Source organism: Leucoraja erinacea, chromosome 22 (assembly GCF_028641065.1).
Source record: "Leucoraja erinacea ecotype New England chromosome 22, Leri_hhj_1, whole genome shotgun sequence".
NCBI lineage: Eukaryota > Metazoa > Chordata > Chondrichthyes > Rajiformes > Rajidae > Leucoraja > Leucoraja erinaceus.
Window position 1 is genome coordinate 20,774,026 of NC_073398.1, and position 67,238 is coordinate 20,841,263.

At 41.6% G+C, this 67,238-nt stretch overlaps 1 protein-coding gene across 2 annotated transcripts; it reads left to right on the plus strand.

Annotated features, from left to right (window-relative positions):
- Positions 1-348: 348 nt before the first annotated feature.
- On the plus strand, positions 349-35,944 carry panx2 (pannexin 2). Of its 2 annotated transcripts, none has more exons than XR_008725235.1 (4): positions 349-1,216; positions 1,601-1,941; positions 7,002-7,150; positions 7,324-8,290. XR_008725235.1 is itself a non-coding variant. In XM_055653063.1 (4 exons), exons 2-4 carry the CDS (start codon positions 1,716-1,718, stop codon positions 35,287-35,289), a joined length of 2,022 nt encoding a protein of 673 aa, XP_055509038.1. In that variant the 5' UTR covers positions 349-1,216; positions 1,601-1,715; the 3' UTR covers positions 35,290-35,944. The 2 variants fall into 2 exon arrangements, 1 of the variants encoding a protein (XP_055509038.1); XM_055653063.1 differs by lacking the exons at positions 7,002-7,150; positions 7,324-8,290 and adding exons at positions 29,482-30,915; positions 34,928-35,944.
- Positions 35,945-67,238: the final 31,294 nt, after the last annotated feature.

Below are 67,238 nucleotides of genomic sequence, written 5' to 3' on the forward strand. Positions count from 1 at the left end.
CATCCATGGAGCGAAGGAAATAGGCAACATTTTGGGCCGAAACATTTCTTCAGACTTTATGATCAGTAACAAGCTTATTAAACAATCCACACACCCTGTAAAACAAAAATGCTTCATAGGACAAACATATCCTATTGCCATTGAAGGTATTCCATGTCCCAAGTTCTCTGATATCTCATGGAATCAATATCATTAAAGGATTTAAAAACCTAAGTAGCAACAGTGGGGTTGTTGAGACTAAAGCAGCACTACCCACAGCACCCTGAACTGCTGGGGTGATGTTAAAAAGGACTTTTAAAAACAAAAAGTTGTAGGTGGGTGGTTGATGAGAAGGGACACCGTTTTTTTTTTGTCGAACCTAGAAAGCAAAGATCCTAGAGGATATCTTTGCTAGAAAGCACGATGACAAAAAAACACAAAGTGCTGGGTAACTCAGTAGATCAGGCAACATCTCTGGAGAACATGGAGAGGGTGATGTTTCAGGTCGAGACCCTTCCGATATCGTTTGGTTGATGACGTGTGTTTTTGTTTTTAAAAGTCCTTTTTAACATCAGCAGTTTATTTCTGAACATAATGACATGAAAGAGAAAAGGGCACGTCATGACTCAGGGATGTTGTTTCCTGGAGACCAATCTGAATGCTTCTCCCGCAAACGTGCTGCATCTGTTCAGCCACCAGTCATGGAGATTGCCGGCGAAATCTCAGCCCGCATTTAAATGCGAGCACATCCAGGCAGCAATTTGTCGGAGTGCATGCAGCTCACGGCGAGGCTGGGGATGCGGGCTGATTTACTATCTGGTGTGAACACGGAGTAAGTAGTGCGCAGCCCGGGCGCTCTGCACAGCTGCGGGTCCAGCTGCGCTGAATGGCACTTTCACTGCAATTTCACGTGTTTACCTCGCCACCCGCGATCAATGGACAGCACCCCCTCCCATAGCGCTGGCTATGGTGCTGAACCCTGCTTTACTCTGCGGCAGCCTTGCCTCCGCCACCGCTGCCGCATCTCTCACCATTGCTCCGTCGACGTTTGCTCGAAACAAAACCATCCACTTATTCGAACCGGCTTTCTGAAAGTTGTCAGATAGACGGCGGGGATTACACCACCGAGGGAAAATAATGAAAGGTGCAGTGATGGATAATGAGGGCTATTTATTCCCATCTTCCACGCTGAGAAATTGAAATCGACGGTTTCCACCCAATTGATCTTTCCAACTCGGTGAGTGAAGGATATGTTCTATTGCTCTCTTTATTTAAACTTCAATTAATAACACGTAGTAGTCTCGGGGTTTTTTTTTGGATAATGCAGTGGCTATAATAAGGAGCAGGGGGGTGGGGGCTGGATTTCCCTTCCTCATACTTTTGCGTGTTCTTGCAATCGATAAGATAATGTCTCGGTGTAATTTGGTCAAGGGGGAGGAGATGATGTTGGAGTTTAACTCGGCGATCTGGGATGTGGCTTGGTGCAGGAATGATGTCGTGCTTGCCGCGAGTTGGCGGGGCGAGCTAGTGCTTCGCTTTTATGTTCCTGCTGCTGTATTGTGAGCGTGTGTGACAGTCGACATGTATGACCATGATGCCTTTTGTTTTAATATGCCAACAGAAAGCGGTCTTTTGGGGGATGTCAGTCGCTTTCCAGCACACAAAAAAATAAAAAAAAATACGGGAAGATCGAGCGCAGGCCGGTTTTAGGGATCATATTCTGCACTCAGTGACGAATGCACAACATCATAGAGCACCACCCGGACATGGCTACTGCGCTGTTAGCTGGAGAAAAGCTCAAAGAGCTCATCCTGCCGGGACAACAAGATGAAAAAGGCTCGCCCTTTGCAGCCTTCATGGTGCAAATCAAGCTAGAACTCCCCTTCGACAGAGTAGTGTCCATCGGGACTGTCATTATCCCCATCCTCTTGGTCACATTGGTATTTACTAAAAATTTTGCAGGTAAGGAGACCTAGAAGTACATAACCCCAACATCAAGACAATTATTTTAATCCGGTACCGCGGCGGCATTCCCATTGCATATGCAGCCAGTCTGTGCATGATAGAAGTTCGACTGAAGCGATTACAGTTGTACACCCTGGTGGGACACGCTCTTCTCTACCGTGCGCCTGGTACTTTGAACTTTTATTGGGACTTAAAAAAAAAAAATTGTTGACATCTGACCTTCAAAATGAATGGGCAATGGCAGTGGCTCCACTTAGCGTGTAGCTGTGTACGTAGACAACTGCATGATACATCCCAGGCACTCTATAAACCCGCCCTTCCTCCCTCCCTCCCCAAAATATTAAATTATATATATATATAAATTAGTCGACCGAGATGGTCATTAGTAGGAGTCAACTGCAGATGCTGCTTTACACCAAAGATAGACACAAACATGCTGGAGTAACTCAGCGGGGCAGGCAGCATCAAGATCAAGATCAAGATTGTAATTAAGTGAGTTTACACCATAATGCGGAAACGCACAATCTACCAAAATACTACTCGAACCGGGCTTTAGTTCTCTTCTATATGATTTCCACCTTTATCTGAAAAGAGGAACGTTTTCCTAATAACATTCTATTGGCCAAGCCTGACTTCGGAAAGAAGCGGCGGAAGGATTTTCTGCATTTTATTTCTGTGATTAAATCTTGCATGAACGCTGTACTTCCGTACGATCGACATCATTTTTTTATCGTCTTGTAATTGGCAACTGGTGTAAGACGTTGAAAATAAGAACCAGACACAACAAAAACAGTACACTTTCCCCATTTAAGAAATTATGCACACGGCCCTTTATTCTTCAAATTTCATCAGATGTTTAACTGCAATTATTAAAAATTAACCCAGCTTCCATTAAAGCTTCAAACGCTCTCTAATCTTTTTTATCAATGTTGTGCTGCAAAATAAGCGTGCATGATTCAGCAGTTACTACTAGTAACGTTTTTACCTGCCTAAAGCACTCATTCAACTGTAATGGGTCTAGGAAAGGAAACGAGATGCAACCAACAGATTACATTAAACATTGAACATCTATGCCATAGAATAAACATTGGCATTTACACGCTCAGTTTAATCTTTTAAAAAGACAAGAAAGAATACTGCACAGTAATTTTAAAATAATGCTTTCATTGTTTATTTTATTTATTTTTCAAATAATGTTTTAAAGGCAATTGTTAAATCACTTAACAAGAAAACAACCAAATATATAATAACTATCAAGTTATAAACACGTAAAGAAGGAAGAACTATTACCCATTGAATCACACAGTAAGCAAAAGAGCTCCATTTCCTCCATAAATGGTGCCTGAGCCATTGAGTTCCTTCAGCACTTTGGTTCACACAATAATATTGTCATGGAACAACTTCCAAGCATTCTATTTACAGGAGAGTATTTTGATAGTAACGTTTTATCTGTTTTGACTTCGTATTTTTACAATTGATGCTGGGTTAATCCCTTCACATTTTAATGAAATGCACTTTTTGCCCCAGAGGCAGCACTGGTCACTGTCTGCTGCAAAACTGGTATTGAGAGGACATTGGTGAAGCAGCTAGATTTTTGAAACAACTCCAGCAGCCTTCATGGCAGACTGCCTTTTACCAAATTAACTATATTTAGATCATAACTTGTCATTCAAGGGTTTTAACTCACTAAACCTCAGAGTAGAGACAGCATGCACCAGAATCACATACATAAGCATTATTCTCCCTCCCCAGGAGTTTCATTAGATTTGTTCATAATTAGGAGGCAGCTCTGTAGGTGCCCGTATACCCCTGTTTTTCACCTGGTTACATTTATTGGTCTTGAGATGAATGTCCAGTTTGTACTTTTGCAGTTCTTGTTGGCGTATGTGTACGGGGCATCAATTGGCAAGCATTCTTTCATGTCTACCCACCAAAGTCAATTTTCCCAATAATAAACACATTTCAGCACAGATAGCTTCACTCTGGAAAAATCATGCACGATGCAAGAGCTATCACTGAGTGGTGGGGATGGCAAAAGCACCACAACGTCAAGAGAGTCAATTGTCGTATGTCCCAGATAGAACAATGAAATTAAGAATTTAAGAACGAAGGAGAAAGAAAAAGTTAAATGTGTGTATATAAATTGGAGGAACAGGCACCTCATATTTTGCTTGGGTAGTTTACATCCCAGCGGTATGAACATTGACCTCTCTAACTTCAGGTAGTCCTTGCTTTCTCTCTCCATCCCCTTCCCCTTCCCAGTTCTCGCACTGCCTGCGACTACATTCTATCTTTGTCCTGCCCCCTCCCCTGACATCAGTCTGAAGAAAGGTCTTGACCCAGAAACATCACCCATTCCTTCTCTCCAGAGATGCTGCCTGACCCGCTGAGTTACTCCAGCATTTTGTGTCTACACGCAAATACACGTATGTATATAGATCATATATATATAACGTCTGTTTTCATCTGCAGTCACTGGTCCTAAACATGCTTTAATGTACAATGGGGAAACCCTACTAAATCTGGAGCATGGCAGAGTATCCCATAGGCTCAAGACTTGATGAGTTGGGTAGTTGGGTGTTTAGGGATTTACCTGGTATCCCCTTTACCCGGGACCTCCATAGAAATCTGTCCAGTGATCTTGATAGAAACATGGAAAATAGGTGCAGAAGTAGGCCATTCGGCCCTTCGAGCCAGCACTGCCAATCAATATGATCATGGCTGATCATCCAAAATCAGTACCCCGTTCCTTCTTTTTCCCCATATCCTTTGATTCCTTTAGCCCCAAGAACTAAATCTAACTCTCTTGAAAACTTCCAGTGAATCGTCCTCCACTGCCTTGTGTGCAGGGAATTCTACAGATTCAAAGTTTTTCCTCATCTCAGCCCTAAATGGCCTACCCCTTATTCTTAAACTGTGACCCCTGGTTCTGGACTCCCCCAATATGGGGAACATTTTTCCTGCATCTAGCCTGTCTAATCCCTTAAGAATTTTATGTCTCTATAAGATTCCCCCTCATCCTTCTAAAATCCTGTGAATACAAGCTCAGTCGACCCATTCTTTCATCATATGTCAGTCCCGCCATCCCGGGAATTAACCTGGTGAACCTACGCTGCACTCCCTCAAGCTGCAGCTGCGGACTCACCAGGGCACTGTACAACTGTAGTAATGTGACACCATTCAGATAATAATCTTCCTTCCTGTTCTTGCCACCTCACATTTATCTACATTATATTGCATCTGCCCACTCACCCAACCTATCCGTCACCCTGTAGCCTCATGGCATCCTCCTCGCAGCTCATACTGCCATCCAGCTTTGTGTCATCCTCAAACTTGTAGATGGTACATTTAATTCCTCCATCTAAATCGTTAATATATATTGTAAATAACTGGGGTCCCAGCACTGAGCCTTGCGGCACCCCACTAGTCACTGCCTGCCATTCTGAAAAGGACTTGTTAATTCCTACTCTTTCTTTCCTGTCTGCAAACCTGTCCTCTATCCATGTCAATACCCTATCCCCAATACCATGTGCTCTAATTTTTCACACTGTGTGTGCTAAATTATCATAGTATCATATCACACTATGATACTTATGTTAGCCCCAGTGCCAATGGATGTCTGGGTCTGACAGCGCTATGCCAGAGAGAAACAATCTCTTGATGTTAGTTGGATCTCTATGGTGATGTAGCACCTGTTGTCCAGCATTGTGTCCATGTTGGTTACATGGGCATCATGTGGAGGTTCTGATTGTGACTGCCTTTAAATTTGTGGAAGTTTTGCTTCATTTATTAACTCCACCTCCTCCCGTGATCTCTATTTCTATTGACACCCCGTATTTAAGTGGAATTGTGCAATGAATCATATGGATATCATTCCAATTGATATTTAGCCCTTGGTTCTCAAATTGGATGGGTACATAGCAGAGGTTGATCCTTGTCATGGTAAATTGGATCCACAATGATTGGTAGTGCAGTAGCTAGTCAGCCTGGTGAGTGCATGTTCTGGGAAATATCCCCAACTTACACCAAGACCCCACCTCATTGGCATAGATAAAGCAACCTGCATTTGGATAGATTGATTGATCATTGATATAGATGTTGACGAGCAGAGGAGCAAGTACACTTCCTAGGAGGAGCCTATCCCATGGAACGCATCCGCAGCAACATTTTGCTCCAAGTTTGATGGAGAAGGCACAGTTTTTGATCAGCTTGTTTAAATCATGAAGGTACACCTTCCAATACTGTAATGAAGTTACTGATGGTCTGTATTCTGCTGGTGGCATGAAGTTAATTTCTGTTTGTGCTTGGGCTTGAGTCTTGCAGTGCTTTGTTTCCCCTTCTTCAGGTGCGTGATGGCACTGATTACTGAAAACAGATCAGAGATTAATCTTTAGTTTAGTTAACAGATGCATCTGTTAAATATGACAATTGATGAGACTTGAATTAAGTGATATATATGTTCCAAAACATAAATGAGATGTATTTATTGGCTAAATTTATATATTGGTGGGAAAGGTTAGATTTTAGTTGTACTATTACATAATTCATTGAATCAATTATCATACAAAATATAAGAATGGTGTTCTATAATTATGCAAATAAATTGTCAGCATTTTGTTAAACAACATTTTGAATGCAATTGATTACATTACTCAACTTTGAACCGACATGCTGACTTTCTTAAAAATCCCGTGCATCTTTTTAGCAACAATACAGTCACTCATTGTGTATGAACAATGATTATTCCTCAATGTACAATGGTTATTAATGCATTGGTATTGAGCTGATGAGTCCAATAAACATATTTTCCATTGATCTAGATGCATAAATGTTTTCAGAATAGTATCCGTATCTTAGGCTAACATTATTGAAGTAAATGGAAAAATCAAGCTCATAACGGCCAAGACCCAAATGAAATTTACTGAAGAACAATACTGAATTCAATAATTCGTTTGGAAACCTGAGAAAAGGTTTTTGAGTAGCTGGAACATTTTCTACTAATAAAAGGGAGGTATTATGTTGGCCCGAAAGGTTTAATAACATTAACAAACTTACAGAAAATTTATGTTCGCTCATCAACCCAACCAGAAGAGATCCTGACTGGAGAAAAAAAATTGACTGCATTTGAGGAGAGGGTGAATTACTGAGTCTCAACAACTTGGAATCGATTGGAGAGGATGAGGAGGAAACGGCTTAACTTAGGCTGGTAAGTGGCCATCAAAAGCATATGCCTCTTTTTAGATGAGTATATTAATTTTACCATTCAGAATTTTTATCAAATGCACACATCAATTTATGTTTGATGTAGTTGAGTCATACTACTAGCTGTAGAATGTTTCTAATGATGAGAGATTTGTGCTACCTTTGTTGCTCCCACAGGTTAGATGAGTCATTTGGATGGTGCAACACTCCAAAAAATTAACACCTTCAGAAGCACCTGTACTACAAGCACTGGTACAGATACTGTTGTACATACTTGGATATGAATGAATGCAGAACATTCACGTGAGCGCTTAACTGGCACAAGAATATAACAATTTATTTGGAAGAAGACTGCATTCATTTCACATGGCGGTCAATGTGTACAAAATGGCGTTGGAGCCTAAGGCAGCATTACTAAGTGCAGATAGTGCTGGACTCCAGAACGCTACAATCTAGTATACTTCCATTAATTAATGTTATGGCTAGAATATAAACTTCTGCAGTCCCTAGGTTGTAAATGCTAAATGTAATTAACCTATTTGGACTCTGGATATAATTATCGGTTTTATCTGCAGTCACTTTGTGAAACTTGGAGAGGAATTGCAGCCCAATAATGCAGCAAAATATGGAACATCACGGAAAAACGTAATTACATCCTAGTAATTTAATCCTAAAATTCCTTCAACAACTAGTTTAAATTTTTGATGAAGTAGATGAAACCTTTCGTTCCCTGACATGGAGACAGCTACAGTGTTGCTTACCTTCTTCACCATCTCTGCTCACAATAATCCGCAGTGCATCATTTGGCGTCAGAAACAAATGGCAACACAATTCCTCAAGGGCATGTCTCCAGTATAAAAGACAGTTGTATTTTCATTGTAATTTTAATAAATAAACATGTTTGCATCATTCTGTCATTGTCCTAATTATTGAATGGAAATTGATTTATAGATAGATCGCAAGACATATCTCCCACTTTCCACCTTGCTCCTTTCCTTATTGCACTAATTTATGATATGATGATGAACATGTGTATACGGGATCTGTGTCAGGATATATTACTTTTATTGCTTGTTTTCATGATCTCTGTCTGAATTCATTTTATATGCTCAAGCAACAAGAAAGTTATTTGATTGGATAGGTGTATTAGATTATGTCACTCCCATTGCAGCCATGTTGGGGATCAGTTAGAAATGGGGCAAACATTGATTAGAGGGGTGGGTGACAAATTTCTGATTGCCAACTACAGGGCAGCATGGTGGTGCAGCGGTAGAATTGTTGCCTTACAGCGCTTACAGCACCAGAGATCCGGGTTCGATCCTGACTACAGGTGCTGTCTGTAGAGAGTTTGTACGTTATCCGCGTGACCACGTGGGTTTTCTCCAAGATCTTTGTTTTTTTCCCACACCCCAAAGACGTACAAGTTTGTAGGTTAATTGGCTTGGTATAAATGTAAATTGTCAGTGTAGGGCAGTGTTAATGTGCGTGGATCACTGGTCGGCGCGGACTCGGTGGGCCAAAGGGCCTGTTTTCACGCTGTATCTCTAAACTCAACTAAACTAAACCCCAACATGCTGCTGAAGTTCACTGGGCAAGTGCTCATCCTATTTTGCCGTCTGTACAGAAGGTTGACCGTGTTAAAATATTCAACAAAGGCCATACAAGCAATGTAGGATCACTTTCCACATTGTTTACATGAACATGGTTTTGTCAATCCTGCCTAGGATTAATTTGTTGACAATGCTGGCAAACAGATTACAGTAGCAGTGTTGAAAATGAATGTTGAATGAAGATAATTCTCCACTTGTCTGTTTTCAGCTGTTGATGGGGTTAGGGGTTTGCTGACGGAGATAGCTGCAAAAAGTAATACTGAAGGAGTTTTAGTACTTTGTCTTTCAAGGGGCCTCAACTTCAAATTGTTGGGGTTAGTGCCATTGATTCCTTAGATTGAGGGACATTGTGGTAATGGCTTTATTGCTGACTCTGCTAATAGAGTTGGAGGAAAGATAGATGTGACAGCAGTTAGGAACGAGGGAGAATACGCAGCTACTGGTTGTGAGAGCACGGAAGAACATTAATCACAAGGACCCTTCACCACAGGGAAATGTATCTCAAATTAAAAGGAGGACCAAATGTCATCAATTCCATCAGGCTGAAGCTATTGTAGGAAGAAATAGGATCTGAGGTTGCACAACGCAGCTGACATTTGAAAAGATGATGTGACCATGAATTTTCTAAAGCTCATCTATGAACTACTAGATATTACATGTCTGCTGACATGAGACCATGTCATTTTGTAGTGCACTGCTGCTTCGAGTATGGCTCACAAGCCATGGACATCATGTGGAGGATCTTCTTCTTGCGTATGGCGTGCACAGCCTAATGTTGTAGGTCAACTTGTTCTATTTGATCTTGTTTGTGCACGTCGGGTTGATTGCATTAGTTGAAACAGGATGGACCACGTGAGGATTGCAATCTCCCACCCCATGTGGAGGATGCCAAGCTAGGAAGAACACTTTGTGGAAAGATACAGAATGGAAACAAGGCTTTCAGCTCATCGAGTCCATGCTGATGATCGATCACCCATTCACATATGTTCAGGTTCAGATTCAGATTCAATTTTAATTGTCATTGTCAGTGTACAGTACAGAGACAACGAAATGCATTTAGCATCTCCCTTGAAGAGCGACATAGCAAACGATTTGAATTTAAAAAAAAGAGAAAAATAATAAAAATAAATAAATAAATAAATAAGTGTCAGGGGGGGGGGGGGGGGGGGGGGGGGGGGGGGGGGGGCTGTGGTGTTTGGCAGTCATCGAGGTACGTTGTTGAGTAGAGTGACAGCCGCCGGACGAAGAAGCATCTTCCTCGACCTGCTGGTTCGGCATTGTTCTATGTTATTCCACTTTCGCATTCAGTCCCCCAATGAGCCGCACGTGCCCACACTGCACACCCGGCAAAGCTCACATCCAGGAAGATATAGAAGAACAGGAAAAGAAAAGACCAGAACTTGCTGCCGCCTGCAGTGGTTCTATAGTTGTGAATCAAGTATTTGTAAAGGAATCAAGGGATATGGGGGGAAAAGCCGGAGTGGGGTCTGAAGAAGGGTCTCGACCCGAAACGTCACCCATTCCTTCTCTCCAGAGATGCTTCCTGTCCCGCTGAGTTACTCCAGCATCCAGGCAGGAGCAAGGGGCACAGGAGATGGAGCAGCTACTAAGAGAAGACAGGCTAAAGGAGCCTACATCTGGTGTCTTCCCATCACCCCTCAATTCATATCACTGAGTTTCTTGAGGCACTGCATCTAGGTCTGACGTACAATATTCCCAGCAACCCACTGGAGACAGAAGCATGATGAAACATGGAAGTGCAGATGTTGGCTTAGGAAACAAAGAACGCAAAGTGTTGGAGTAACTCAGCGGGTCAGGCAGCATCCCTGGAGAACATGGATAGGTGATGTTTCGGGTCAGGATACTTCCTCAGACCCATGAAGATATCAGGCGTGTGCCTCGTTGTCCCTCTGCTGGGAGCTGGCATGGGATTGATGGGATTAATGGCTGCCTTCTGTGCTATTGTGATTCGATAATTGTATATCCAAATGGAAACAATTAAACACTTAAGAAACAGCAGGAAATGTAACCCCTTTGGCCCCTTAAGCCGCATCTAGCATTCAATAAGGTCTTGGCTTATCCCATCTTGGCCTCGGCTCCACTTTCCTGCTTCAATATTTACAGCACTGTAACAGGTTATCTGATTATTATCAGACTTTAGCTTAAGTGAGATTGCTTTGCATGTCTGCTCATTCCTGTCTGTTCCCATGACGTCTGGCTCATCCATGACCCAAGCACCATCCTTGAGCATGCAATGGCTTATCGTCCGCAGCTCCTCGGGAAACATTTCCACTCAATTATCACTATCACTATCAACTATCGACGTGGGCAAGTTGGGCCGAAGGGCCTGTTTCCATGCTGCTTCAATTTGACTCTAATATCTCAATTAACATTGGCAGTTTGCCAGCCTGTGTTTTGGGGGCCAATTGAAGTTCTTTCCCATGCTGTTTGCAATAAGAATTGTTATGAGCATTGGATATTTACCTTGTGCTGAATAGAGACCAGGGACCCCCCTTTTAACTGCTGCCATGTTTATTTGGGGAGCCATGTCTTCTTTCTCAATTTCCAGTGATTTCCTGGTAAATACCTCCATAAAGTTAAACGGACACATATCGCTGCTGGCAATTATTTTAACTAGCAGTTAATACTATTAACTGATTCTTCTAGCTTTCTCCCCCCCACCCCCCACCCCTGCAATCAGTCTGAAAAGGATCCCGACCTGCAACATTACCGATCATCATCTACTCATTCCAGTTTGTTTAAGATCATCATGAACTTCTGTTTACTTGTCTATATTTTGGTCAACTGTTCTTGCCTATCTCTTTGTCTTATTTTTATTTAATTACCCTTCTGTTGAGCATCTGGGGATATTTTGCAATATAACAAGTGTGAACATTATTATTTTAAATTTCGGTCACTTACTTTCTGCTGCTAATGAGAATCATGCAAGTCCAAAGTTGAGCAGTGTTTGTAAAGATTGTATGTCTGGAATAAAAACAGAAAATGCTGGAAGCACTCAGTAGGTCAGGCACGACTTGTGGACAGAGAAAGTTAACACTTCAGGTCTTCATTAGTTCACAGTTAATCCATTGGGTTGAGATTACAGCAACTTTCGGTTAATGCACTTGGATAAGCAAGCTTCCAAATATTTTATACAGGGTAAAAAAAAGTAACTGCAGATGCTGGTTTACACAAAAGGACACAAAGTGCTGGAGTAAATCAATGGGTCAGGCAGCATCTCAGGAGAATGCAGATGGGTGATGTTTAGGGTCAGGACCAGTCTTCAGCCCCGACCCAAAATGTCACTTATCCAAGCTCTACAGAGATGCTGCCTGCCCCGCTGAGTTACTCCAGCATTTTGTGTCCTTTAGTACAGTGGTTTTGCTTGTCTTTGGCCATATGCCCCATGATGCCACCACAGAAAGGAAACACTCCATCTTGTCACTGAAGCTGTGGAGAAGCAACTGCACTTTTGTCAGGAAAGCAAGAACCACAGCAGGGGAGGTGACACAGCTGACACCCATAATCGGGAGGCCAAGGAAAGGAGTGTAATAAACAGCATAAACCTGACATAAACCTAAGATACTCTGAATGAATTGGACTGTATTCAGAATGAAGCATAAAGAAGGCCAGCATAGAAACATAGAAAATAGGTGCAGGAGTAGGCCATTCGGCCCTTCGAACCAGCAATGTCATTCAATATGATCATGGCTGATCTTCCAAAATCAGTACCCCGTTTCTGCTTTCTCCCCATATCCCTTGTCCCCATATACTTGTTCCCATCCCTCCATTCTATAGTGTGGCTCCTTTTATGTTCCAATTTCATTTCTACCTGTCATCTTCAGTGTGAATTCTCAAGGGTGGCGGGTTATTTGTGCATTCGGAGCAGTCATTTGTTGTCCATGGAAGCAGCATACGTTGCAGCAAGAGGGACCCCACCTCACTCTCTCATCAAAGTTTGAGGATATTGTGGCTGTGGGGCTGCTATTTGAAGTTACCTATTTTATTAAACTCCATGCCTGCCCGGTCCAGTGATGACCAGCAAAGGAATGCGTGATTCAATTCTGTCAACACAAATCTAAAATTACCACCAGTATTGATGTGTTTGTAGAAATCATGTTGGTAAACAGAAAGATATATTGGTTCATTTTATCTCTCAGAATTTGATTTTCTTTGCCACTGTGAATAAAAATAGAATGCTAGTTTCACTGCCTTAGCTATAACGTTGGCAGTCTGTCAATACAAATATCTTGTGCATGAACATTCATTTATTCATGTATCATGTGCATGAACATATATGCATGAACAGCATAAAATCATGAGAGGAAAAGATCGGGTGGATGTGCAGAATCTCTTGCCCAGAGTAGGTAAATCAAGGACCAGAGGACATGGGTTTAAGGTGAAGGGGAAAAGATTTAATAGGAATCTGAGGAGTAACATTTTCACACAAAGGGTGGTGGGTGTATGGAACAAGTTGCCGGAGGAGGTGGTTTAGTCGGGGACTATTCCAACATTTAAGGAACAGTTAGATAGGTACATGGATAGAACAGGTTTGGAGGAATATGGACCAAACACAGGCAGGTGGGACTAGTGTTGCTGGGACATGTTGGGCGGTGTGGGCTGAAGGGCCTGTTTCCATGCTGTATCACTCTATGACTCTATCCCAGATATATTCAGAAGTATTCCTTTCTTTATAATTGTGTGCAATGGGGAAACATGCTTCAATTGGTGATCATTGCATGACAGGATATGTTTTGGCATTAACCTTTCATACATTCAAATATATATTCCACTGAGCTCCACAACAAAAGAATAATGCAATCAATGGAAACCATACGTCACATAGGCAGACATTTATTTGAATTAATTATATTGTTTATCTAAAACAAAATGGGAATGTAGGTAGAAATTATCAGAAGACACACATGCCTTCCAGTTACATCACCGCTGGTGTATATTAATCCACATCTAATTTACTTGTACAGATTATAATGTTGCAGAAAGGTCAATACTGGAGGTATCAAGCAATGCAGTGGGCATGGAAATGTCAGTTGTTTTCGAGACACATTTTTTGTCAAATAGCCTTCTGTCCTGTTACATTTTTCTCATTATCTACTTTTAAGTGATCATTTATACAGATCTGAAACTGTTACTACTTATTCTTTTATCTAAGAACTAAAATAGACAATAGACAATAGGTGCAGGAGTAGGCCAGTCGGCCCTTCGAGCCAGCTCCGCCATTCAGTGTGATCATGGTTGATTGTCCACAATCTGTACCTCATTCCTGCTTCTCCCCATATCCCCTGACTCCGCTATCTTTAAGAGCTCTATCTAAATCTCTCTTGAAAGCATCCAGAGAATTGGCCTCCACTGCTTCCTGAGGTAGAGAATTCCACAAATTCACAACTGTCTGGGTGAGAAGGTTTTCCTCATCTCCGTTCTAAATGGCCTACCCCTTTTTCTTAAACTGTGGCCCATGTTTCTGGAGTCCCCCAACATCGGGAACATGTTTCCTGCCTCTAGCATGTCCAATCCCTTAATACTCTTATATGTTTCAATATGATTCCCTCTCATCCCTCTAAACTCCAGACTATGGGATGTCAGGACTTTCATATGAAGAAAGACTGGATAGACTCGGCTTGTACTCGCTAGAATTTAGGAGATTGAGGGGGGATGTTATAGAAACTTACAAAATTCTTAAGGGGTTGGACAGGCTAGATGCAGGAAGATTGTTCCCGATGTTGAGGAAGTCCAGGACAAGGGGTCACAGCTTAAGGATAGAGGGGAAATCCTTTAGGACCGAGATGAGAAAAACATTTTTCACACAGAGAGTGGTGAATCTCTGGAACTCTCTGCCACAGAAGGTAGTTGAGGCCAGTTCATTGGCTATATTTAAGAGGGAGTTAGATGTGGCCCTTATGGCTAAAGGGATCAGGGGGTATAGAGAGAAGGCAGGTACGGGATACTGAGTGGTGGTGCAGGCTCGAAGGGCCGAATGGCCTACTCCTGCACCTATTTTCTATGTTTCTATATACAAGCCCAGCCACTCATTCTATCAAAATATGAGTCCCGCTATCCCAGGAATTAACCTTGTGAACCTACGCTCCACATCCTCATTAGCAAGAATGTCCTTCCTCAAATTTGGAGACCAAAACTGCACACAATACTCCAGCTGTGGTCTCACTCGAGCCCTGTACAACTGGAGTAGGACCTTTTTGCTCCTATATTCAACTCCTTTTGTAATGACACCAAACACAAACCAATTAGAAGCAGACGAGGGCATTTGTCCAATTTGTGATCCCAGCTACAAAGACAGATGTATACAGCAATTCGTTCTTCCCCCGCACAATTAAAGCATGGAATAATCTCCACCCTTCTATAGTTACCCAACCAGATGCAACTAAATTTAAAGTAGCTCTTTCTTCCCAATAACCCCTTCTGGCTTAAGCCCTCCCTTCACCACCTCCAGTTTAAATTCCATTTGGAATATTTTGGAGGACCAAGAAACCAAGAAGGCCAACATGCCATTTGCTTTCTTCACTGCCTGCTGTACCTGCATGCTTACTTTCAGTGACTGATGAACAAGGACCCCCATATCTTGTTGTACTTCCCCCTTTCCCAACTTGACACCATTCAGATAGTAATCGGCCTTCTTGTTTTTGCCACCAAAGTGGATAACCTCACATTTATCCACATTAAACTGCATCTGCCATGCATCTGCCCACTCACCCAACCTGTCCATGTCACACTGCATCCTCATAGCATCTTCCTCACAGTTTACACTGCCACCCAGCTTTGTGTCATCTGCAAATTTGCTAATGTTACTTTTAATCCCTTCATCTAAATCATTAAAGTATATTGTAAATGGCTGCGGACCCAGCACCAAACCTTGCGGTACCCCACTTGTCACTGTCTGCCATTCAGAAAGGGACCCGTTAATCCCTACTCTTTGTTTCTTGTCTGCCAACCAATGTTTCTGTAAAGGGAAAAGTATACAATGTAAAAACTTTAAAGTTGGGAATCTTCCCATGTTGATTTGCCCCTTATGACAATCTGCAGATACATCTCAGATGTTAATGGAGAAAGTGAGTAAATGATGCCAAAGCAAATGTGCTTCACTGTCTGCTTCATCTCAACTCTCAATTTAGACGAAGGAATTAAATGTAACATCTCCAAGTTTGCAGATGACACAAAGCTACAGGGTGACTTGGATAGGTTGGGTGAGTGGGCAGATGCATGGCAGATGCAGTATAAAGTGGATAAATGTGAGGTTATCCACTTTTGTGGCACGAACACGAAGGCAGATTATTATCTGACGGTGTCAGATTAGGAAAAGGGGAGGTGCAACAAAACCTTTGTGTGCTTGTACATCAGTTATTGAAAGTAAGCATGCAGGTACAGAAGCCAGTGAAGGAAGTTGGCCTTCATAGCGAGAGGATTTGAGTTTAGTAGCAAGGAGGTCCTACTGCAGTTGTACAGGGCTCTGGTGAGACTGCACCTGGAGTATCGTGTGCAATTTTGGTCTACTAATTTGAGGAAGGACATTATTGCTATTGAGGGAGTGGAGCGTAGGTTCACCAGGTTAATTCCAGGGATGGCGGGACTGACATATGATGAAAGAATGGGTCAACTGGGCTTGTATTCACTGAAGTTTAGAAGGATGAAAGTGTTTCTTATAGAAACATAAAATTCTTAAAGGATTGTACAGGCAGGAAAAATGGTCCCAATGTTGGGGATTCCAGAACCAGGGTCACAGTTTAAGAATAAGGAGTAGGCCAGTTAAGGCTGAGGTGAGGAAAAACATTTTCACCCAGAGAGTTTTGAATCTGTGAAATTCTGTGCCACATAATTGACTGGATGTTTTCAAGTTAGATTTGGCTCTTAGGATTAAAGGAATCGAGGGATAGTGGGAATAAGCATGAACGGGGTACTGATTTTTGCCAGGATCATATTGAATGGCGGTGCTGGCTCAAAGGGCTGAATGACCCACTCCTGCACTTATTTTTCAATGTTTTTATATTTCTATGTCTATGTTGAGATGTCGCTGCAGGGAACGTTGTTGACGAGGAAGTCAAGCCATTGCCTTGCTAGATTAAACTGACAGGATAAGCGCAGTGTCGAGATCCAGACACAGGCCGTTCCACATGGGTATCCCTGCCTATCCATCATTTTTAAGTCATTTTCCTACTGAAAGTATTTACTGTAAACTGATAGATCATGAACTATTACCTACCTCACTGGTGACCTTCGGACTATCCTTGATCAGACTTTGCGGGCTTTACCTAGCACTAAATGTTATTCCCTTATCATGTATCTGTACACTGTAAATAGCTCGATTGCAATCATGTATTGTCTTTCCACTGACTGGTAAGCACGCGACAAATGCTTTTCACTGTACTTTGGCATACATGAAAACAAACTAAACTAAAACTAGTAAAATTGAAGTGAATCTCATGAAACTCAGTTCTGAGAAAATATTATAATTTAAGTCCAGTGCATGACTTGCTTAAAATCAAAGATGTACTGTATGTGTGATTTGGTAGCTTACCATTTCTTTTGTAAATCCCAAGCGATGTATCACCGCAGGTAAAAATTTTCAATCTTCCTGTAGCAGCTGATTTGTTTGCATGCACTACACTGCCTGGTCCATGCACTACACTGCCTGGTCCATGCACTACACTGCCTGGCCCATGCACTACACTGCCTGGCCCATGCACTACACTGCCTGGCCCATGCACTACACTGCCTGGCCCATGCACTACACTGCCTGGCCCATGCACTACACTGCCTGGTCCATGCACTACACTGCCTGGTCCATGCACTACACTGCCTGGCCCATGCACTACACTGCCTGGCCCATGCACTACACTGCCTGGTCCATGCACTACACTGCCTGGTCCATGCACTACACTGCCTGGTCCATGCACTACACTGCCTGGTCCATGCACTACACTGCCTGGTCCATGCACTACACTGCCTGGTCCATGCACTACACTGCCTGGTCCATGCACTACACTGCCTGGTCCATGCACTACACTGCCTGGTCCATGCACTACACTGCCTGGTCCACTGCACTACACTGCCTGGTCCATGCACTACACTGCCTGGTCCATGCACTACACTGCCTGGTCCATGCACTACACTGCCTGGTCCATGCACTACACCGCCTGGTCCATGCACTACACCGCCTGGTCCATGCACTACACTGCCTGGTCCACTGCAGGCGGAGGAGGTGGTGAACAGTGACAACATATAATGGGCATCTGGACAAGAACTTAGAAGAGCAGGGGTTAGAGGGATATGAAATTAATACAAGCAAGTGGGATTAGTAAAGGTAGGCATGATGGATAGCATAGATACGATGGGCTGAAGGGTCTGTTCCATTGCTGTACAACTGTATGACTACCTTCATTTATCTGCCTTTTTCCTACATCCCCAAATGCCTTCAGCGCCCAATTGGAAATTTCATTGTGTGAAGTTTGAGAGAGTAAAGGTCTGAGGAATAGGTCGACCATGATTATGGACAGAATACGTATGTTCGTCGAGTGTAATATATTCAGAGTTTCTGTTCAAATACATCATATATTTAAAAAAAAACATTCATGCAGTGTATAATTGTAATATTATCCTTGCTATTATTCACAGCGAGAGGATCTTTAGTGGTAGGGGAATATGCTTATTGCCCCACTGCAAATCACAACCTCAGGTCATGTATGAATGTCATCTGCACTACAGGTCAATGACAAAAAAGAGTTAACTAAGTGAAACTAACAGCACCTTTGCTGAGTAAGTACTACTACAGGCATCGGCAAAGAACCTCAAAGGAATTGATTCAACATTGGACAGCAAAGCTAAATTGATCATGAGGGATAAGAATCTGCTTCTGGGAGTCAAGGACAACCTGTATGCAGACAGACACACCTGTATGGTTTTTCCATTTGCAATTAGATATAAATCAGTTGCCTGCCGGTTACCCCTGACAGTGCACCATCTGCATTATCTCTTATCATGGTTGCAAACTCTATGCTTGGCACAGTAGTCTCTTTGGTTGATGCCACCACCCCCTCCAACTTACAACAATATTGTAGACAGACACAAAATGCTGGAGTCACTCAGCCGGTCATGCAGCATCTCTGGAGAAAAGGGGCAGGTGACGGTTCGGGTCAGAACCCTTCTTCAAACTGAAGGGTAGAGGTGGGGTGAGGGGAACTGGAGGCGAGGGAAAAATCAAAGCCTCTCAGTTCCCTCATCCTCCAGTCCCCCCCCATCCCGCCTCTATCTTTCAGTCTGAAAAAGGGTTCTGACTCAAAACATCACCTATTCCTTTTCTCCAGCGATGCTGCCTCATCCACTGGGTTACTCCAGCATTTTGTGTCGGTCTTTGGTATAAACCACCAACTGCATTTCCTTCCTACAACAATATTGTTACTGACTGGAATATGTACATATGCTGGAAATGTGAATGGAAAATGGAAATTAGTGGAAAAACTCAGCAGGTCAGGCAGCATCTGTGGAAAGTGAAATTGAGTTAATGTTTCAGTCTAAAGATCCTTCATTACATTACAGAACTGGAAATGTGGGAAAACAAGTTAGTAGAGAGGGAGGGAAGGGATGACTATTACAAAAGGGATTATTACTGATGGAGTAAGGCCTCAATTGTCAAGGTGATATGCTGTTTATAAAGCTGTCTGGTTGGGAGATTAATAAGGAAAGTTGGAGAATAAAAGTCAAGGGACATGTAGATGCTGTGAGGTTGCATTGGAAGTATACTTTCACTCTTCAGGATGGATACATGCAATATGCATGAATCTCTCGTATTCATGAGTGACAATTGTTGCATGCTACTGTTACAGAGCATGTATATATAGAATTTGTGTTTGCTATGATGCACATGGATGGTGAATAGTTTATGAACTGATCCGTGGGTTAGTGATAATCTGCACTGTGATATCAGCAATATACTGTACGTTGCAAGCTCAGCACTGGAGATGATCATATATCGATGTGTTCAAAAATGAATGAATACTCTTGAACTATCAGCTGAGTGTATTTACTGAATTAATAAAATTAGGCAAACATATGTCTGAGCAAAGACATCATTCTATTGAACTGTTTATTGACTAGAATTAAATCTCTCAAATATGGTGCTAGGGTTATAGATAATAATGAATTAAACTGGAATATTTTTATTCTTTATACACCACTTCTCCATCCCCAATAAGTCTATTATGAGCAATGTCCTTCCATTCATGTTCTTTCTATGAATGGGGATAACTGGTGTAACATTAAATGTATCCAACAATTAGCCTGGAGGTGAATGATAATCTGACAATAATATAATTAAGAGCAGTTATTTTAATTTTTCCATGCAGAACCAGGTATTAAAGTGTTGAAACAAACATTGGGTCAAGCTATCTACTGTGCTCACAAGGAACCAATGCCAACAATGTTTCTCATTTAGATGCCCATATCCAGCTTGGACACATCCTGTTTACATGGGGCCAAAGAGAAAGTTAGTCCTCAGTGACAAAGAAGTTATAAAACAATTGCATATTTGTACTGTAAAATTGTAATTGCATATTTGTACTGCATTTTTATCTTAGAATACTAATTAACAAGTGGAAAGTATATATTTCTGATCAGAACTATCAATTTGTCCAAATACTATCAATAATGTTATTTTCCATTCATAAAAGAAGGACTCCATCAGTCCCATCATTGTTGCTCTGTCTGTGAGAATGTTTCCATACCTGTAGTCACCAAGGATTCCCATCCTCCTTGACCCTGTGACTGGGGTTATTTTTCCACTTCTTTAATCCAGAATTAATTTTTGGATTTTTTTTTTACTTTGATCATTAAAATTGTAATTGCATATTCTTACAGTCATTTGTCATTCCCCTTCACCTTTATTAAGTGCGTCTGCTTCCCGAGGTCAGAAAGGCATCTGATATTTAGGACCATTTCATATATTTGACCTTTCTAAACTTGCAGTGTGATTGAATCTAAAAACGTACACCCCCTATACGTTACATTGGAGGGAGAAACACGAGTTAATGATTCCACTGTTTCTCTCTTTGCTGATGTCATCAGACACGCTGACTATTTCCAGAATTATGTTGATATTTCAGTTTCTTAGCATCCACACCATTTTACTTTCTAAATACATCTATTTAAAATAAAAATGACAAAATAGAACATTCGGAAAACTAGACAACAAGACATAAATCTGTATCATCATCATCACTTTTAACTTAACCTATGTGGTAAATGCTGACTTGGCCCATTTTACTATCTGCCTGATTTTACGCTCCATTGACTTGAGAAATTGTGCTTTTAATTTATTGTTGTATAGTAGCTGTACATTCTTCTTGCACACCTGGGCCAATGTTCAATGCTAATTTTTTCTTTGTATCCCCTACCTTTTCATAGGTTTCTCAAAATTGGTCTTTCCTGAGCAAAATGGTATGTTTTACCCTTTATTTCAAATTTGGAGATAGGAGCAAACATTAAAAAAAATGGACATGGAGTTCATTAGCGTTTTCCAGCATTGTTGCATTTCTTTTGCCCCATGTCTACGTATTTGCTAAATCTGCAACAGTGAAGAAAATGGGTTGAATTTGCTTCCCCTCAAACTAGCGAGCAGAGCAAGGTAGATATTCTTATGTAATGGGTGAGAGTAAATTGGCAAATCCTTACAACCTCTGGCTGAGAAAAGCAACGTGCTGATTCTGTTTGCTGCACTCACCCTGTCATATTGTAAATATTCTTCTGGTTAAATTAAATTTATGTGCATTTGATCATGAAATCCATTTGTTACCTTTAGTGGGCTGTGTTGTGTCAGCAGGTTTAATTACGATTATCATTGCAACAAGCGTTTTTTTAATCCACTGAGAACAACTCCATTATGAATTACACAGGGGTGGATATCACAATAATAAGCTTTGTTTCAATGATTGACTTAGTCTTAATGTTTTTCATTAAACAAGTCAGCTCTAAGAGCAGTCTTCATGTCAGTGTATTTTATCCACCTCCAAAATGCAATTCATTGAAATAAATGCAGTGTATCGCAGAAGCAAAGTGCAATGTGTTAATGCCACAATGGGACATTGCCACTGTAGATTAATTTCTGGGCAGGTTAATCTTCCTTCTTCTTTCCCACTAAAGAAACTGAAGACTCGGCCAGAATGACCATTATATTATATTAAACATTCCCACACGTATCATTAACTGTTACCACAATATTCCTACGCAGCTGTCAGTAGTGCATGCTTTCCAGCCAATGAAGAGTACTATTGAGAGTGAACAAAGCGAAATCTGAAGCAGAAGCTCTTCCTAAAACAAGGATACATCTGATCTAGACAAAGTACAAGGCAGACCGTTCTGGAAATAATCAACAGCTCAGACAACATCTCAGCAAGGAGAAACAGAATTAACTTTTCAAGTCAAAGACCAGTGATAAAGGTTAGACATTTCGCTTTCTGCAAGTGCTGTCTATCTAAAGTATTTCCAGCATTTTCTGTTTTGTGCATAACATTTAACCATACAAATCCAACCTGGAATTTATGATGTGTAGGAAGGAACTGTAGATGCTGGTTTATACCGAAGATAGACTCAAAGGCTGGAGTAACTCAGCAGGTTATGCTGCCTGACCCGCTGAGTTACTCCAGCATTTTGTTTCTATTTCCGGAATGTATGGTGCTCTAGCAGTACTGCGCTTTTAGGGATGCTGTTCTTCATTTGACGATTTAAACAAAGATTCTGCCTGTCCTTTCGGCTGAACATAAAAGATTCACCTGTACTATTTCAAGACAAGGACACAAACGTTCCCATTAACACAATTCACATTTATTGCTTAAACAACATCACTAAGAATAGGTAACCCCCTCCCTTACATTATCATAGATTATACACAAGATGGATCTCATATTCACATACTTACAGCAGTGGCTAGCTTTCAAATATATCTCTCCTCCCAGCCTCCCTCCCTTCTATGACTAACACAAGTTAAATGGGGAATCCATGAGGGAACCAAGGACATCTTTACAACTTCTTCTTCTTGCATATGGCGTGCACAGCCTAAAGTTGTAGGTCAACTTGTTCTATTTGATCTATTTGTTTGTGCACGTCGGGTTGATTGCATTAGTCGAAACAGGGCGGACCACGTGAAGGTTGCAATCTCCCACTCCTTCTTTATAACTGAATCAATCAATCCCATATTGATGATATTCTTTGTAAGATTTGCAGTTACTTTCGTCTAATAGCATGAATACGAATCCGGTGAAATGATATGTAAAATGTTCTGTACATTTGTGTGGGGAAAGGAAAGAATTGGTAATGCAAAAATCAATACAAGGAGAAAATTCATTCATGACACCAGTGTACACGTCTCATTCTTTGACTCTAACATGCCCTCTGAAAAGAAAGGAAGGGGCAGTCAGGAATGTGCCTGCCCACAGCTTCCTCAGAAATACTCCGGAATGTTAAGTACGTACAGCTTTGAGCATCTACACAACAGGTGAGTTATTAAAAGATCCTCCAAAAGCAGATTCAACTTCAGATTAAACTTCTCTCACACACCCCTGCTGCTCTATGTGGATGTCTCTATCTTTGTTGTCAGTGTTATGAGGGTCAGCTGTGACACAGTAACGTTCTGGTCCATATGTCCAAACTTTTCACATGAAGAATAAAATGTAGTTACTCAGCAGTCTATGTCTTTTTTAATGAAAAACAGAGATATATAGAATTATACCCATGTAAAAGCCGTGCATAAGAAAAGAAAAGGAAATTACATTTTTTGAAGAAACGTTATCACAAAAAATAAACATTAAACCTTATAAACTGTATCTCTGTAACTCCCTCTCCCCAGACGCTCAGTCTGAAAAGGGTATCGACCCTGAAACGTCACCCATTCCTTCTATCCAGAGATGCTGCCTGTCCCGCTGAGTTCCTCCTGCATTTTGTGTCTAAATTCAGTGTAAACCAGCATCTACAGTTCCTTCATAAACGCTGTTCATTTAGTATATACAATGCAATGAGACAGATCCATATTGATCGAGTCTGCTGGGCTGATCATTCGCTTCAAGCCAAACAGATTTATTATTCCCAGGTCGGCTCCAGTCCAGTTATATTTGAGCAGAAAGGCCTCTTGATCATCTGATTTCTATGATCACTCAAAATCAAAATCTATTCCCAGTGTGTAAAGACGTTCTGGGGTTAAATTTAATATTGAAGTTAATTTTAGTTCCTGCTTCTTTTACATCGAATTTCGACGTCCCCTTGCCTCCCCTCTATACTTGTTCCATAGAAACATAGAAAATAGGTGCAGGAGTATATTTCTACAGTGTGAATTCTCAAGGTTGGTGGGTTATTAGTGCATTATTAGCAGTCATTTGTTGTCCATGGAAGCAGCATACGTTGCAGCAAGAGGGACCCCACCTCACTCTCTCATCAAAGGTTGAGGATATTGTGGCTGTGGGGCTGCTATTTGAAGTTACCTATTTCATTAAACTCCATGCCTGCCCGGTCCAGTGATGACCAGCAAAGGAATGCGTGATTCAATTCTGTCAACACAAATCTAAAATTACCACCAGTATTGATGTGATTGTAGAAATCATGTTGGTAAACAGAAAGATATATAGGTTCATTTTATCTCTCAGAAATGGATTTTCTTTGCCACTGTGAATAAAAAAATAGAATGCAAGTTTCACTGCATTAACTATAACATTGGCAGTCAGTCAATACAAATATCTTGTGCATGAACATCCATTTGTTCATGTATCATATATAATGTGTATCCTATGCATGAACATATCATATGCATGAACAGTATAAAATCATGAGAGGAAAAGACCGGGTAGATGCGTGGAGTCTCTTGCCCAGAGTAGGTGAATCAAGGACCAGAGGACATGGGTTAAGGTGAAGGGGAAAAGATTTAATAGGAATCTGAGGGGTAACCTTTTCACACAAAGGGTGGTGGGTGTATGGAACAAGGTGCCAGAGGAGGTAGTTCCATCTGGGACTATCCCAACATTTAAGAAACAGGTATATGGATAGGACAGGTTTGGAGGAATATGCGGGCAGGTGGGACTAGTGTAGCTGGGACATGTTGGGCGGTGTGGGCTGAAGGGCCTGTTTCCATGCTGTATCACTCTATGACTCTATCCCAGATATATTCAGAAGTATTCCTTTCTTTATAATTGTGTGCAATGGGGAAACATGCTTCAATTGGTGATCATTGCATGACAGGATATGTTTTGGCATTAACCTTTCATACATTCCAATATATATTCCACTGAGCTCCACAACAAAAGAATAATGCAATCAATAGAAACCATACGTCACATAAGAAGACATTTATTTGAATTAATTATATTGTTTATCTAAAACAAAATGGGAATGCAGGTGGAAATTCTCAGACGACACACATGCCTTCCAGTAATATCACTACTGGTGTATATTAATTCACAACTCATTCACATACAGATTATAATGTTGCATAATTAATGAGCACTGCAGTGCAAGTTGAGTAACATCCCATCATTGTTCACGAATTCCTGAAAGAACAAACTACAAATTCAATGATTACATTACCCATTCCTACAATGTTTATTGCTAATCAGCAAAGGCTTCTTGAAGCAAAGGAGCAATTTATTGGTATGGAGGAACACACACAAACATTATTTCTTGTCTCTATTTCTAGTCTCTATATTCACTGCTACTGCCAGCTATTTATAAATCCATGAATTATAAATGTTCACAGTCATTAATCTATGAACTGACTTTCTGTAGCTCATTTTTATATATTTTTTATTTTGAGGTGATATGATAAAATTTGTTCCTAAAGAATAAACATTGCCTTGCATGTCCACCTTCTCTCACATCATGCCAATGTTGCTTTGGAATTAAATGAAGGTCAACAGTTCCATGAGGTCCTTTTAACACCCAAGATTAAAGTCTTAGTGGCATTGTTCAGATCAGTAACTCACTGGGTGGAAGGTCACTAGAGGAATTTAAATCCTAACCTGATGCAGAGTGTGCAATGGAAATATGCCACAATGCTGCTCTGTAATAAGCCATCCCATGATAGTGTAAATAAACACTTTAATAGGTACATAGCACTTATATTTGGACTTCTGAAATTAGTTTGGCTGTGCTGTATTGCTAGTTTGTTTTTTTGACAAACCAAGAAATGCGGCAGACTCTGTGTCAGCCATTTTTTTCGATGTGTGTTCATTTTGCCAATTGTCAGATTGTATCCCTTGATAGTTCTTGCCTCATCATAGCTGGGTGCCTTTAGCTTGCAGCATCTTTTTCAAAACTGATCTGACTGTGCTGTTCCAAGGGTTGTCTGCAACTAGGAAACTAGTAACTTAAAAGCGAAAAATAATTAGCCATTTCCGTGAGTTAGCTTTCCACTTTCAGCACATAGGATTAGATTTTATTTAATTCATGCAATTCCAAATTGTACGATCAGCATGGTCCACAGTGAGCGAAATTCATGTTGTGATGTATAAATCATCTTCCACTTATTGCTTTTCTTTTTCTCTGGTGGATTGCACTGATATTGTCTTGAGGGAAAGAGCATTTCTTCCAGTTAAACTTATTTAGATAAATCAAAATTAATATGAAGACTGATGTTATTGATGTTAGAAATACAGCACGGAAACAGGCCCTTCGGCCCACTGAATCCCCGCCGACCAACAATCACCGCACTATCCTACACACTAGGAACAATTTACAATTTTACCTAAGCCAATTAACTTAAAACTTGTATGTCTTTGGAGTGTGGGAGGAACCGGGAACACTCAGAGAAAATCCACGCGGTCACAGGGAGAACGTACAAACTCCATACACACAGCACCCATAGTCAGGATTGAACAGGATCTGGTGCTATGAGGCAGTAACTGTACAGCTGTGCTACTGTGCCACCCGTGGTTTTATTATTTCATTAAAGTAAACATGGAGCTCAAAAATAAATTTTGTAAACAAGGGTTCTTCCTGCACAAGAGAAAACTGTATGAGATGTGAAGGTTATTGGATCCCAAATGGCCTCGCTCAAAAAAAACCCAGAGTAACTGAAACGCATCAAGACAAAATAATGTGCAATTCATCCTAATTTAAACCACTAATTATTTATTTTTATATGTAACACACAGTTCTAGACCATTTTAAAAGTATCTTCATTTATTGTATCTTCATTTTAAAACTGCATTTTAAACAAGTTTACAATGCCAAATTATCCATTCCCCTATCCAGAGCAATCAGTTCTGCGCTCACTACTGTTAATGTTTTTGGAGACACAAAAAACTGCAGATGCTGGGATCTTGAGCAAAATAACAAACTGTTTGGAGGAACTCAATGGCCTAGGCAGCATCTGTGGAGGGAAATGGACAGACAACATTTTGGTCAGAATCCTACCCTTTCCAACTTGAAACGTCATAAGTCCATTTCCTTTCATAGATACTGTCAGGCCTGCTGAGTTCCTCTAACAGTTTGTTATTTGCTCCTAAAGATTTAAATGGACTTGGAGATGATGTATTTTCTTTCTGGAGGAACGGCAAATCGTACCATCCCTGTAGAAGAGCTTGTTGGTGCAGCGACTAGTCCCTAGAAGGGTCTGTTTGTGCACAGGGACTGGTCCTTGGTGCCCCTGTAGAAGGACCCTAGTGTACACAAGGACTGGTCCCAGGCGAACCTGTAGAAGGACCTCTGTGAGCACAAAACAAAGGAGGACCTGGCGGGGATACTTTGTAACTTTGTCAACACCCTTTAGGTGGAAACTATTTGCATACCTGGTATGCAAGCAAAGAATTTCACTGTGACTTGTGACAATAAAATATTCAATTCAATTCAGTGACTGGTGCCTGGTGCCCCTGCACAGTGACTAATACCTGGTGCCCTTGTAGAAGGACCTTTACAGCGACTGGTCCCAGAAGTGGCTATAATTGCCAGCTATTCACCATAGGTGTTCCAATTCATCACAATTGAAATCAAGCTTAATTTAAAAGATTCTAAAGTAGAAATTCATGAAGATAATAACGGTTCATTATTTTATTAGGTAGCCCATATGAATCACGATATTCTAATTTCTCAAAGCTTAACTCTAAGGTCATAAGGAATAGGAGTAGAATTAGGGCATTCGGCCCATCAAGTCTACTCCACCATTCAATCATGGCTAATCTACCTCTCCCTCCTAACCCCATTCTCCTGCCTTCTCCGTATAACCTCTGACACCTGTACTAATCAAGAATCTATCAGTCTCTGCCTCTAGTTAAGCAAATAGATTCTTACGTTCCCATGTGTGATTTGCTGTTACCCAACTAACATGCAGTACAATTGCACCGAGTGATAGGCAAGTGATTATTAGAAATCCTACATTCTTTTAATTATGGAAAACCTGCCTTCAGTCTCTCTGAAAACAGCTGTCTGTCACTTCCCCTCCTCTGACAGGTCACTTCTGTCACATTCTTGGAAGAATCCAGGCCGCGACTGCCTGCACTGGGAGGTGAAATCAATCAGTTAATAGACCAGCAGCCAGCACTGTGTGGGGGGAATAAGTATTCACTTTCAACCGTTTAAGGTAACAGCCTACACCCAGCATGCTCAATCAAAGTTCAGAGGAATTATTCATTAATGTCACATCAGCAATTCTCTGGGTTAATTTCAGAACATAAGAATATAAGAAATGAAGGAATAAAAGGAGGAATAGGCCAATTGGCACTTTACGCCTATTCCACCACACAATGAGATCATGATGTCAGTCATGTATTACCTCAGTACCACTTTTCTGCACTAGCCCAATATCCTTTAATTTCCACAGTATCATAAATTCCATCAATTTCAGTCTTAAATATACTCAGCAAACTGAATTTCCACATCCAGCTGGATAGGGAATTCCATAGGTTCACCACCTATGGGTGAAGAAACTTCTCATATCTGTCACAAATGGCCATAGCCTATTTTGAAACCTCTGGTTCCTGTCAAAGGGGAACATCAGCTTCACATCTGCGGTGTCAACAACTGTAAGAATTTTATGTATTTTAATTCCATCATGTCTCTCGTTCTAAATTCAAGAAAATGTATCCCCTACCCTCTCCCCAAATGACAAACCTTCGATCTCTGCAATCACCCTAGTGAACATTTGCTATGTTCCCAATATTAGAAGTATAGTGGAGACACAATTCTCCATTCTTGTGTAGGAAGGAACTGCAGATGCTGGTCCACACTGAAGATAGACACAAAATGCTGGAGTAACACAGTGGGACAGGCAGCAAGAAGGGTCTCAACACACAACATCACCCATTCCTTCTATCCAGAGATGCTGCCTGTCCCGCTGAGTTACTCCAGCATTTTGTGCCTATCCCCATTGTAGTAAATGAATTAAATTTACTCTTGCATCAGAAAATAATCCATCAAGAATCCAAGTCTGCAGCCCTAACAGTAAAAACTTTCCCAACAAAAGGTTAAATGTATACATTTTCTTAAATCAATTAAACCCTACAATCCAAAGGAGTAAGATTAGACCAGACTAAAGCGTGAGAGATGTGCATGACAGGATTTGAGTTGAATGGAATGATTTATGATTGGCTTTAAAGGCAGATGTCAACATATGGAAATTAAAATGTAATATAATTGATGGAGTTGTTTAAAATATTTATTTTACAGAGCACCTTTGACAGGTTTTATAAAAAAAAGTGCAACTATGACTTTTCTCTCTGTTACACAGAAGAGTCGATTTACTGTTACACGCCGAGCAATTTCACTCGTGATCAGGCTTTGTACGCCAGAGGTTACTGCTGGACTGAGCTTAAAGATGCAGTGCCAGGTGTTGAAGCCAGCCAGAGGCCTTCCTTGTTTGAACACAAGTTCCTCCCCTATGCACTGCTGGCCTTCGCTGGGATAATGTACATCCCCGCCCTGGCCTGGGAGTTCCTCGCTTCGACCCGGCTGACTTCTGAACTCAACTTCTTGCTTCAGGAGATCGACAATTGCTACCACCGCGCCGCAGAGGGACGGGCTCCCAAAATTGAGAGGCAGATCCAATCCAAAGGGGCGGGCATCACGGAGAAGGAGAAGAGGGAGATCATTGAAAATGCGGAGAAGGAGAAGAGCCCGGAGCAAAACCTGTTTGAGAAATATTTGGAGCGTCGAGGGCAGAGCAATTTCCTGGCCAGACTGTACCTCTCCAGGCAGCTGTCTGTCGTATTTTTGAGCGTCATCCCCATCACGTATCTCTGCACCTATTACGCCAACCAAAAGCAGAATGAATTCACCTGTCCCTTGGGAGAGCCCCCGGACTTGTCCAGCAACAAGATGCTTCACGTCCATGTCAACTGCAAATTGCCCTCGGTGCAGATGCAACGCATTATTGCCATTGTGGACATTGTTCTGCTCTGCTTCATCAACCTCATCATTTTGATAAACCTAATTCACCTTTTTATAGTTCGTAAATCCAACTTTATTTTTGATAAGCTACACAAAGTTGGAATCAAGACTAGAAAACAGTGGCAAAAGTCACAGTTTTGTGACATTAACATCTTGGCTATGTTTTGCAATGAAAACCGTGACCACATCAAGTCACTGAACCGGTTGGATTTTATCACAAATGAGAGTGATCTCATGTATGACAATGTTGTCCGGCAGTTGCTGGCTGCTCTGGCCCAGTCCAACCACGATGTTACACCAACAATGAGGGATGCAGGGATCCAGACAATTGACCCCAGCATTGACCCAACTGACATCAATGCCAATGAGCAACTGATCATAAAGAGGCCCAGGAAGAAAATGAAGTGGATTCCAACCACAAACCCACTGCACCAGCCTTTCAAAGAGCCTTCGGCTGTCTTGAAGTTTGAAAACAAAGGAGACAAGCCCAAACCAGTCAGACGCAAGGTGGTGACGGATGGTCTTGCCATTCCTCTCCTTGACTCCACTCCAAAGTATTTCCAAAATCAATCTTCCAACAAAAGTGGGGGGAGCATCCCTGCCAACAGCGAGAAAAAGCATAGTCGCCACTTGTCTTTGGATGTTCATCCTTACATTCTTAACACCAAAAAGGCGAAGCCCGAAAGTCAGGAAAGTTGCATATCTAAGAGTCAAGAGGGAGACTTTTTGCATTCAGAGGAGAACATACTGGCACATGTGGCATCTCCCATCAAAGGTGAAGTGTGTGTTCACTGAATATTATTTGGCAGAAATAGTCTTAATGAAATGGGCAATTGGAGTGCAATGTTTTGATTGTGATTACTTGCTTCACAAGCATTGGAGTATCTGTGCAGGATGCCCCATCAGCTTTCAGTACGTAATATTGAAGTTACAGGTAAAATAGAGCTTGTCCCAATAGGTTGGTCATAAGGTTGTGATGCACGGATTGGCATTGAGGTGAGGTGACCAGAGAAGTGTTAGTTCTACCCTCTGTGTTAACATTTATGATTGGGGTTTCAAACCCAGACCAGTGCCAGGGCTTATCTTGCACACAAAAATAACATAGGAATCTTCATAATGAATTATCCTGTTTGTTACAGACGGAAAACAATAGCATTCTGCATATCAGACATAGTTTGGAGTATATTTTGTCAAAGGGATAATTAAAATGAGTTATTAGTGCCAGCATTGCAGGGACAATCCAACATTTGGCTGTGACAATTTTTCAGTGAGTTGTTATCTTCATATCCAAAGCCATTATTTTTATCTTGAAGAAACCTGTGCTTTTTCATCACATTTTTTTTAACCACCCAATCATTTATACTAACATTTATTGCTTCCACCATGATATGTTGTGAGTTCTGTGTAAATCGTGATAATTGATGTTATCTGAGTTATTTCCTATTCATTGCCTTTTTTCCTTTAGCTTTTCCTTTTCAATAGATAATCATATTTCAATAGGTGCAAAAACATCTCACCTCTTTTTATTTACTTGCAGTCACATTTCACAATGAAGATTCCAGCTGCACTAGGCCACATTTTTGCGATTGTTCCACAAACAACCTACCTTTTTAAGGATAAAAGATTTAAGACAACAAGCTTTGTAAAGCTCATAAAACAATCAGAAACTTACTCAGAACTCAGTTAACAACCACAGGAGATATCTTTACCTTTCCTCCCTGTTGCATGATGCATGATTCAAGTTTCTGAACATTCAGGTCCACTGGGGCACATTGTCTTTAAGCTAAATGATCCCCATCCAACGAACTGCCACCTATTTCCAGATAGGTGAAAACTTCGATATAAACAAATTAAGTCAACATGTACCAGCCAATTTCTGATGAAAAGGATTACTCTACCAAGAAGCGGCCATATGATAAAGGCTCAAATTGACATTCAATGTAATGATTTGGGATTTTTATTCAGCACTGTCGAAAGTCCTCCCACTCCTTGCAGCGACAGTCAAGTTCTACTTCACATGCCATGCCAGATGGCTCTCACTTCTCACTCTTACTGCCCTTCCTCCATCAGTGGTCATCTTTGCCTCCTTCCAATGCCCCCTGTGGTGCATGGACTGTTTAGGCGTATCCATAGCATTCATTGGACTTCTTTTACGGACACTTGCCGTGGAAACTACACCCCTCTGTGGGCTTTTTTTTCAGAGAAAGAAACGAGTGCTGCAGTGACAAGCAGGAGAAAGCTATGACCGAACATGGAAAATGGAAGAGGAGAAAGGAAAAATGAAATGAAACTGAAGGAACAGAGACAGAGAAATAAATATGGAATAAAGAAAATGAGAAGAAATGAAGAACCATAGAACCATGCACCAATAAAAGGAGATTGTTTGGGCAGTTGTCATCACAATAACTCATTGAAAGAGTTTCCCATTTATTTCCATTTCCCATTTCTTTCTTAGAGAGTTCAGGAAATGTTTTTTTATCAAATATATAGCTAGTTCTTTTTTTAGCAATATTGTCAACTCTTTCAGGCGATGCATTCCAGATATAAACTCTTCATTTGTCCCGATTCCTTTATCTTGGAGTCCTCCAAATTGAGTCCTCCTATAGCTGGTGCAAGAGCTCTCCTTGACAATCCTGTCAAAATATTAGTTTGTCTTTTCTGAGAAGGACACCCCAGCTTCTCCAATCGTTCCACCTAACTGAAGTTCCCTTTCCCCCGTATCATTGTTGTGATCTCTGTTGTACTTGCTCCAAAACCTTGTCATTCTTTCTAAGGCATGGTTTCCAGAATTGGGAACAAATTGGTCCATAACCTATGCTTTATATATTTTTGGCATCAGATCCTTGCTTCTGAATTCTGTACATCCATTCATAAAGTCCATTTGCTTTACTTCAAAGCAGCCTCTTCAACATGCTGGTTTCTTCAATCTGTGTAAGTAAACATCTCGGCCCCTTTGATCTTGTAATTTATAGTATAAGAGAGGAAGGTAGAAAGAAAGAGCACAGAAGTGAGGGGCAGAACAACTGTAGAGCTGTAAGAGTGAAACTGAACTGTTGAAGGAAACAAGGAAACAGGATTTTATTTCAAGAGACCCGGAAATGTAAGAGAAGATGAAAGAGACAGAATTACTTTGAACATTTACCATCACCGAGATTTATAATTGAAGGCGTGAAAGATGCTGCTCCACCAAACGATTTGAAAAAGTCAATTAGCCGACAGCCAGCCTGAGGTTATCCTACATAGCATCCAATACTGCCGCATGGATTTTGAACTTCATGACAGCAACTTATATTCCAGAAAAGGATTACAGTTAGAAAGGAAGCTATAGGAGTTGGGAGATGGTAGGGTGTAGAGTCATTAAGATAACAAAGATTCATTTCAATTCAAAGATTCATTAAAAGGAGTCTCAATGCCAATCTGTGTATCACAGCCTCATCACCAACCTATAGGGACAAGCTCTATTTCACCTGTAACTTGTATATTACGTACTGAGAGAAATAGACTGGTGTCAGGGGTTATGGGGAGAAGGCAGGAGAATGAGATTTGGATGGAGAGATAGATCAACTATGAATGGCAGAGTAGGCTTGATGGGCCAAATGGCCTAATTCTGCTCCTATCACTTATGACCTCATGACCTACATTGAGGTGCAAGAAACCACAGAGGGAAGAATCTTGAGCAGAAATCAACTGTTGGAGGAACTCAGTGGGCATGGTAGCATCTGAGAGTGGAAGTGGACAGGCAACGTTTTAGCTCACAGCCCTTCTTCAGTCTGAAGTTGGTTTATTTGCTGAGAGAAGGGAAGAAGTGAAAGATGTGTGAAAGATAATATTCCAGGATGAGTACTTGTTGTCCATCCCAGATATTCTCTATTGCATGGGCCTCTTTAATTGGGAGCATGGAGAATGGAGGCATCAAACATCGTTCCAATTAAGTATTAGGACCCTATATATGTTCAGGCGGTAGATTCGCCAGTAGCTATTGCACAGGTCAATACATGCAAGGACGTTGTAAAGCAGCAACTATTGGTTTACTTTAGCAGTAAACCAATAGTGTAGCAGTGTAGTGCTTTAGCAGTAAACCAATAGTGTAGCAGTGTAGTGCTTTAGCAGTGTAGTGCTTTAGCAGTAAACCAATAGTGTAGCAGTGTAGTGCTTTAGCAGTGTAGCTTACAGGCTCACACACCGAGACTAAAGCAAAACTGACCACACATCTGATTTCCAGGCTGCTGGGAACATTAAAAGTGCTCTTCAAAGTGATTTGTGAGAGAAGTTAATTTGCAAGATTCAATACAGAATGACGTGTTGGTCGACATAAGGAAATGTTTTTAGCGAAGGGTGCAAAAAAGTGGTTCAGAGATGTTCTTACCTTTGATTAAATTAGTGAGCACAGTAAATGATAAAATGAAAGGACTGCCTGTGAATGTGGTCAGAAATATGAAAATCGAGTATATAATAGTTTTAATGTTTAATTAAATGTGCACTGTTATGCCGTTTAACAGGGTTTTCCTTCCGTTTTACAGAGCCATATTGATATTTCACTTTAATATTCTTGCACAATGTTTTTTTTAAAATTGCTTATTCCCAGATTTTTAATAAAAATCTGAAGTGATTGGTACATTCCTCTAATTTGAAGTAATGATCAAAAATAGATGTAATCCTGCTTTTTACATATCTACCTGCTGGTTTCGATTATTTAAGTGTAAATCTAATGGCAAAAAAAAATTAAAAAGAAAGTTAAATGTTTTGTGCTCATGACTGTTTGAACTCTAACAAGTTATTTCTCATAGATAGTAATCTGTCTGAAGGAGGTGCTGCAAGCAATATTAAATGTTCATCAGAGAGCTGCCTAACACTACCTGACAGTAGACCTTTTGGTATCAACTTTATGAACAACTTGCCTACTGTAGAAAAAGATATCCGTGAAACAAGATTGCAATTCAACCGTAACCCTACTCTCCCACTAATCGACATCCAGAATATTCAAACGCTCTATGAAGACCATGAGGATGAAGTATTTGCTCCCAGCTTGCTAAATGCAAAAGTAATCTCCTCTGCGAATACAGAAGATCTATCCATATGTTCACCAGAGAATATATTACTGACTACACTTGAAGACCCGATAGTAATGATTAGCACAATAGAATACTAGCATAGTAGGTATGCAGCAGCATTATCCTTTCACATGGCTGATATTGCATCATTGAAAGACGGCATTGGCACAAGTAATAATCTCTCCATCAGTGTAGGTAACACATCAAGCAAATAGTGTTCTCGATGTGTCCATGTGAGTTTCATTAGATGCAAGTTAATCAACAGGCATGTTTCCTAACCCAAAAAACAAATATCTTTAAGTCAACAAGCTCTCAAGATTCAACAATTATTTATGGTGCTTAGCTTTCCTAATTGTATCTTGAGTTTTAAAATCTATCCTAACACTGCCAGCAATGTGATGCAACAAAGAAGCGATGGACTGACAACTGGAGTTTAAAGGCAAATGGTTGATGGACTATAATTTGCAAGGCGTTTCTGCCAGAATGCATGAACATGCCATTGCTGTCGAAGATACATTGTCAGAGAGAATAGAAGGAAGCAATCCTCACTGGTTCTTTGTTAGAGATATCAATAAAGAGCCAATAAATGTTTACACAATTTATTTTTACACATTTTTTTAATAGTATCTTGCTCACATGAGAAAACTGCTAAATAGCACAACAATGCAATAAACAGGGGGGGAGAGCCACAAAGCTCCAAAGCAGCTGTAACCTCTTCCTTTCACTTCAGTTTTTAAGGACTTTTACACTTGCATTTTTATTTCCTGACGTTATAATTCTGTATTCAATTTCTTAGGAAATGCAAATGCATCTGCTGTATGTGAAGGATAGCAATAATTGTTACTCAATGATATGTAAGAACCGACGGTCCAAATGGTACCTTTTGTGCAACTTGTTAGTGATGAACACTTCTTCCATTTCACTGATCTAATGATATTCCACAACTCCACTGTGCCCTTGGTTTCAATGGGCATTGTCCAATGCAGTAATTCACCACTTATTACTGTTAGTTATATTTTAACTATATATAAATCAATAGAATTGGCCAAGCCTAAACTGCATCATAACACACGCGCCAGAATTTTAATACTCCATAATGTTATATAATATTCAAACAAAATGGCGAGAGTGTTTACATGGGGAAAATGGTTTCATTGCAAGAACCAGAGTGAGTGGGAATGCTGGATGATAAAATTCTGAGGAAGCCAGGAAACTGGATCAGATGTCTGACAGTACTAACATTACCGCCGCATGCTATACATGCTTCAATAACAGAGAATTAAATTATTCTTCAATGACCTCCAACAGCCATGCTAAAAACCTACTCATTGTACCACTACATACCCAGAACATAGAGGAGGATATTTGCCATCCCATTTGTGCCAAATTCAACATCTATATCTATATTATCTATATTATTATATTATATTATAATATTAAAACTGTGTGGCTGCTGGCTGGTTGGCTGTGTGTGTTTCTGACTTGTGGCTGCCAACCTTTGATTCATTGCTACAGCAACGTCAGACCCAGAAACGCCGACTTTTTTCCCATTTTGGTAGAGATTTCACTTTTCATTCCAAGTATCCGCTCCTCATTAAATTTTGTCGTGTTTATGTACACATTTTTAATAAAATCCTTCTCCCCCCCCCCACTCACTAATTTTGTCACCTCCTGCTGGCCAGCGACCATAACGGCTGCAGGCGCCCGCATCTTGCCTCAAAGACGCCATTTAAAAACAGCCGCACTGCTGATTCCTGAGCCGCTTGAGTTGGAGGACCACGTCTCCTGTGGGGGCTACGGGTAGGGAACGGCTGCGTTGGGGGAGCAAACCCAACGGTCTGCACTTGGTCTATAGCATCTTAAAACAGACATCAGGCCTCAGATTAACTAATCCAAAAAGGCTGATTACAGTTTTGGAAGCGTGTACGAGATATTCAGATGTAATTATTTGATCTCAATGCTGTAGGGTGTGTCGTGGGTATCAATGGATAGCAGTTACATTTGAAAATGGCATATTGTTTCAGTTCCTTAACGCCGAGTTATTTGGTTCCAATAATTGTAACAGTTGTACTACATGATTAGTGGAACATATTCTAGGGCCATCTCCTGGGCTGTTCACAATAAACAGCCAATCTATCAATGTAACGGCCCCACAATATGGGGGGCATAATATTTTACTTTGCTTGGTCTACAAAATCATTTTGGAACGATGTTGCCTGCTAGATAGTGTAACTTCTACATTCACAATTCTGATATAAAACCTATCATAAAGCGTTAAATATTTAACGGCAATGTTTCTTTATCTTGGGAAGAAGGAGGAGTCATTGAAGTTCATTTTGTTCTTCAGGTTTAAATTAGTCAATTTTGTGCGGTTATATTCAACATATGAGATTGACCTGACATCAAAAAGACTTAGAAACCCTTCCCAGCTCCTTGAACATGTTATTCCAGGCCCAGTGTCTATTTAGAGACCATTGTGTAAAATTGGTCAGAAACCTGGAGCAGCAAGCTCCGTACAATAGCCTCATCAGTGGTGTTAAAATGGGCCACGTGGCAACCAAAGGCAAAATAAGTTCATCTGCTCTTCTAGCTCTACAACATTGCATTGCTCATCATTGCATCTTCACAGCTTACTGAAGGATTGCCCTCAGTATTCACACTCTAGGCCCATCTGGCACCTTGTATCATGGTTTAATGGTGATTGCATCACAGGACCAAGTTCAGGAGATGAACACTCAATGTTCATGTTGTAACCACAGGTTACCCACATACTCAAATAATCTGCTAATTATTGTGACATGGTGTTTCTCCATTACAAGACCGTACATAAATATAGTGTATCCCCTTTTGCAGAGAGCCTTATTCAAGCAGTTTAACAAATATTTTACTTTCATTTGTTTTATAATTGGTTGATGTAATACAGTATGTTATAAAGAACATAATTATTGAATGACTTGGACATGTCATCATAACAAAAATAATTAGTGTCTTCTGTCTTGTCTTGCTCCCAAACTAAACTGTTTACCAACTACTGCTTTGTAAGAAATGTAATTTTAAGCGACAGAGATTGTATACACGAGCATTAATTTAATTTAGTTTAGGACCCATTTAAAATGTACCATTTAATGTTTCCTTTCTAATAGAAATGGATTTGATACAATTGCATCATGGACTCAGACACTATCATTTTGCAAATTAACATGTTTAGTTTAGCCTGCCCATCATTGACCACAGAATCGCAAAATGGTCACAGACAGAATAACGTCATTAGGCGTGGGAAATAATCCCACTTCTCTGGCCTCCCCGTAAAGCCCAGCAAATTTATTTCCATTATGATACTGAACCATTTCCCATTTGAATGCCACAATTAAATCTGCTTTGCATGACAGACCATGAATTCTTGTACTGTCAAAAACAATTTCTTCAGCTCACTTTTGGTTGTTTTGGCAACCACCGTAGTTGAATGTCTCCATTTTCTTGACACCTTAAAACATTGGAAGTAAATTCTCCCTATGCACTCTGTCCATTGCGTTAATGATTTTAAATACACTCAATTTAATTATTTTGTAACCTCCACTGTTCCAAGTAGAACAATCTCAGCTCCTACGATCTACCCACAGAACGGAACAGCTCAGTGGCATTTCAAGCAGCTCCAACAACCTGGGTTCAATCTGCTCTCTTGTGTTGTCTCTGTGGAGTTTGCACATTCTTCCTGTGACTGCAAGAGTATTCCCCTGGGTGCTCTACTTTACTCCTGCATTCCAAAGACATGCTGGTTATTGCATATTATAAATTACTGCTAGTATAGGTGGCTGTGGAAAAAGACTGGGGGAGGTATTAATAGGTATGTGTGAGATAATAGGCTACAGGGAAATAATTGGGAAATAGGATTGATGGGACTGTTGTGAGAGTTGGTATAAACTCATTGGACTGAATGGCCTCTTTATATCAGCAGGGAAAAATTACATGAGTATGTTGTAAAATCCCTCAGACATAAATTGTTTTGGTAAATCTCTTCTGCACACTCTCTACAATTCCTTAATGTTTTTTTCTAAAGTGAAGTGCCCAGAACTGGATGTGATGTTCCAGTTATGGCAGAACAAGTCGTTATAAAGGTTCTTCGTTATTTCCATGATGCCATAGTTGGTGCTTCTATTTATACTCCATATGTTTTTTTCTTCATGCATCTTGCTACTTCCAATGGCCCAGACATATGCCAGGCCTTTCTGTTCTCGGTCACTATTCTATAACTGGGAGTCCCAATGACTGACAAATGTAATTGTTCTGAATGAGTACAACCCAATACTAAAAGCACTGAGTATCACAAAATGAAACTTGCCAAAAAATGTGAGATTAACCATCAAGGATGTAATTTTCATGCAAAACAGATGAGGCCAGAAAAAAAAATTGAGGCAGAAACAAAATAGACAAAAAAATGTTCATTCATGCATTTTAAGAGAAATATGTTTATTTACCTTCTTCAACACAGCCTGATGTGAGATATGAAAATGTGCCATAATTATCTTCATTTGATTTCAAATCGTGCCCAAGTACAGCCCCAAACTCAAGCAGAAGATAGACACAAAATGCTGGAGTAACTCAGCGGGAAAGGCAACATCTCTAGAGAGCAGGAATGGGTGACGTTTCGGGTCAAGCCCCTCTTCAGACTGAAGCATAAAACCAACGTTAAAATAGTTGGACATGACCATAAGTCGGCATAAACCACCAGGCCTGAAGTAAACAAATAACTCAATTATATATTCCTATGTGATAAAACCAAAGTTTCAGGTCACTTAATTATGGCAACAGCCATTGCAATTTTATGAACTCGTAAGTTTCCTAGTGTATAATGCATGTGCCGTTAACATTTTTTTCAAAGAATACAAAATACAGAGCAGGGCCTCTGTGAGGTTGCGAAGAGAAAAGCACTCCAAATATTTGTAATTGAATGATTAGAAATATTATTTTGTTTCCTATTATACTTGAAAATCGAGACATGATTGGTTCCCAAGGGCAAAGTAAGGACATAATAGTTGAGAACCTGGGATGTCTGTAGCTCATTTGTTAGAGGGTTTGTGGACAGAATGATCAAGGAAATTATCATTAATTGATTAATGCAGCAATTTGTGTAACTCACACACAAAGTTCCTGGATCATTTCAGATATGAAGGTGCCCAAACAACTGTACTATTCACACATAGACATGGGGGAAATTCCTGGCCAGGATATACTTAATATAGACCTAGAAATTACTAAGTTAAGAACAAGCTTTGAGAATGTAGTTATTACAATAAATAATTTATAATTAATATTATAATTGAATTACGACTTTTGATTGCTCATTTTGATTAAACAATTAAAATGGAGCAGTTACAATAAGACTAAGCAAGTCTTAAATTGTTAGTGCTTAAGCGGAAAACAAATCTTAATTCTTTTGCTACCAATTTCTTGGATAGACTGCCTTGATAACATAAGTAAAGCATTTGTGAAGCTCTGTGAGACTGGTTTAAATTTTGTTTTAAAATATGTTGATAGCATACCAATAGTTCACTAGGGCAGAGATTAGAATCAAAAAAATAAAGTAGACTATAGTTTAGAACCAATTTGTGGTTATGAAGGCTATGTACTGAACGTGTTAATAGTGGAAGTGAAAGTACTTGCTGCCAGATCTTCCTGATAAAGGGTGAATCTCTTCTAAATTGTTCCTTCATTTTATGTATGTCATATGCAAATGAATAGTGATGCTTTAGAACAGCAAGTTTGTTCATTAAACCATAGCGTGAGTACATCTGTTCTTTCACACTTTGTCTTTGCATTAGATGAGCTGTTCCAGTATTTTCCAGGCAGTTACTATTGTACTTCAAATCTATTTCCGATGTATTGAATAGATCGTAGGAAAGAATTCCCAATAAATCAGAAGTCATGGGAAGGATTTGTGGTTCACCAAAAATGGCAGATTTTAGAATTTCTTCCAAAATATACAGTAGATGCAATGGAAGATAACAGGTAAGCATAGAAACATAGAAATTAGGTGCAGGAGTAGGCCATTCGGCCCTTCGAGCCTGCACCGCCATTTGATATGATCATGGCTGATCATCCAACTCAGTATCCCATCCCTGCCTTCTCTCCATATCCCCTGATCCCTCTAGCCACAAGGGGCCACATCTAACTCCCTCTTAAATATAGCCAACGAACTGGCCTCAACTACCTTCTGTGGCAGAGAATTCCACAGATTCACCACTCTCTGTGTAAAAAGCAACGGCTAAATTCTGAGCATGGGGCCAATTAATTTAAGTCAATACCTGCCATAGACCCAGTCAGTTGTCGGAACCTACAGTCAAACAAGAAAATTGATGTTGAATGTACAGTGAGCAGCCATCTGTACTCACTGCGGAATTATGGCAGAACGTGTTTCTGACCATATGCACATCTCCCAAAGCCAGTCTGCAGTTTGAAGTCAGCTCCATCCTCAACATTGAGGCCTGGCCTGGAATTGGAGTTGGGGTGTAGGGGATATATGGAATGGAATACTTTATTGTCACATGTGACAAGGCCCAATGGGATTCTTTGCTTGCATACACAAGGTATGTAAATAGTCGCCACATACAGCATTGACAAAGTTACAAAGTACCCCCCTACCCCCTGCCGGCTTCTCCTTTGTCCTTGTATATAGGGTTTGATCGAGGTAGTACAGGCCACAGCCAGTTTGCCTACACACCCCTTACTTAGCCAGTTGTTAAAATAGTCAAAAAAGTCAAAGCAGCTAGATATTTTTGAATTCACACACAATCAAATACAGTGTGCCGTATAGTTAATTAGTGTTTTAATTACTGTACCGTTAATAATTAATCCAAAACAATTAAACTCTAAAAGATGAGGAAAAAATGCCTCAGTCGCCTGCATCCCCTGCAGTATTCATCTCCATTCAAAGAAATGATAGAAACGTAGGAAAATAGGTGCAGGAGTGGGCCATTCGGCCCTTCGAGCCAGCACCGCCATTCAATATGATCTTGGCCGATCATCTAAATCATATCCCTTGATTCCTTTAGCCCTAAGAGCTAAATCTAACTCTCTCTTGTGTTCGTGCACCAGGTCTGAGCTGGTATCCAAATGGATTCCTTGGTTTAATCAATGGGGGAGAAAACAAAGCGCTTGAGGAACTGAGCGGGTCAGGCATCGTCTCTGGGGGGAAATAGGTAGACGACATTTCACCTCAGGACTTTTCTTCAGAGTGCTCCCTCAGTCTGACATGCTGAGTTCCTCCAGCAGTATTTTACTCAAGGTTCCAGCTTCTGCAGTCCCTTATATCTCTTATGCAATCGATGGGGAATTGGCCAAATCCACCAAAGCCAAGAGGAGGAGTCTGCTGCAATGCAGCCACTGGAATCCTGAACCTGATGATATTTCCCTGAAAATTCTGGGCAGTCATTCCTGGCCTACTTTAGTTAATGTGACAACCATGGTTTGCAGAAGTCTCTCTCTTGACTCAGAACATTACGGGTTAAAGTCCCATTCAGGAGATGTGAACACAAATGCCTCATCTGGTATTCTAATACAATTCTGAGCTTGCGCTGTACAGTGGGATGCTATATTTTGGCTGAGTTGGCAAATTACTCTCTGCTTCCTCTCCAATGGCCTTAGGTTTCCATACTTGTACTTTGATGAACTGCTAAATATCCATTACGTAAAGAGCATCCCAGAAACAAATGATGACATTGTTGTTTGTTCTTCTATTCCTCCATGATAGTGTAGAAGGGACATGTTGGCCGATGGGGGCAAGTTGGGCTGAAGGGCCTGTTTCCACACTGTAAGATGCTATGGCTCTATAACAGAAGTGACTACACTTCAAGAATTGGCCGTAAAGCAATTTCGGCAATTTTGAGGTCACAAAAGACTATGTAAATATGACACTGCCAGTCTTCTAAACATTAGAATCATGAATTTAGTAAAGTAAGGTAATACATTATTGTTGTGAATTATTCCCAGGCATGGTAAACATTGATAAATTGAAGAGGGAGAGCGATGTAACAATGGGTGATATTTTAACTTGTAATGTACTGTCAATGAGGGGAAGAATACATGTGTGCAGCAAACACAGTATTTTCTGCAGCTCATTTATCACAGTGGCAACAACGTAGCATTAGCATTAAGCTTTCAGGTTTCTGCAGTAGGCAGGTTGGAAATCTGCACAATCAGCCTCAGATCCAGTATTTATACCCTACATTGCAAGCCAGATATTTGAGGTATTCTGGTGCTGGTTGTTCAGTGTGAGGAGAAAGTTTGCTGTAGATGCACTAACCACTCAGGTTCAGTGCTTCCTCTCCAGATATCACGCTGGATGTATAAGAACCCCCTGCAACATTATATTCCCTGTTGGTGTGAGGAAGAAACCTACCAACAACACCAAGAAGGTGTGGTTGGAGGTTGTCTCAGCAGTGAGCAACAGGAGTGTGGTCTCAGCTACACCCTGATGTGTAGAGTTCCCCTGAAGTCTAGTCCACCACTTTAATCTTCCAACATCCCTGCCCCCTCCATACAGTTCCTCACACTTTCATTTACGTTTACGCAGTCACCATTGATATTCAACCATGTCATTGGACATAGAAGTTAACAAGTGTTCTTCATCTGTCTTTTCCACACGTTATTCTCATTCGGAAGTCTTTTTGCCTCCTTGCAGGAGAAGAGCACAGAATGCCAGAGAGAGGCATGAAATCAGAGGTGATCTCTGGTCATCTCTTAACACATGTCTACAGAGGAGGCAGCACTGGTGACAACTTAGATGAAGGAATGCGTGATCCTTAGACACAGGAAATGGGAGCTTCAAAACTGACCGGCGACAAAAAAATCAACAATCGCTCATCGGGACAAAGTCAGTCAACAGTGACCTTACGCAGAATGAGGAAATGAAAGATCGTCACATTGACACATCTAACTCATCTCTGTGATTTTCCTTAGACCCTTCACCCATGCCACAAGGCAGGAAGCAGATCCTGATCAGGAGGAGGAATCTTTACTCACTGTAAAGGTGCACTGTCACAGGGCTCGGCTCACACCTGCCTTTCACCAGCACGTGTGCACATACTTACACTTCAGGTGTGGGCTTTTAACTGGTGATTTGCACATCTCAAGAGAGCAAGAGTAATCAACGACTGCCAAACAACTCAATATTCCTGGAGCAGCAGGAAGCAAACATGTGAGTTATGGACGGGCAGCAAGGGCGGAGGCACAGCGGTAGAGTTGCTGCCTTACAGCGCCAGGGACTCGGGTTCGATCTTGGCTACAGGTGCCGTCTGTACGGAGTTTGTACGTTCTCTCTGTGACGGTTTTCTCCGGGAACTCCGGTTTCCTCCCACATTCCAAAGATGTACAGGTTTATAGGTTTAGGAAGGAACTGCAGATGCCGTTTTACACCGAAAATGGATACACAATGCTGGAGTAACCCAGCGGGACAGGCAGCATCTCTGTAGATGGAATTGGTGATGTTTCGGGTCAAGACCCTTTTTATTGGCTTAGTATAATTGTAAATAGTTCCTAGTATGTGTAGGATAGCGTTCGTGTGCAGGGATTTTTGGTCAGCGCAGACTCAGTGGGCTGAAGGGCCTGTTTCCACGCTGTATCTCTAAACCAAATTAAACTAAGCAGGGCTTACACTCATGGGGAGTGAGCAGAGGGTTCTCCTCGCGCAAACATGGTGTCATGCAATGAGCGGCCAACTGTGTGGCACGTCAACCCAATAATCCAATGAGTGCATGCAGACTTTCACTCGGTATCTGCTCACTGGATGACTCGCCAGCCTTGGCCATTCCGTTGTCCTCCTGACCTGCACAAATGAACACAGCTGTTTGTTGGAAGCAGAAAGGCTTGGAGAACCTTCAGAAAGGTGAAGGTGAAAAGGACTGTCAGGGTGTTCCCACCTTTTAAACCTGTTTTCCCCATGTGCTTCCTAGCATCACCAAGAATGGGGAGTTGGCCCGCCCCACAAACGGGAGATGTCAGCCCCAAAGATGTCAAAACAGAGATCGATTCACCCAGCTTCCACCTTTGCTGGAACCACCAGCATTGAACTGTGCAGAAACTCAGGGATGGAAAACTCGAGACTTATTGTTGCACAAAGGAGCACAGACTGGTGCTTCTCACAACGTTGGAGGGCAAGGATTCCGTTTTTGGACCCCCATGTACAAATATTGTGTTGACACCAGTCTCCGGCATGGGCAGTGCCGGTAAATACACCTGTGAGATGTGCAGAGTGGTGGAACATGAACAGAGGTCAGGTATCGAGTAGTTGGCAAAGTATGGATGACTGGTCGAGGATTGATTCATTTTGGTAGATGGGGAACTTCGAGATGCCAGATGGGGGATTGGTGGAGGTCGGTATGTTGGGCATTCCAGCCGGCACGTGCACGTGCACAGCTCCATCCCGCTCCTCATCCTCAGGTACACGTACCGTTTCAATCGTGACTCCTCTCTGCCAAGGAATCTAAAGTGTACCTTCACCATATCAATAGCATGTTCAATGAGATTTCTTGGTATCCATTACCTCTGCATATGACCATGCTCAGTCATCATTGGTGATGTTTTTCACAGATGTCATCAGTCCTGCTGTAAGTAGGTATCCATCGTCTCTAAGTCTCGGGTGGAGGTAAGGGTAGATAAGAAGCTTTTAGATATATGCAGGTAATGGAGGGATTATGGATCACATGCAGGCAGAGGAGATTAGTTTAACCTGGCATCTTGTTCATGGACCTAATGTGCCAAAGGGCCTGTACTGTACTGTACTGTTCTGTGCAGGTGTAAGAAGATAAGAAATAGAGGAGTGCCTGAGGACCTAGGTATCAGTGACTATGACACATAGTTGTGAAGGAAATATTTTTTCCAGGTTCTTCAGAACCCGACCTACACTACACAATATTGAACAAAAGGCTGGAGAGAACAGGGTCTCTTCAGATGAGGAACAGGAGGAAGTGAACAATGAAATTGGTGAGCATTGTTCCACTTTAAGAGCTAATCTTGCCTCCAGAAATGCACCTATCTCGTGTCAAGATGCCAAACATTCCTTCCCATCCCCTCTGTACCCCATAAACCAATCCTCCAACCAGCCACCTCGTCCGCAATCTACTGCTTGGCTCAGTCCATTGTCTCTCCATCCCATATGTTAAAACTACACATTGAATGGAGTGAAACCTTTTGTGTCTAATACGTACCTTATTAATTCAAAGGTTTTGGGTTAATAGGGTATGTATTAGGCCACCTGAGGGCAGTTGGTGACACATTGGGTACGTCAGCCACAGGCACAAATCTGAGCCCTCCTGTTCTCACTGCCATTATCAAGGACAACAATGATGGAATTAATTGCTCTGGAAAACAAGGCCCCAGTCATCTGTGTAAGAAGGAACTGCAGATGCTGGTTTAAACCAAAGAGAGACACAAAAAGCTGGAGTAACTCAGCAGGACAGGCAGCATCTCTGGAGTGAGGGAATGGGTGACGTCATCCATTCCTTCTCTCCAGAGATGCTGCCTGTCCCGCTGAGTTACTCCAGCTTTTGGTATTTAGTCTCAGTCACCTGTTCCTCAAATTTGTGCAGAGCAGCACAATGACACAGCTGGTAGTGCTGCTACCTCACAGTGCCAGAGACCTGGGTTCAATCGGGTTCAGTTCAGTTTAGTTTAGTTTATTGAAACTTGTACCGAGGTACAGTTAAAAGCTTTTGTTGCACGCTAACCAGTCAGTGGGAAGACAATACATGATTACAATTGAGTCATATACAGTATGTAGATAAATGATAAGGGAACAACGTTTAGTGCAAGGCAATGCCAGTAAAGTCCGATCAAAGATAGTCCAAGGGTTACCTATGAGGTAGATAGCAGATCAGGACTGTTGTCTAGTTGGGTTAGGATGATTTAGTTGCCTGATAACAGCTGGGAAGAAACTGTCCCTGAATCTGAGTGCCGTCTGTATGGGGTTTGCATGTTCTCCCTGTGACTGCATGGTTTTCCTCCAGGTGCTCTGGTTTCCTCCCAGATCCTAAAGACTTGTGGGTTTGTAGATTAATTGACCTCTGTGAATTGCCCCGAGTGTGTAAGGAGTGGATGAGAAATTGGGATAACATGGAACTGGTTGACCAATGGTTGGCGATGACTCGGTGGGCCGAAAAGCCTATTTCCATGCTGTATCTCTGAACAAAGCCGATTACCACCAGCATTGTCCCAGGAGATCACTGGAAAGATCTCATGGAACAGGTGGTGAAAACACAATCACTTTATCAGCCCCCAGATCAAACCCATAACTAGTTTTGTTTGCAATAATCGGAACCTCCACACACCAGTGTTCAGACACAGTAAAGAATTACAGGGCATTGCATTATGTAATGGCCATGGTCTCACAAGACAACCATTGTGAACTCAGTTAAACTTCAGACAGGGCTTCATGGCGTGTTTGTAAATGTTTGAAGTTTTAGAGCTAATTCAATGAGAAATATTGGAAGAAAAGGATTGTTGGTGAAATCCTTTCATGCTCACCTCAAAAACAAATTAAGCAAAAGAACAAAACACCTGCCAATTAAAGGCATTGCATTCTGCAAGTATAACATCACAGATGACTTAGATGATGAGTAAATTGTCTGGCAGACTTATTCAATTTAGCCGTTCCATGACCACAGAGCAACAGCACTGAGTTGACTCACACGCTATCTGAATGACCCAACAAGTTACTTACCTCAGGTCAATTAGGATAGGCAATAAATGCTGGCTAGACAGCAGCACCTGCGTGCTATGACTGACTAACACAAACTTAATGGACTAGTTCCAATAGTAGACTAATAAATGGGCAAACAGTCTATGCTTTAACAATGCCAACAGCCTCACAACCACAGGATTGCAATTAAATGGTAAATGTGAACCTCAAATGTACAAGGTGAGTTGAAATATGAGCATCTCTGCTTCAATTTCAATGAAGATCACTTAGTTCAGGAACAGTTTGCATTATGAATATTGTTGGATTTTGGATTTCATATATATGCTCAAAAAGTAAAATATAGTTCACGAGGGAACAAACTTTACCAATTAGACAGAAAACATCTACTGCTCATCAGCCACCTCAGTAACTCAAGTGTTAACTGCTCGCTTCAAAATTTAAAGAATTGACAAATAAGCTTTCCAAATACTTTGGTCACTTTGTGGCATTGGTAAATAATGGTGTTAAGTCACGAAACAATACTGTTTAATTGTCATATACACCAGGGCCAGAATTATTAAATTCCTATTTAGCTTTAAAAGTGCATTAATCTCAACAACACAACAAGTAAATGTACGATAAATTATTAGTTATTCAAGCTGACCATGCTCGTCAAGTCAAAGTACGGAGTGCAACTTTAATAGTATAAAGTGACAGTACAAACCACAGTAGTTCGGAGCTGAGGTAGGGGTGTGGTTCGGGCTGTGCAGGATTGTCAAAACTCTGATGTTCATGGGAAGAAGCTGTTCTGGAAGCTGGAAATAACAGTTCCTAGGTTCCTGTACCTTCTTCCCGGTAGCAATGAGATGAGAGTCTAACCAGGGTGGTGTGGGTCTTTTGATAGGGTTGCCAACTGTCCCGTATTAGACGGGACATCCCGTACATTAGGCTAAATTGGTTTGTCCCATACGGGACCGCCCTTGTCCCATATTTGACGGCTACTACTCGGGTCGAGAGGGTCGGAGCACCGCGTCTGGCACCGTCTCACCCGTCCCGGCATAGTGAAGCCCATGGAGTGCAGCAGCAGAACCTCGCCCGCGGCCCCATCAGTCGGCAGCCCGGCCAGCTGTCCGACCTTCTGACCTTCGCTTACTGCCGACGCCACCACCCCTCCTTCTCATGGCCGATCATCGGTTCATGAGTTGGACGGGACGCGCGCAAAATCCGGCGTCTGGGCCAATGCTCTTCAACTGGCCTGCCGGCTGGGCTTTGTGTGTAGTCCAGCACCCAGGCCAACTCATCATTCACCCAGCCACGGCCGAGTCGGTCAACGAATTGACATTGGGAATTTGTCCCTTATTTTGGCCTTTTGTCCCTTATTTGGGAGTGAGAAAGTTGGCAACCCTAATCTTTGATGATATTAGCCGCCTTCTTGAGGTAATGCTTCTGATAAATTCCTTCAGTGGTGGGGAGGTCAGCACCTGTGATAGACTGGGAAATGTCCACCACCTTCTGCAGTCTTCTCTGTTCTGGAGTGTTCAAATTACCGAACCAGGCCATGACGCAACCAGTAATTATGTTCTCTGCCATACAACTGTAAAGGTTTAATCAGGTATTTAGCAACTTGCTGAATCTCCTCAAACCTTTGAAGAAGCAGAGGCATTGGAGAGCTTTCTTTGCATTTGCATCAATGTGCTGGCCAATTCCGCATTGTAATGTGTAATTGAACTGAGGTTTAACAACAGACAGTTGATAGAAATATTACCGACAAGCAATAATCTTTCAGTTTTTTCAGATTTCACATTTATTTATTATTCAATTGTGATGAATGATAAAGAGATAGAATCAGCATTGGAAACCGTTCAACCATTGCATAGCTTAAACCTATATTTCTATAAGAAAGAGGATGACAGCCTGAGCAAAGAAGATTAAAGTGTGAACGGCTTTAAAATGATAAAAAGGTCATTGACAGAAACAGAATGAACATGAGGAAAAGCATAAGCAAAGGCTATCATGAAGATAGCCAACATGAAATCTAAAAATAAATTCCAACAAACATCTTTATCTAAAGAGAGATGAGAAAGTGGAACTCTCTACCACAAGAAATGGTTGAAGCAAATATTATAGGTGGATTTCAAGGGGCTGTACAAGAATATGAGGAAGAAGGAGATGGAAGATTGCGCTGGGAGATTTAGATGAGAAAAGATGAGAAGAGGACTGAGTGGAGTATAAACACCAGCAGAAACTGCTTGGGCTATTTGGCCTGTTTCTGTGCCACATATCCTATGTAATGCTGTGTAATTGTTACGTCCCTATGCAGTTTATTGGTGTACGTATGCAAAAGAGAATTAGATCCTATGAATTATTTGTTGGTCTGTATTCTGAAATATGTGATGCTTCTACAAAAATCAGAAAAAAAACTGAAACTACAGAAAATTTTGAAACAAAACCATAGACCAGTTGACTATTTTCAGCATGTTCTGTTGTTATGTCACCTGTGTCTACATTTTGTGATCCAAGTGATCTGATGTATCAGTATTGTAACTGGCAACAGAGTCGAGTCAGCTTACCTTTCTCACATGTTCATTAACTTCCATGACCTGCCCCTCGGCAATTACAGGTGAGAAGCATTGATTTAGATCTTGCCCATACTTGCTGCTTGCACCAATAGATTAGCCCTTTGGTCTGCAAGGAGACACATTCTCTCCCTGAATCCCCTGTGGTACGGTTTTGTAGTGACGTCTCCAAAAGGGTTCTCGACATACTGTCTCCAAATAGGCTGCATTTAACCAATTTTGCCCCATCCGAGCCTCTTGCACTGGAGCAAAGCCAGTCATTATCGGGAATCTTTTTATTGCATACATGCTTGTGCATATGGCAATGAACAAAGCTTGAGATGAGATTTTAATTCCTCATGAGTAGAATAGTATTGCTCTTACTCCTTTCCATGATTTGCTTACATTTGTTCCACTGACGGAAGCCTATAGTCTAACCACGGCTATTTATCACTCATCTCTTATTCCTCAGTTCTTACCATTTGGCCATTATTGCTTCTCTAACTGGTTTGATGAAGGGTCTCGACCCGATACCTCACCCATTCCTTTACGCAAGAGATGCTGCCTGGACCGTTGTTACTCCAGCATTTTGTGTCTCTCTTCGGTGTAATCCAGCATCTGCAGTTCCTTCCTACACGTTCCATCTTGCCATCTTGTTCCCGGCCACAGAAGCGTCTGTCCATTCACCTCACTAACAAACCCCCGTCGATACTGTGCACCTCGACATTTCCTTCCATTGCTGTGCATCACATCCAACTGTGGTGCCACATATTTGGCCGTTGTTGCTTTCCTCTAAAAGGCCATTCCCTACCTCCCCTGACAGTATCCTAAATAGTAAACCTGTTGAAGAGGGGACTCCTGCCCTGACTGCCTTGCCTATGCTTGCTGCCTATAGACGCAAAATGCTAGAGTAACTCAGCAGCACAGGCAGCATCTCTGGACAGGAGAGTTACTCCAGCATTTTGTGTCTATCTTCAGTTTAAACCAGCATCTGCAGTTCCTTCCTACACTACACTTGCTGCCTTCCTCTGGTCACCCATCACATTTGTTTCTGCATCTGTGGTGTGACTAACACACTAATAATACTATCTATGACATTTGCTGCATCTGGGATGCTCGTTCCAGAGTCAGTCCACAGCTCCGACTGCTGGTCAGGGTCAGGGATGGTGATGGCTGCCCTTGTCAGGGTCTCGGGTGGGGGGGGGGGGGGGGGGGCTGCAGTCGGCTCCCGGTCCGCAGGTACCGTCACTGCGGGTTTGGAAGTCTGATCTTCCTGCAGAAGGAAGCTACCACTGCTCTAACTTCTGTATCCTTTACAGATAAAACAACCAATGACTTGGCCTCCACAGCCATCTGTGGCAATCAATTCCACAGATTCCCCACCCCCTGGCTAACAAAATGTCCTTTCTAAAGGTACGTCCTTTTATTCTGACTGTGTGCACTCTGGACCTAGGTGGAAACATCCTCTCCACATCAACTTCATTATTCATTATTTCATTCCACTAATATTAATAATAACTTGCCTTGCTACAAAGGTCGGTGACTCTAGTGATGTAAGCCTGAGAGAAGAGGCATGAAGTGTGTTCAGCTCTTCAACACAGTGAGTCACAGAATTCCCTGGACTGGGTGGTGAGTCCAGAGTTGATGCAAGAAACCAGGTGGGCTGGCAGCAGCATATTCCATACCTGCACGACAGTGCTCTGGCACAGAAGCCCAGAACCTGCTGCCACGTGGTTGGCTGTTACTGCCTGTTCTTTAGAGTAATGCCAGTTAGATGGCAGCACAATCCAGCCTATTGTTTTCCCTTGCATTCCTATGAATTACTGGAATACCTTTAACAGTGCAACATGGCCTGTTCTGAGGGTGATGAACTCCTTGGAATGAAACACAGATCTCCCCTTCTTGGATAATTATCTTCCTAATAACCCACCTCAACTGAGATGAGTTTAAATCTCTTTTAATTCTGTTTTACTGTAATCAGATTATGGAGTTAATGCAAATGGAAGTAAATAAAAGAGTTATAAATACAACATCCAGGTGTGAATATATATATAGATTTATAAGATAAAGGTCCCCTGAACTTTATAGCGCTGCCTGACAGTGTGGGAAATGGCACAGAAAGGTGACCTTCAACTTAATGATCATGTCACTTGCTTTAGCCCAGCGCCTGGCACATGGTTTCTGCTGCCTGGCAATATGGCAAGATTTCTGAAACCCAGTACTCAACGAGTCTGTTCAAGGTAGATTGATAAACACTTTGGCTTGGCGAGATCTACCAAACTGCATGAGGAAAACGAGGGCATTAGGAGGTGTAAGGCTCAATTAAAAGCCCACGTTCCCCTCCTACACATATATTATGTGCATGAAATTAGAGAGGGCAAAGTCACCTTCTGCACCACCTGCATGATGTGCACTCCATCATGTTGAATCAGCTCATGCCTACAATGCCCAGAACATCATGAACTTTAGAGCTGACATTAAGGAAATCAAAACACTTTCCAAATACTATAACAAAGCTATATAGTTTATACCTTCATACTTCATGCTACCTCTGCTGACTTGCCCAAACTGTAAATATCTTATAAAGCTTGCACCTTAAATAAAAGTGCATGTGTTCATGTACGTACACTGAAATATATGTACATAAGACTCATCAATGAATGTTGGCAAACAAATGTAATCGTATAGACTTGAAAATGAATATATAAGAGCAATGTATTTGCACTTTTCACCTATGTAGAATCACATTGTCACTGAGAAAATAATATATACTGTAGCACAATATTTTAATAAAACAATGACCTGCTACTATGCCTTTTGACTGAATAAACTAAAATATTGAAAACAGCAAATTCTTTGTTGATTCTTTTGTTTTGAGCAATGATTTATCACCCCTCATTTTACCGGTTTGGCATCTTTGTCTTAAGGGCGGCACACTGCTGCAGCTGGTGGAGCTGCTGCCTCACAGCGCCAGAGAGCCGGGCTCAATCCTGACCTTGGGTGCTGTCTGTGTGTGGAGTTTGCATGTTTTCCCTGTGACCATGTGCGTTCCCTCTGAGTACACTTGGTTCCTCCCACATCCAGAAGACGTGCATATTCCAAGGTTAATTGGCCACCGTAAAATTGTCCCAAGTGTGTGGGGAATGGGATAACATAGAACTAATGTGAACAGGTGTCACAAAACAGAACAATGCAAAAGAAGTTCAATAATATTTTAAAACCAATATAGTACAAATATAAAAATTAAGCCCAAAGTCCCTGGTGCAATCAAGGCAGTTCGTAGATCGGAGTTTAGTTGGAGGTTGTAGCCTGAGATTTGTTGGGAAGAACCTGCTCCTGAACCTGGATGTTATAGTTTTCAGGCCCAATAGCAGGTTTGAAGTGAGAGTGTGGGTCACTGATCATGCTGACTGTTTTTTTGAGGCAGCAACTGTTATAGATCCCATTGATGGTGCAGAGGTCAGTACCCATGATGGACAGGCCTTGTTCCCTACAGTCTGTAATCTCCTACACTCCTGCACCAGCCATCCACAACCATCCCTCTCCCCCTAGTGGAATATCATTTACATTACAGAGGCTCCATCAACGTACAGGGCCTCAATGTAACAGATCGACCCAACTTCTCTGCATTGGGGGAAAAAAACAAGGAATGTATAAATATTCTTTAGTCTGCAGAGTTTTGGATGACCTTAGTTTATAAAATACTTCAGCTAGGAATGCACTGGAATAGTCGTTCCTGAGGTAACAATCCGTAGTACGGAAGGCAAATTCAACCCTAGCTTTTATATCAAGAGGACTGGAATACAAACGCAGAGATGTAATGCTAGGTCAGCATTAAGGAGCTGGTCAGGCCGCAATTGGATTAATGCAAATTTGGGCCCCATATCTGAGGAAGGGTGTGTTGGCTCTGGGAAGGATCCAGAGGATGGTTTACAAGAATGATTCCAGGAATGAGTGAGTTAGAAACATAGAAACATAGGTGCAGGAGTAGGCCATTTGGCCATTCGAGTCATTCAATATGACCATGGCTGATCATCTAAAATCAGTACCCTGTTCCTGCTTTTTCCTCATATCCCTTGATTCCTTTAGCCCTGAGAGTTAAATTTAATTCTCTCTTGAAAACAACCAGTGAATTGGCCTCCACTGCCTTCTATGGCAGAGAATTCCACAGATTCACAACTCTCTTGGTGAAAAGGTTTTTCCTCACCTTAATCCTAAATGGCCTATCCCTTATTCTTAAACTGTGATCCCTGGTTCTGAACTCCTCCAACATCGGGAACATTTTTCCTGCATCTCACCTGTCCAATCCTTTAAGGATTTTAAATGTTTTTTTTAAGAAACAGGCTCATCCTTCTGAATTCCAGTGAATACAAGCCCAGTGGACCCATTCTTTCATCATATGTTGGAAATTTCTGAGGATTATGTGTTGTATGCAACGGCTGATGGGGTGGAAGGTAAGGCCTAGGGGACCCTGTCTCTGTCGCGACGAGGGGGAGGGGGAGCAAGGGTGGAGCTGTGGAGTACTAAGGAGGCACGAATGAGGGTCTTATCTATGATGGGATAGGGAAACCCCCATTCCCTAAAGAATGAGGACATCTCGGATATGCGTTTGTGAGTTACTCCAGCTTGTTGTGTCTAATAATCTGCATTCCTTTTCTTGCCAACAGTGAATTACTTCACATTTATCTACATTATACTGCATCTGCCATGTATCTGCCCACTTACCCAACCTTATCAAGTCACCCTGCAGCCTCATAGCATCCTCACTCTGCCACCCAGCTGTGTGTCATATGCAAATTTGGAGATGTTATACTTAAATTCTTTCGTCTATCATCCCTTATTAGCATATGATGAGCATTTGACAGCACTAGGCCTCTACTCGCTGGAGTTTAGAAGGTTGAGGGGAGACCATTGAAACTTAAAGGATAATGAAAGGCATAGATAGAATGGATGTGGAAAGGATGTTTCCACGTGGGGGAGTCTATGACCAGAGGTCATAGCCTCAGAATTAAAGGGCACTCTTTTAGAAAGGAGATGAGGAGGAACTTCTTTGGTCAGAGGGTAGTTAATCTGTGGAACACATTGCCACAGAGAGCTGTGGAGGCCAAGTCAGTGGATATTTTTAAGGCACAGATAGACGTTCTTGATTAGATCAAGGATTGTGGGGAGAAGGCAGGAAAATGGAATTAGGAGGTAGAAATCAGCCATGATTGAATGACGGAGTAGACTCGGTGGGCTGAATGGCCTAATTCTACTCCTATAAATTGTGAATAGTTGGGTACACAAGGAACTTCAGAGTGAGACAATGGAAGAAGTCTAAAGAAGGGTCCTGACCTGAAACCTCACCCATCCATGTTCTATAGAGATGGTGCCTGACCCGCTGAAATACTGTGTGGTTTAACAAAAGTATCAAGTAGTGTGACACAGTGGTAGAGCTGCTACCTTACAGTGCCTGAGAGCCAAGTTCTGACTACGGGTGTTATCTATATGGACTCTGAACATTCTCCATGTGACTGTGTGGGTTTTCTCTGGGTGCTCCAGTTTCCTCCCACATTCCAAAGATGTGCAGGTTTGTAGGTTAATTAGGTTCTGTAAATTGTCCCTGGTGTGTAGGATAGAACTAGTATAATAGTGGTCAATGTTAAAGAAAGAACTGCAGATGCTGGAAAAATCAAAGGTAGACAAAAATGCTGGAGAAACTCAGCGGGTGAGGCAGCATCTATGGAGCAAAGGAATAGGTGACATTTCAGGTTGAGACCCTTCTTCAGACTGATGTGGGGGTGGGGGAGGGGGTGGCGGGAAGAAGAAAGGAAGAGGCAGAGACAGTAGGCTGTGGAAGAGCTGGGAAGGGGAAGGGAATTAACCCTAACCCTAACCTATTGGTGATCAATGGTCAGAACAGCTACTGGACCCGGGGACCTTTTCCCAGCTGCAAACCTAAATTTAACTAACCTTGATAATAACTTGTTGATAATATGAAAACGATTTGATTTCAAACAAGTTATACTGAGTAGACTGAAAATAAGCACTAGGGGGCAATCCATTCTCCTATCCAAGGTATAATATTCTGTGTCTATTTTCCAGTTAAATAAATCATATATAAACCAGTCTGAAGAAGGGTCCCAACCTGAAACGTCATCTGTCCATTCCCTCCACAGATGCTGAGTCGCTAAGTTACTCCAGCACTTTGTGTTTTCCCCAAGATTCTAGCATCTGCAGTTCCTTGTCTCTCCATATATATTCCACAATTAAGCACTGTCTAGATCTCCCTCAAAAAGGCTGTGATCATTATGTGTGTATAGATTATTCTTGGCAAGAATTTAATGCCTATAATGATTTAGAATAAGAAATGTAACAATCTGCGATGGGTTTGTATGGAATGTGGAATGTGCATTTGTTTCTTTATTTGTGGACATTGTATGTTTATTATCCAAGCGCACATAGCTTACTGAGATACAGTCCCCATACACTAACACAATCCCCGTACATTAACACAATCCGACACACTAGGGACAATTTACACTGATACCAAGCCAATTTGCCTATAAACCTGTCAGTCCTTGGCGTGTGGGAGGAATCGGAGCTCCTGGAGGAAACCCACGCAGGTTACGGGGAGAATGTATAAATTCCATACAGACAAGCAACCGTAGTCAGGCTCAAACCCGGGTCTCTGGAGCTGTACGGCAGTAACTCTGCTTCTGGGTTTTACATAGCACGATGTTTATGTATCTTTTGTGCTGCTGCAAGTAAGAATTTCATTGTTCCATTTCATAACACATGACAATAAAATGTTCTAGCCTCTTAAACCCTGGCCTCAGGTGCTGCTGTGGAATTTGCATATCCTCCTTGTCACATCAGAGGCTTCCCCTGGTTCCTCTGGTTTCCTCTCCTGTCCCATACTGGTCAGTAGTTTAATTAGCTCCTGTAAACTAAACCAATGTTAATGACTAGCAGGAGGATTGTGGGGAAAGCCATGGATGGCCATGTAAAAGAGAAGTGGTTGCAGGGAAATAACTGAGGGAATGGGGTTGACGGAATGGTCTGAGAATCAGCAGGGAGCTGATGCCTCTTTCCATCTTGGTTGTGAGAAATATGAGATTTATTCCATATTCCAAAGTGCACAAAGAAAACTTTGGGTTAAATTCCAACACAAAGGGTAAGGAACCACTTCTGTGACAGAGATTTGTGGATTTAAGTTCCACATCAAAACGTATATAATGTATGCCGCTAAATCACAGAAGTTTTGACATTTAGTGTACTATTTGACAGGATAGTGCTCTAAATGTAAAGGCCAATCGCCACAGGCAGAACAACAGTAAACCCCAATAAAATACCTCAGAGTGTAAATCCCAATTTGAAAATGGCACTTCCATTAAGACATTTTACACTTCACCATAATAAACTATCGCCTGAAGGTTGCTTCTGGTGTGACAAACCTTATGAAACTGTGATTGCATTTACCTATTAATCAAAAATAATCAATGTTATCTTCTGCTCCCATTTGCAAACCGATCACAGCAGAGGTCTTCCGGCAAATGAAGCAGCAAAATACAAAATTTATTCATTCCCATGTCACGTTATTAATAAAAAGCAATCAGCCTCACGAGCTCATTTCTGGAAAGACACAGTAATTTAAAAGTTAATTAAAGATGTCCACGAGAAAGTTCAGTTAAATTTATCGAGGCTTCGCTGCAAATTAATGTGCAATGTTGTTTACAAAGTACAATCCAGGTTTTATCAAATTTCTAAAGTTGTGAATCATTCTGATCCTGACCTTTTTTTTTTAATCGCCAAGGTTACCGATGTTATTGTGCTCAATAGGAAAATTAATGTGTTTTTTAATTAGACCTTGTTCTTGAAAAATAAATCAGTATTGTCATAATGCAAACAGTGTGATCAGATGAATGGAAACTGGAGGCTTCAGTCACAGGGCCTTTCATTTCTATCTATACACTGACACAATGGCACGGTGGTAGAGTTGCCTTGCAGCGCCAGAGACCCAGGTTCGATCCTCACTATGGTGCTGTCTGTACAGAGTTTGTATGTTGTCTCCGTGACCTGTGTGGGTTTTTTCCGAGATTGTCGGTTTCCTTCCACACTCCAAAGAGGTACAGGTATGTGGGTTAATTGGCTTGGTGTAAATGTAAATTGGTGTACCGTGATGAAGAGCAAATATCAGTTTCCTGACTACGCAAAAATGTATGAAGGAAGCATAGAATTAGCCAAAGTATGAGATCCTAGCGAAAGAAGATATACACTCCTTCCACTCATTTCTAAGTCTGTCCTTGCCCCTTGAAGCCTGCTTTTTTAATGCCCTCCTGCTTTCTTCTTTACTTCAGTGCTTTGTTCTTTAGCTCAGTGCTTTTTGCATGGTGCTGTTTTATACTGTGAAGGCACACAGAATTTGAAACCATTTTTAAAACAGAGGTACCTTCATTCCCCATTACCTCATGTTCATAACATTTCTTAAGTTATTTTATATAACTTTGTTATAACAAACTAACAAAACCATCATGCACTTGGTTCAATTCTGCACAGATAATATTTTTAGATTGTGCATGTTGGTATTTTTATGATCCCATAATGAATCTGCACTTCATATATAAACCTCATTGAATGATTTAGAACATAGCTCGGATTCAGTAATCATTTTTGACAAGTCTCATGTCCATTACATTATTCATCACATGACAAATGGATGCAGCAAGTCTTGAACTCTATATCTTCTTTCACTTAGATGTCATACCTTGGCTAATTCATTGGAGAAAAATATGTATCATCTGCCCAGGTTAAATAAAGGTAACTCAAATTGATTGACCATTCCATTGTGAAAGTTTACTGAAAGCCTGACTGTATACACAGATCTTCACAATTTTTAATCAAATCAATGGAAAGAATCAATAGAAAAAATCAATAGAAAGTCTGAAGAAGGGTGTCGACCCGAAACATCACCCATTTCTTCACTCCAGAGATGCTGCCTGTCCCGCTGAGTTAATCCAGCTTTATTTGTCTATCAGTAGAAAGATTTGCTGGATCCAAAAAAGGACACAAAGTGCTGGAGTAACTCAGCGGATCAGGCAGCATCCATGGAGAGCATGAATAGGTGATGTTTCGGGGCGGGACCCTTCTTCAGGCTCAAACCGGATCCAAACTTTGCTGGATCCATTTTGTTAAAGAAAATAGAACATAGAACAGTACAATACAAGAACAGGTCCTTCGGCTCACAATGTCTGTGCCGAACATGATGACAAAACCAGCATAATCCATATCCCTCCATTCCCTGCATATTAATATGCCTATCCAAAAGTCTCTTAAAGTCAATAAGATTTATATTAGCTTTCATCCCTGGACCACAAAATCATGGCCACCTCCAGAAGGAGAGGTCCGATGGCCAGCTGTATTGGGCGTTCCCAGAACTGTTCCCAGCCAAAGGTTTGCTTCAGATATTCCGAGATTCCTGCTCAGTGCAGTATTTCTTCCATCTATAACTTCAACCCATTAACTTGTGAAGTCGAGTAACCAGCTGGCACTCGCATAATCTTATGAGCACGATCGGTCATGGGTAGTTTCAGTACGATTCCTTGCCATTGTATGTTCGAGAAATACAACTAATTCCTGCAGAATATTGGCAATCGCAAAATGAACATGTTGTGCTGCTGATAATGATTTTGTCAGGGTGAATTTTGTGGACTTGATTTAATCCGCAAACTGACATTTCTGCATGGACAATTCTGCATCTCAATTGCGTTTATGACCAAGCACCAGAATTGTTAATGTTTTATCACCGAGACAGTCATTTCCCATCTGCCAGCTAGCACAGAATCTCTGCTTGTGTTTTTGTTTGTCATTCATCTCATTATTTAGCTGAACAATTGGCTATTCGGTTTTGAATAGAATAAAATTCACAAAAACTTTAATTTCTTTTAAGTAGAATTCATCAGATAGATAATGAGAAAATTAAAGAAAAACATTGAAAGCTTAACTTAAATTAAATATTTCCAGTTTTTAGAGTAATAGTCATAAAGTCATACAATGTGGACATAGGACCTTTGGCCCAACTTGCCCACACCAACTAACGTCCCAGCTACACTAATCACACTTGCCTGCATTTGGCCCATATCCCTCTAATCCTCAAGTCAAGTCATAAAGTGCAAGTGAAATGAATTTGCCAGCAGCGGTACCTGCGGTACATGGATCCTGTCCAATCCATGTACCTGTCTAATTGCTTCTTAAACTTTGTTATAGTCCCTGCCTCAACCATCCCCTCCGGCAGCTCGTTCCATACACTCACCACCCTTTGTGTGAATAAGTTACCCCTCAGATTCCTATTAAATCTTTTCCCCTTCACCTTAAACCCGTCCTCTGGTCCTTGATTCACCTACTCTGGGCAAGAGATTCTGCGCATCCACCCGATCTTTTCCTCTCATGATTTTATGCTGTTCATGCATGATATGTTCATGCATAGGGTATATGTTATATATGATACATGAACAAATTAAATGAAGGGGGAAACTATTTTTCTCAGTCCCTACCTGGTCGGAGATGCATCTTTTCCCTGGGCCGTATCTTCACCCCTTCCTCACGGCCTACCACAGGGACTGGAGCGGCGTTTCCTGCCTGGACCGGCCAGAACTTCGACTTCGGCGGCGGCGCAGCGCTGGGGCCCATCACGGAGCAGGCGTTGCCTTACCCGGGCCGCCGTGCGGTGGGCTGAGTGCTGAGACCGCCAACTCCCAACATCGCGGAGCTGTCATTGCTGAGCTTCCAACCGCGGCAGCGCTGACTCTGAACACCGTGGAGCCTGGGATCTCTCACTGGGATCACCAATGTTGGAGCTCCAACCAGCGCGGCCTGTGGACTTCGGGAGCCGCGGTCTCTGGCAGCAAGCGACCATACCAGACAGCTGAAGAGTGTTCTCCCGACGCCGAAGCCCCATCATCCGGCGAGAGGGCCGTTGCGGTGACTGCGGAGGCCTCAATAGGCCCGACCATGGGAGAACAAGAGGAAGAGGACTGGACTTTGTGCCTTCCCTCACAACCATTGTGGGGGGATGTTTTTATGTTTTACGTTCAATTCTTTTTTAATGTGGTGCCTTACTTTTATTGGTGTGCTGCAAATGGCAACTCAAATTTCACTGTTACCAGAAATGGTGTATGTGACAATAAATGTCCTTTGCCCTTTGACCTTGTGCTTTGTTTACTCAATGGCAATCAGAGGAAAGATCACAATCCCCTTTAGCATTTATAAACTAGAATTATAAATCAATAACGCTTTCATAGAGAGGGTCATAGCTTCGTAAAAGGCTGCATTAGTGTCTGGATCTATAAGTTTATACATCTGCAATAAACCCTGATGAAACAAATCAGCCATCCCTTAGATTTAATAAAAACAACCAAGTCAATATTTGTGCTACTTTATAGTAGAAGAAGATCTTTAGTCCATATAAGGCAACTGCAGAAGTAACCTGGAAACCTATGCTGAGCAAAGAAGGTTTTGGTAGCCTGTAAATAGAAAGAAAAGTCGTTAAATAATGTTGAGAAAGATGTAGCATTGAGCTTAGAAATTGTATTTTATGCTTTAGGTAAATTGGTTTAAGAGTTTCAACACTGAGTACTATCCAGGAAAAAGCAGTTTTGTTCCTGAAGATAGACACAAAAAGCTGGAGTAACTCAGCGGGACAGACAGCATCTCTGGAGAGAAGGAATGGATGACATTTTGGGTGGAGACCTGAAACATCACTCATTCCTCCTCTCCAGAGATGCTGCCTGTCCCGCTGAGTTACTCCAGCTTTTTGTGTCTATATTTGGTTTAAACCAGCACCTGGGAGACCCTTCTTCAGGCTAGTTTGGGATAAGGGAAACGAGAGATATAGACGATGATGTATAGAGATAAACAATTTAGCTTCTTGAAGTTAGCTGAGGTTACCATTTAGGTGGACTGAACTGGATTTGAAAGGAGCATGGTGCCAGCCGGTCTGCATTCAATGTTTCCAGCTGGGGGCAGAATGAGCTGACTCAGCATCCAGGAGGCATGCGAAGTCCCGAGTGGTAAGTGAACCTCAGGGTGCTGCTGCCTCACCCCAGAACACCTTGTTTGGATTCAACAGTTCATTCTGGTCATACTCGTTTAATATATTTTGCTTCAGAGACGTTGAGAGAACTACCAGGTAGGTGATTCGATGTAACAGAATCAAGAGATGTGGGATTGATGGAGGACGTGAGGTAAAGATCAACTGTGATCTAATTGATGGTGGAATAAGCACAAGAGTTCAAATGACTTTGCCCAGATTCCATGTTTTATTATATTTTTAATAAATTAAAAATTAGATACATATATGCTGTAAACTTTTAAAATAATCCTTTATGAACCACAGAGCTCTACAAAAAAGCTCATTATTGAGAACACAGGGCAGGGGTATGGGGACAGGATTTCTCCTGTGAATTCAACTCTTCTGTTTTGTTTTAAGTAACTCACTACTCAATATTGATGTCAAGAGACTGACAGGAGACCTTTCCTGAACTCCATGAAACATCAAGTTGTACAACACAAAACAGCCAAGCTTTCTGTGCTACACTAATGTTCAGCTGGTCCAATGGGTGCAAATGGCAGCCAACCAGTCTCAGGATTTTGGGAAGAAATTCTGAAGAATTGGCCAACCGTGCCAGTTGGCTTCCAGTTCCCTGAAACCTGTTGAAACGTCCTGCTTTGGTCTTTTATTGCCCGTTTAGTAGCCTTCAAGCAACAATCTTTAGCCTACTGAGTACCTGGACTGACAACACAATGAACACTTCAGGACACTTTTTTTTAGGCCACTTTGCCCAATAAAACAGAGCCTGAGGTTGGAAAGGTGCATGTGCTTTTATAGGGAGGCTGTAAATGTTAATGGGTCGTTAATTAAGACCCACCCCCATACCCCACTTCCAGCTACACCCACCACTAACCAGCTGAGAAATGGATGCCCTCTACGATTAGGCAAGACACCCTATTGTTACAAAGGATTGAACAGCAACTGGCAGCTGTACACATGCATTACCATGTTTTAGAAGGAGAGGGTACACAAAGATTCTGGAGAAACTCAGCGGGTGCAGCAGCATCTATGGAGTGAAGGAGAGTATATGTGTATGAGTATTTTAGAAGGAGAGTATATGTGGGTTGGCAGTCACAGCTGAGCTGTTCCTTTGCCACACCCTCCTTGGTCCTAAGACGTGTGAACAAATGTCTCAGAGTGCAGCGCTGACACATTCTTCATCTGTGAGGCACTTCTCTGACGTGCTGCAATGTGGGGGCAACAGTAGCCATAGATTCTACGAGTAATCCCTCAGCCTTCACTTCCACAAAGTCACTGCGCTTTAGCCCATTATCCCTTCAACTCCTTCTATGCCACCTTTCTCCCATAAAATCAGTTCTGAGAATCTCATTCCGTTCCCTAACATTCCCACTTCCTAAACCACAAGTCTTGTGTGTCAGACAAAATTTAGATATGGGAATTAATTATGGACGAATTTCAGTAACCCAAACATCTGTAACACAGAGTTCACCAGCATTGTGCAATTATAGTGCCTACGACACTGGAACCAGGTCAAACAGCAACATACACAATATGCCATGCCTCACACCGAGTTCTAATCTCAGGGGAATTTAACCTGCAGAGTTATGGTGCGCTCCTTAGTCACAGTTAGTGAAGTATAAGCCGAGTGAAGGTTTCCCCACTCCATTTCTTAGTCCACGGATCAGTTGATGTGAGGAATAGAGTAAGATGATTTATAGATGTAAATAGAATAAATGTGAAACAGAAAAAAATAGTTGGGGAAACGTAAAAGTATAAATGTAGTAAATTGAAATGTTGAATATATTACCTTAATAATTGCTTGTGCCAGTTATTTTTTATTCCAGCCACATGACCAATTCCAACAATCCCAACCACGACCGATGGTATAATCTGCTGGGGATCAGCTGTGATAGGAATGAAAAGTCAATCATTGTCCTTTTGATGAGGATGGATGAAGCACAGTGTCTTGAATGTCTATAATGTCTTGAATTTACAAGAATGAAATGTGTCTCATCGAAAAGTACAAACATCTTTGAGAGCTTGTCAGCATAGATGTGGAGTTGGCGACACAAGAAACCGCAGATGCTGGAATCTTGCACAGAACACGGCATGCTGGAGTAACTCAGTGGGTCTGGCAGCATTCCTGGAGGACATGGATAGACGATGTTTCGGACAGGAACCCTTCCTGAGACTGGACCCGACCCGAAACGTTGTCTATCCATGTCCTCTGGAGATGCTGCTTGACCCCATTGACTCTTACCTTTGTCTTCCAGATCTCCAGGTCAGGAATCAATACTAAATTGAATAGGGACTTTGACATTTGTGTTAGAAGTGGAGTTGATGTTCTTCCTGGCGGAGGTATGTAGAATCAGCGGATACAATTCCAAAATAAGGGGCGGGCTCTCCAAAAGATAAGAAGAGATCTTTCATCCTGAGGGTGGAGACTCAATTGGCCGAGGGGCCTGTGTCCACAATGTATCTCTAAACTTCCTCCAGTAGCTCATGCCATATACTCACCACCCACTGTGTGAAAAGATTGTCCCTCAGGTTCCTATTAAATCTTTTCCCTCTCACCTTAAACCTGTCCCCTCTAGTTCTTGATTCTGCTATCCTGGGAAAATACACCCTATCTATTCCGCTCATGATTTTATACACCTCTACAAGACTACCCCTCAGCCTCCTGCAGTCCAAGGAATAAAGTCCTCGCCTGCACAACCTCCACGTTCTAGGAACATCCTGATAAACCTCTACACTCTTTCCAGCTTAATGCTTCTTTCCTAAGATTCTAATTCATTGTCCATACATATCCATGCAACCCACTGATTTAATATTTCAATTCCATTGAACCTTACCGTAACAGCTCATACACTTACATGGTGAGATTTCAGGTAGTACTATAGGCTTTGCTGCATTCTTCAATGACTGGGTTAGGTAGATGTCCTGTTCAGATACAAAAACGTGATACAACTCAGGAGTCAACCTCTTCATCAGTTTGTGTCTGATCCAACACATCCTTCTCCTTTATCTACTCCATCATCTTACTTCTTACTAAAACACAAATTAATTGATAGCCTGAGATAGTCTGACGGAATTCATTAATTCATACCCAAAACAAATTTAGTGCAGATTAGTAGAAAACGATTCCAATAATTTCTCGATGAGTCAGTCAGAATGGAGGAGTTCTAATTATGCTGTATGGGGGGTTGCAGTTTGTACATTTGGTATATAATTATCATCTGAGATGCTTAGCTGAAATGAATGGAACTTTTGAAAGACAATGTAAGGTCAAAGAAACTGTACCCCAACCAGGGGCAGGCAGTTGGTTAGTTAAGGGATGTGGGTGTAGGGGGAATTTGCCAGCTATTTAAATGTTTGAAACAGTAGAAATCATATCAATAAGCAATTAAAGTCTATATAGTTTGAAAACATTATTTGTTCCTTCATCGAAGATAGACACATAAAGCTTGAGTGAAGGAATGGGTGACGTTTCGGGTCGAGACCCTTCTTCAGACTCTGGTTCTTCAGCTTTTTGTGTCTATCTTCAGTTTAAACCGGCATCTGCAGTTCCTTCCAACACATTTGTTCCTTCATCACTGGGTCAATATCTTAAGAGTTCCCTCCACCTTCAGCCAAGGAGTGGCAACAATTTAAGAAAACCATTTACAGAGGATTCGAGCGCTGTGCAGTAAATGCAGCCTCATCAGCGTTATTCAACACCCATCAGCAAGTTCAAAAATAGTTGAAACTAAGAACTGCAGATGCTAGTTACTACACAAAAGGGCACAGAGTGCTGGAGTAACTCAGCAGGTCCAGTGACCCTTCAGGTTGAAACGCTGCCTATACATGTTCTCCAGAGATACTGCCTGACCTACTGAATTACTCCAGCACTTTGTGTCGTTCAAAAATAGTTGCTTTGTTTTTAATTGTAAAACTTTGCAGGGCATTGCAGTCACCTCTGCACCTTCACTGAGGAAGAATGTGCTGGCTCTGGAGAGGATCCAGAGGAGGTTTACAAGAATGATTCCAGGAATGATTGCGTTAGCATAAGATGAGCACTTGGAAGCACTGGGTGTCTACTCACTGGACTTTTGAAGGTTGGGGGGGTGGGGGGACCATTGAAACTTACAGAATAATGAAAGGCATAGATAGAGTGGATGTGGAAAGGATGTTTCCACTGGTAGGAGAGTCTAGGACCAGAGGTCATAGCCTCAGAATTAAAGGGCGCTCTTTTAGAAAGGAGGTGAGAAGGAACTTCTTTAGTCAGAGGGTAGTTAATCTGTGGAACTCATTGCCACGGGGGACTTTGGAGGCCAAGTCAGTGGATATTTTTTAGGCAGAGATAGACAAATTCTTGATTAGAACGGGTGTCAAGGGTTATGGAGCGAAGGCAGGGAAATCGGATCAGGAGGCAGAGATCAGCCATGATTGAATGGCGGAGTCGACTCGTTGGGCCGAATGGCCTAACTCTACTACTATAACTTGTGAACCACGTCAGCACACATTTTTGTATGTATCTTGTGTTACTTCAGTGGCACTGCCCAACAAGAATAAACAACAAGTAATGTCATCCAGGACATGGCTAACATCCATTCCATTGTCACAGTCAACTCCCCATTACACTGCTGTGAAATTGTATGTCTCCTCTGTGCACGAAGCCTTGTTTAAGGAATAAATCAAGTTCTTATGACTTACTGTACTGGAAATATCACCTGCTGCAGTATGAATCTCATGGCACTGACACAGCATGTGTGCTGACAAACAGTGAGATTTCAG

Excerpts from the sequence above, each read along its gene's own strand:
- panx2 (XM_055653063.1), top strand. The coding sequence starts at position 1,716 with ATGCACAACATCATAGAGCACCACCCGGACATGGCTACTGCGCTGTTA. Across the intron at positions 1,942-29,481 it reads ATTTACTAAAAATTTTGCAG|AAGAGTCGATTTACTGTTAC; the intron begins GTAAGGAGACCT and ends TCTGTTACACAG. Across the intron at positions 30,916-34,927 it reads TGTGGCATCTCCCATCAAAG|ATAGTAATCTGTCTGAAGGA; the intron begins GTGAAGTGTGTG and ends TATTTCTCATAG.